Source organism: Takifugu flavidus, chromosome 12, assembly GCF_003711565.1.
Source record: "Takifugu flavidus isolate HTHZ2018 chromosome 12, ASM371156v2, whole genome shotgun sequence".
Lineage (NCBI taxonomy): Eukaryota > Metazoa > Chordata > Actinopteri > Tetraodontiformes > Tetraodontidae > Takifugu > Takifugu flavidus.
This window is the reverse complement of record NC_079531.1, coordinates 14,938,724-15,004,775: the sequence shown is the minus strand read 5'-3', so window position 1 is coordinate 15,004,775 and position 66,052 is coordinate 14,938,724. Positions and strand designations below refer to the sequence as shown.

The following is a 66,052-nucleotide window of genomic DNA, read 5'->3' as shown; positions in this document are numbered from 1 at the left end:
ATCCGGGATTCTGTTCGACCATTAAAACGGGTCTGGGAATGAGATCAGCCATGACGTCTCTGTTCCACCGGCCGCCGCCCAGCCGCCATCCCCCCCCCACCCCCCCCCACGCCCCCCCACCCCAGTAAACCAGCTCCACCATCCTGCGCCTTTCAGATGGACCCGGTGGCACCCTGAGCGGATCAGAGGACAGGAGAGGGGGTGGTCCTCTCCGTGGGCCCCCTGGCCCCCCTCTACCACCAGGGGCCAGTCCCCCCCTTCACATGGGTTAATGTTTCCCAGTTTCTGGAAACCAGTGAGGCTCCCAGCTAGCCTCTCTGGGGGGGCGGAGTCACCGAACAGCTGATTTACGGGCTGCTGCCACATCGCTGCTAACCGCTAACACGCGTAGCTTTAGACTCCTGGATTATTGGGACTGTTGCGGTTAAACTCGCAGCCACATCGGTGGAATCTGACGAGAATCGGATCAGATTTATTACCGTTAGCATTAGCAGTTTAGCTCTGCCTGCTGTTTATAGCAACTCTTCCTAAAGGGGGCGGTCCGGAGACGTCTCCTCGTTTATCTCCTCGCACATTTACGTCGGGAGCAGCGGCGTAAATCAGCTAACAGGTCGCGGTTGCCGGTTATGGTGCTAACCGTGAAGAATCCGTCGCTTCATGGTTTCCAAGAGCTACCAAGACTACCGGGAACCAGCGAGGAACCATCTAAAGCTCATAGTTGATGTGTGAGGTGAGAGGTCAAGGTCAGAGCAGGACCGTGACCTCTGGTGGCTGCTTAAGCACATTTTAACCCAGGCGATGTCTCTGCTAGCAGACGTTAGCATGCGTTTCCCTCCCACACGGCGAAAAAAGAAAACATAACGAGGCTAAATGGGGGTATTTCCAGCGCCTACATAGATTTACGTTGCCGTGGAGACGCTGCAAAATAAGGGCTGGGCGAGGTTAGCCGCTGCGCTAATGTTTCAGCCGTCATCCTGTAATGAAAAACAGGAACGCTAAACTAAAAAAAACAGCTTTTCACTGGCGCTTTCATGCTTCCCAGGGCAGAAACGACAGTTTCACGATTGAGTTCTGACCCGGAAAAACACGCGTCCGAGGTTCTGGGAGGTTCTGGGAGGTTCCGTTGCTAGCTGATAACGGTCAGGCTCCCTGGGGAGCGGCGCCGACAGTGAGTGATTCAAAAGCTCGCCCTTTGTTGAAGAGACGGAGCTGCGGAGGAAGATCCCGGAGCAGATGCTAGCACGAGTTAGCGCAAAAGCTCCTTCACACCAATGTAGAACACTAACGTAATTAACACGCTAATCAAGCTCACGTCTCATGTTCTTTCCTCCCTAAAACTCTATTGCTATTAAAAAGCTTGGCGCCTGCTATGCTAATGCTAACAGTACTAATCTACTGCATCAGTGGTTTGTCCTGCGTAGCATCTGTGAGCAGATCTGTCCAGGGGGCTCCTGCTTACTCATTAGCATCTGTCGCCGCGGCCGTAATCGCAGGTAAGCGCTCGATTACGTAACACTTTTGTGTCGTTTCACCTGCGGCCTTTAGCCACGCGCTATTTACGTGCCGCTATTTAATAGCACGCTAGGATGCTCGGAGCAGTAACGAGGTTCTACGGTGGTCGTCTCATGCTAGCCGCCGTCTGTTTCCAATGTGGTGTGTATGAACACGAGGAGGCTTCGTGTTTTTGGTCGTACGAGGTATCGGGTGTCAGAGCGGGAAGCGCTGATGTAACCCGCGCGGCGGCGGCGTCGTGGTGCGCGGAGATGTTCCGCTAGCACCTGAGATGGTTTTGGGCTCCGATGAGTCACTTCGTTTAATGACTTTAATAATTAAAACCACAGCGACGCTCAGCTGAGGCTAATCCGGGGTTATTGCTAACAGCTGTGACAACTTTTCCTGTAAGAGACACTGAACAACGGCGCGACTTTAGCAACGAGAGTCCTGCCGTCATCCTCCGACGGCTCCCTCTGACCAGAAAAGGGAAAAAAGAATCTAAGGAACTATGCTAATGGGGGGGGGGGGGGCGGGGCGAAAGTTCAAATGCTAAGAAAGGAATTTGTTTGGATTTGCTACAAAAACCCGGTGAAGGAGGAAAAAAAGCAGCGTTAGCATTAGCTCAGAGTGTTCAGCGCCGCCAGCCGGGATGAGCTGAGAGTGAGCTAGCGCGGTTCCTGTCGCCGTCGCGGCTACAGAAGTGACGTCCTAGCTTGGACCAATGCTACGGTTAGCATACACACTATTTCAATGAGAAATAAACCACCCATCCATCAGCCGTCCCTCGTTCTGTCCCGTGTTGACGTTGCCGTGGTTACGGCCGTGGGCCGGTTCCTGGTCTCTGGAGAACCGGGACCACTTTGGTGGCTCGCCATCATCCGTGACCACAAACCGCCGCTCTGACTCCAACACGCCTCGTTAGCCTCGTTAGCGACGTCCCGCTACTTCAGCTTTGATGCCTAATTTGTTTACAGGCCTGATTGGATCCAGTTGATCCCTTTAATGAACTTTGGCGCGAGGAAGCGGGACGCCTCCGTTAGGCCACGCCCACCACCAGCTCCTCATAGTCCACACAGAGTCGTTTTACTTCCTCGATGACCCAGCGTGTGGCTAACGTTACCCATAAAAATCGCAATATCTGATCCTGCTAGTTAAAGCAAATAGGAAACATTAGCATACTCGCAGCATTAGCGATCGGCTTTAGCTTCGGATTAGGGTATTTTCTGAAGGAACGTCGTGTTTGTAGCTAACAAGCTATGAAGGATGAGGGTGCTGTGAGGAGGCGGGGTTAAGCGATGTGGGCGTGGCCGAGCCCAGACGGCGTCTGATGGATCGCCGAAGGCCTCACAAGGCGATGAGCGCTAGCGGTCAGCTAACATTTGCTGGGAGGAGCCCCCCACCGCAGGGCCGTAAAGAGCGCTAATGAAGTACCGACGGAGTTTTTTGTAAAACTTTATTGAGCATTTTTACGAGGCAATCGATCCCGTAAAGAGCTTTAAAGGCAGCTAATGTCGGCCGCGCTGCCGTCGACACCTCCGTGCTCCAGGTCCAGGACCTGCTCCGACTGGAACGTGGCCCCGGGGGGGGAGGGGGGGCGACCTGACCCCCCCCGGGGCAACAACTTCCAGAGTAGAAGGAGGCTAGCGTTGACGTTGTGACGTCCATCATTCATACGGCTGCGTGTAAAGTAGCGACTAGGACCAGGCGTGTGTGTGTGTGTGTGTGTGTGTGTGTGTGTGTGTGTGTGTGTGTGTGTGTGTGCGTGCGTGTGCGTATGTGTGTGCGTGTGAGTTCTCGCTACAATTGCACGCTAGTATTTGCATGCGCGGCAACACCTGGTCGACATTTGTTGTACAATCAGGCCTCACGTCCTGACTTAGCCTGCTGGGCTAGTAAACAGCAGGGGGGGGGTTACCGGTTAGCTTTTACAGCCGCCACCTGCTCCTCGCGGGCGCGAGGCGGACCGCCCTGTTGTGATGTCATCGATGAGGGTGTCCTCGCGGAGGGGTCAAAGGTGACGTCCAAGTTTGGGATGATTTAATCCACAACGTCCTTTTAGCCGCAGCAGCGCTAGCGAACGGTCGGTATTTCGGGAAGAAGAAGAAGCGCCGCTCGAGGCAACACTCAGACGTCAAGGATGTTTGCTAGCTACCCGTCAAAGCCGCTGACTGACGCGTCCAAAAACAGCCCCGGGAAGTGAACCTTCATCTCCGTGAGGCTCCGCCCACTCAAAGGCCCTTTGTTGCCCGATAGCAACACGGAAACATTCACAGAATGTAGCGTTCCACATGACTAGCAGCTGTTAGCAATTAGCGCAAAGGGAAGACTCACAACTTTATATCATCATCAACTCCAAAGGCAACAAAGAGTCGCTAGCTGTTGAGCACTGCTAGCTACAGAGGAAGTACACTCCCAGAAATGTAGCAACGTAGCACAGCGGCTGTGTGTGTGTGTGTGTGTGTGTGTGTGTGTGTGTGTGACAGCCAACATGCTAGGTAACGTTCAAGTGCTACTTCAGAAAGGAGGACAAACGAGCGTCCGGCAGAGGACCACCAGAACGCGTCGTAGCGAATCTTAGCAAAATTAGCATCTCGGTAACGCCGCTAGAACTCGGACCGAACACGATGTCCGTTTGCGCTCCCACTTGAAATCATTCCGAGCTGATTTTCCCAACGTGGTAAATCTGCCGTTATTGTCATGTGGAAGATATTAGGGGGTCCCGGCGGGGGCGGGGGCCCCCCCCTCGCACGCTCCGTTAGCTTAAACACGTCGTCTTCGTTCTGTGTCATGTTCCTGCGAGTTCTGGCTGTTTTTTTTCATGCTTGTACGCAATAAAAGTGTCAGTTGGCGTTAGCGCGCCACTCCGAGACGCGGGAGCGCCTCGTTTATTCGGAATAAGAATCGCTACAGCGGATAATCGACGCGAAACCACGACAAGTTCGCTTGCTGGCGGCTAGCTGGGCCGGTTTGACTGGTAGGTGCCTGTGCGCTAGCTTCTTTTAGCTAAACCTCCATGTACGCTGTTATCTGCATAGCTACATATTTGGCGGGCGAGCTTTCATCTTTTCTTTGATGTGACGTACCTAGCAGCGCAGGGTGCAACAGAGGCAACGATGCGGCGCCAGGTTGATGTTAGCGGTTGGCGAACGGCCCCTTGCCGTAAGCTAATCCTGTGAGCGCGGCGCGGGCCGGCGACCTTTGTTCCGGAGAAAACCGAGACGGCTTCAGGAAAACACGGAACACGTTAACGACTCGCAGCGCCGCGGCTCTAAAAGCCAGATGTCGTCGTTGCTGTCAGACGAAGCTACGCTAACCGAGCGCGGCTGGCCGACACGATGACATCACGGTGTTTTACGTGCGCGCGGTGCCGTCTGGAGTAGCGTCAGCTGTTGGCCCGCGGACCCTCCGTGACTGATGGCTAACAGAACCGCTGGCACCGGCGTAGCGCCAGCTGTGCCGCGGCGCTACGCAGCACGCCGCATTCCTCCATAAGTGGGAGACGGAGGCGCTGAGCGTTGTGGTCACACGGAACCGGAGCGCACGTGTGCGCGACGTAGCTTCAGGTAGAGCGACGATATCAGGCGTCGCATCTGTTCTTCGTTAGGAGCCGACTACGTCTCGGTTGTCGTAGCAACATATATCATCAATGTTTGCCTGAGGGTGAACGGTGGTGTTTAATCATCCTGTACGCTAGCAGGACGTTAGCGCGCCAGAACATCGGTAGCAGTCAAGCGTGACTGGTATCGCATTACTGGAATGTGTAGCTACCCCAGGCCCCGCCCCCTGTCCAGGCCCCGCCCCCAACTGATTTCTTCTTCGGTGAACGATCAGGTGACTCACAGACGAACCCCTCGGTCATTAGCCCGATATTTTTAGCTAAAGATTAAAAATGTGGCATTTTTCAAAGCTAACGCTAACGCTACAGTTTTAGCCTCCGGCAGGAACGAGATTCTGCTTGTTTTGGACGGACCGGCTCTCCTGGGGGGGGTCATCAATCAGGGGGCATCAATCAGGGGGCATCAATCAGGGGGCCGTTTCTAAACAACAACGTTTACGAGATCCGTCGGGAGGCCTGGTCTCTGGTCCTGGTCTGGGTCTCTCTGGCTCCTCTGTTATCTCAGCAGCTCTAAAACAGCCCCCCCCCCTAAAATATGAGCTGTGGCTGGACCCTCCCCTCCCCCACGCCCCCCTACATCAACACGACTGAGGCTCCGGGCGGCGAGTCCAGTCCCATAAATCTGAGGTACAGACGGACGAGATAACGGTTAGATAAGGACGCCAGGAGGGGGCGGAGCCATGGGGGGGAGGGGCTCCGATGGGTCTGGAGAGACGCCGTTCAGGGAAAAACAAGTAGGGAGTTTCTCCGTTTAACCCTTTAAGACAAACATGCTAGGAGCCTCCACGGGCTAGGAGCCTCCACGGGCTAGGCGCCTACACGGGCTAGGAGCCTCCACGGCTAGGAGCCTCCAGGGGCTAGGAGCCTACACGGACTAGGAGCCTCCACCCTCTAGGTGCCTACACGGGCTAGGTGCCTACACGGACTAGGAGCCTCCACCCTCTAGGTGCCTACACGGACTAGGAGCCTCCATGGGCTAGGAGCCTCCACGGACTAGGAGCCTCCACGGACTAGGAGCCTACACGGGCTAGGAGCCTCCACGGGCTAGGAGCCTCCACGGGCTAGGTGCCTCCACGGGCTAGGTGCCTACACGGACTAGGAGCCTACATGGATTAGGAGCCTCCACGGGCTAGGTGCCTCCACGGGCTAGGTGCCTACACGGACTAGGTGCCTCCATGGGCTAGGCTAACGGCCTAGGGTCCCCTGAGGGTCCAGGTGTCAGATGTCTACAAGTTGGAGGACCAGACAAGCCTCTACAAAAGGAGTCTGTGGACAGGAAGTGACCCCGCAGGTGTGAAGCTAACGTTCCTGTTTGCTAACCCTGACTGACAGCTGGGCCGCGTCGGGCCCCTGTTCCAGTGTTCTGCCTGGAATGTGCAAACAGGCACCGCGGCAGTGACGCCACTGTTTCTCTCCAGTGTACCTCAGCGCCATGGCAACCGAGGGGGGGGGGCGGCAACTGACGGATGAAGATGGGGTGGGGGCAAGTGCTCACCTGCCCCCTGACTCGGGGCTTCCTGGTGATTTCACAAGGAAAACATTTTTCTGTGGTTTTTACTCATCGCCTCGTCACGTTAGCGTCCACGTCATCGCGCCGGCGGCGTCGCTAAGATTCCAAAAACGTTAGCATCAGAGCGGATCAGAACCAGGGTCCAGGGAACAGTGTCGACCCCGAGCACTCATCGCTGCTTATCGTGTTGCTATCGCCGCCATGAGCACAGGGCGGTGTTCTGGCGCCATCTAGTGGTTGCAAAGACAACAAGGTTAATTAGCTCGGAACAAGATGCTAATTGCTGTTCAAGCGTTACAGAAACTCTGTGATTAACGTCTCTTTCGTGTCAGTATCCTGGTATTAAAACACAACTGTTAGCGTCTTGCGTGAATGCTAGCGAGAATGCTCACGTTTTGAACCTAGCTTTAGCAGTAGTGGGATTCTCAATTCTCATAAAAGCAACAACGAAGCTACATTCAGGCATCTAATGTTCTTGAGGACATGCTAACATTGCTGCGGTAATCTTGGTACCAGCCTGAGCCTACACAGATGCTAAAGATGCTAGTTTGCAGCTAAATTGTCTGTGCATCAGTGACCTTCTTCAACTCTGATGTTGTCCTACGTGAGAATGAAGCAGAAGTTTAAAGTGAAAGCCGTTCCAATGCATTAGCATTAGCATTTTTAGCGCAATGGGTGGCTGGTTAGATTAGCAGACGCCACAAAAATAACACAGCTGGACGTGTTATTTCCGTCTGCTGGCGTCTTCCTCCTCGGACTCACCTCATGGTTGCGTAACAGGGCTGTGCTAACTGTGCTAATTGTGCTAATTAGCTTGTGAACTAAGTGGATGTCCGATCACTTCCGTAAATAAAAACACGCCCGACGTGTGGACCTTACTGATTTTAGAGACGCTAACAGTGTCATGCAAACAGTGTCACGCTAACAGTGTCTCGCTAATGTAGCCGCGCTTGAGATCGTTAAAGTTTCTTTACGTTGTTTCTAATCAGCCCAACTTTTACACCTCATTCACCTCCGCACACGTCGTAGCCGTCTGACATGTTGCGTTAGCTGGCTGTTATGTCAACAGACGTCAGCGGCTCAGCGTAATTAGCCTCTGGATTAGCCGTCGTTAAAAAAAAAACTTCTTCTTTGATGTTTTTTCATGAGCTGTTTGGGGGAAAAGTTGCTAACAGCTAAAAGTGTGCGGCGCTAAGTGACACCAGACGACTAAAGAACATCATGCAGGCTAATCATTAGCAGGTCTGTGGTTGGATTGTAGGGTTAGCTTGTGGTTACGCTGTGAACGAAAAGACTAAAGAGGGTTCGGACACTGAGGAGTGAAAGGTCAAAGGTCGCCGAAAAGAGGTCGCTAACCGCAGAGACGAACACAAGCTGCGGCGTGCGCTAATCAATCACATGATGTCACTCAGGAGGAGCGAGGGAGAGGCGCCTGGATGAAGACAGCTGTCCAAACACAAGCTAGCGTGGTGGCCCCGCCCACACGCCGCAACCCTGCCGCCATTAAAAACACATCCCGCGGCACATGCTAACGCCGCAGAAGAGGACACCTAATTAAACAAAGCTCGGCTCCGGGAACGCCGCGTGTTTACGTTACAATCACAGCTAAATTCCGTCCGCACGACCTGATCAAACAAACACGCTAGTTAGCCGCCGACGGCGAGGACGGCGCGCTAGCTGGAATTAAGCTAAAAAAAAACTTCCACCCGGACGACAGTTGCGTCAACGCTCCAAAGATCAACCCGAGAGCCGCCGCACGTTTACGAGCTTCTCTCTGCTCTCATCAATTACATCAAAGAAAAGATGTCTCCCGTTAGCATCCCCGCTATCTCGGCGTTCTCCTCGGAGGCTAACTTCAGCGGGATCACGTACAGCGGCGCTCTGATGTAACGCGAGGGTCCTCCTGGGAAGTGGCCTTGTGGGCAAACGCGCGCTGGCTAATGTCACGCTAACCAGAATTGATGGTGACAATCAAGTCGGACAGAGGAGGAATGCTAATCTCAGCGGGGACGCTACACAACCACCAATCAGATAATCGGATTAACGGGGGCAGAGAGCGCTGCTAGCCCCTCGCTAGCCCCTCGCTAGCCCCCCGCGGGGAGCAGCAACAAGCGCGCGGCTGTTTGGAGTTGTTAGCATCAAACCCCCGCAGCCGTGGCCTCCGGGATCCTGTTTTCGGGAACGCGACCTGGCGAGCGGCGTTTCCTGCACCGCGTCGTGAGAGCGTAGCCGCGGCGCTAACGTCTTACAAATGTGCTGTGACACACCGAGCGATGACATCATGAGCGCGCGCGGCAGCGCCGCGCTGGAAAGTCCCGCGGATTCCGCAGCCATCGCAACACGCTCGCCTGACCTCTGACCTCAGCCGCCTCCGGAGGGACCGATCGCACAGACAGGTCCCCCCCCCCACCCGTGTTCGTACGTGCATGTGCGTGTGCGCACGTTTGTCCCTGTGAGCGTTCCCACCGAGCGTTCCCAGATCTGCAACAGGTGCAGCTGATTAGCGAAGCCTCCTCGCTCTTCGAGGAATCTTGCGGGGGGGGCGAGGGGGGCGGGGTCAAAAGCTGAGAGGTCTCAGCTGTTCTCGGGATCCTCCGCGCCGCCTCAGGCGGCGGTGAACGTTAGCAGAGGCGACGGCGGCGAGGAGACTCTGACCCCTGAAGACGCCTCACAGGGTTATTGGAAGTGACTCCGGTCGTTAGCACGAGCTAAAGGCCGTGCGTGACAGCGTGTGGGCTAACTGTTAGCGGTGGGGGGGGGCACCGTGAACGTGAACCCATCCCCTCCCCCACCACCTGGAACCCTTTCTGATGCTAACGCTACAGCGATAGCCACCCCCCCCCCCCGACAGGTGACTGCGTTGATGGGAAATCGTAACCTGATCGGAGTTTTCTGCGATTCCCAGAGAAAAAACGATCCGAGCTGCGGCTCCACATCTGTCGGGTCCGATCAGCCGCAGCTGTGGCATCTGGAAGCTGGCGGGGCAGAGTGACGCCTCATCTGAGAGCATGCTACATGCTAATGCTAGCCTAAAAAACCACAGATGAAGTGCTTCTTCCATGCTAGCTAGCATCATTCTTTTCCAGGACTTTGATTCCCTCCTTCCGTCTTGTTCATCTGCTTCTGCTCTTGAAAGCGCTCTTGGACACGTGCTAACAAAATGCTAACTTTCCGCGTCATTTACAGAGGAGCCGCAGATTAAAACATTTAAAAATCAGCCGCTCTTCATTTGCAGAGATCTGCTTCCCATTTCAACAACGCAAACAGCAACGCCTGTCCTCGGCGCTAGCTTACTCAAGTGTCGGTGATGCTACGCTAGCTGCAAGGGAACAAAGTAAACTCTTCCACGACCGACTGGAGGTTTGTTGTAGATCAATTAGCACATCGCGAGACTGTAAAGTGGATAAAATGTAACATCTGGGCCACTAGAAACATGAAGGAGCAACAACGTGGAGGGGGACCCGCCTCCACATTTATATGAACGGGGCTAATCATAACTAAACACATTAGCATTGTGATGCTAATGACTGTTTTTACTCATTTTATTCAGCAGAAATCCAGAAGAGTGACTGTTCATCAGTCTCAACGTTAGCATCAAAGCTAGCATAGTTTGTCAATGTTAGCGGGGCAGCAGCTAATGAATCGTCTACGTAGAAACCAGAATTACGCTAATATCGCGTGTTTTCCATGACGCAAACTTCTGACAGTAGGTTAATTAGCGGTTAAAGGTCATCGGCACCTTTAACCGCCCTCGGGCGGTTGTGTCGTCCAGAGCTGAAGCTAAAACGATTATTGCCCTCAGCTAGCTTGGATGTTTGTCGGCCTCGTGTTTTTCATCTGTCGTCTCCGTGAGTCTCGTCTCCGCGATATTCCCCTGGGATTAGCGGAGGCGCGGCGCTCCGGCCGAGCTCCAGATGCTGCCCTGATCATCTAATCTCTCGCTGCACCAGCGCTAACGTCCATTAGCTCCCGACTGATTCGATCCCAGCTGAGGCCTGAAGGGGAGGACGCGGAGCAACGCAGGGGTGCTAGCCGCGTGTCGCTCCAAGCTAACTTCCTCTGATGGCTATCTGATTGTTAGCAGGCCATTAGCAACAACAGATGAAAACACAGAAGCACAAGAAAGAAGCTAATTGAGTTAGCAGTGCTCTAAGGCACCGGCATGCTAATATTGTTATCGGGGTTTTTAAAACGCGTCAGTTTCAACGTCGTCATCGGCCCCTCGAGGTTAAACCCTGAGGTCAGCTGACCCCACTAACCCCGCCCCCATGCGTCGTCACAACTGGAGCAACAAAAACTGCGGTGTTAGCTTTTGGTGGAAGCCGACGGTGCGGCGTAGCAGCGTCGGCTACATGGCTAAACATGACATCAAAGGCAGCGACAGCGCTTTCTTTGATGCCTCCATGCAGAAGATCAAAGGCAGCTTTCTTTCATGTGCTTGAATGCTGCTGGTCACTCCGCTACCGTTAGCCGTTAGCAACATTTAGTCTTTTTAGTTTCAACGCGCAACCTAAATTAGTTACTGTTTAGCGGCAGGGGGCGTGTCGCCGTTGCCCCGCCCCTTCCGACCAGCGTCACTGACGTCACGCAGGCGTCTCTGCTAAAGCTCAACAACCGTGGTTAGCTAGCTACCGTCATGGTTAATTCCGCCTCCACCTCTTCTTCACGGCTGCTCGTCGCCTCCGCCAGGTGCGGGTCGAAGCCGCGGGGCAGCAGCGCCCCCCGGCGGCCGCGCGGGGGACTGACGCCGACTCACCAGCGGGGGTTTGTCTCCATCTAGCGGCGACTCGGCGTCATCACAGGCGACCACGACGAAACGTGATCACCAGCGGTCACAGCTTGAGCATTTTAAGCGGAGTTTAACCAAACAGACGTTCTTAAATATTCACAGATGTGTCCGTTTCTTTCTTTCTTTAGACAAAAATAAAAAGTTAAAGTTGTCAAATCGCCACTAGTCGGCGCCACGAGGCCTTTAATGACTTCTTAAACACGGTTTAAAAGTGAGTCAAAACCTGGAAAAGGCTGTAAACAAAAGCACCAAAGAGACGGTGAGCCTGTCGAACCGGAGCTGGAATGAACGTGCGCGTTTGTGGGGGCGTGCACGTGTTGCGTAACCTGTCGTGGATGAAGAACATGTGGTTTCCATGTAGGTCGTCTGGAGCTGGAGGCCGCGGGTCGCACAAGACCGACGGCGGGAGCGAGGCGTTCCAAACATCCCGTTGCCACGGAGACCGACGGCTAGCATGTTTGGGCTCATTTCGCCCTAAATAGCAAAAAGTGACGAAATTGCTTGTTCTAAAAATAGACCAGCTCCTTTGGAAAGTGGCTGCAGGCTTCAGTTAGCTTTAGCTCAGCTGGTCTGGTGAGGCCAGATTTACCCTGGTCCAGGGGGAAGGGGGCATCGGGGTAGGAAGTGGTGCCTCCCGGACCTGCCTGGGGGGCAGGGAATAACTCTGACGTCACAGTTAGCGACCTTCCTCACCGCCCACCGTCTCGTAGCAACGTAGCAACGTCTCATAGCCCTGTTCAGGGTGGAGCTAATTTCCTCAGATTAGCGATGAAATTTGGCTAGTTAAAGGTTAGCCAGGCTAACGCCACCGGGCGCACCTACGGATGTGGTGTTGACCCGCTTTTGTTGGTGTTGTTTTAGCTCCACGCCGCCGTTTACGATGGTATTTTTAGAGTCCCGCTTTCTCGGTTCGTTTTGGGCGCGAGTTACGACTTTACGGGCTGTAACAAATTAGCGGGGGAGCTAAGAGTCGGGAAATGTTGAACGACACCACACGCACGGACGATTCCGCCGAAGCGTGCCTGGGACAAATTGAAAGAAACCTCGTAAAAGCCCCTCTCGTAAAAAGCTAGCACCCGCCCCGTGGGAAAGAACACAACAACAGTCGGGTTGGCCACGCCCCCTTCGGGGAACTTTATTGTGTTGACATGATTGTGCTGGCGACTCCACGAGATTTTTACAGTGTAAAATGGGTCCCGTCTGCCGTGGAGGACGTCTTAAACGCAACATTGAGCGCTAATTCAAGCTAATACATCGTTACGAGAGCAACGTTCCTGCTTTGTAAGATCCTTTACATCCGTAATTCTTAGTGATTTTATCACTGTGCAAATAAAAAAGTCACGTTAATACGAGAAAAAGGCCGATCCGAGTACATTTGTAGCGAGATTCTCTGTGGCGTTGGCACGGCAACCACACAGGCAACAAACGAGTCGTATTCAAGTTTTTCTTTTTACAGATTCATTGAATGACGTTAAACGCTTTGATGAGGAGATCAAAGCGGGTTTCAGCCGACGGCCATTTTAACAGAAACAACCGGAATGAAAGAAAAATTAGGAATTTTTAAAACAAGTTTCCAGTTTTAACAATAAAATCGCCGGACGGATGGTCGGACAGTCGTTCTAAGGCATCTCCGGGATGGCGCCTTCATCAGGCTAAATCCACAAAAGCACGTAGCGACGTAGCAACGTCTCGTAGCAACGTCTCGTAGCAACGTAGCAACGTCTCGTAGCAACGTCTCATAGCAACGTAGCAACGTCTCGTAGCAACGTCTCGTAGCGACGCTCAGTCTTCAATCGGAGCTTCCGCTCATAAATAAATAAATACGCACAACCACAGGATCAAAGTGCAAAATGTCGGAATGGGGGAGAAAAAAGAGGATTTCTTCACGGAATGATTCAGTCGGACCGGGCCTCTGCGCGCCTTCAATCCAAAGGCTAACCGCTCCACGCTCAGGATATCCTGGAATGCTCCCGTGGTCTGATGCTAACCCACAGAAGAAGAACTTGGGATCTACGGAACGCCGTGATTTAGACGTGACGGCCCAAACGACCGTCCGGGGGGCCGTTAAAGGCCGGAAAATTCCGACAGCGCGTCCCCCCCGGAGGGTTCGGAGCTCGGGATGATTATGTCACAGTCACGCGTGGCTGCATGTGGAACCAGCGGGACGGTGAAAAACGGGCCCGCGGGGGGCGATAACGCGGCGAACCCCAGCGGAGCGCCGAGAGATGGATGTCGGGAGGTTCGGGAAGGTCCGGGTCAGCCCAGGAGGTGGGGATGAGGAGGATGTAAAGTCCATCTGAACCGAGTGGCGGAGATCTGGCCCACACGGCCCAGGACGCTGCGGCGCGGCGTTAGTGACACTTCCTGTCACTTCCTGTCACTTCCTGTCACGCGGCCGAGTTCTCGGGGTTCCCGGAGAGCTTCTGCAGCAGGCGGCTCTGGAAGTCCTCGTCGGACACCTCAGGAACCAGCAGCTCCAGCAGGAGGTCCAGGATGCAGAAGACCAAATGTCTGAGAGGACACAGAGAACAAGGCTGAAGGTCACCTGCGGGTGGGCGGAGCCATGATAGCATTAGCTAAGCAGGTAAAATAGTGCCACATTAGTCCGAGCTCCCAGGAAACACCTGGAACCCAACTGGGTTTGTTCTGAGACGGAGGCGACCGACAGGCAGCAGATACACAGGTGATCCACAGGTGATCGGGAAGCGGCGGCGTTCCGGTGCCGTGACAGACCGGGAGCAGCAAACATCTGTAAACCCTCTCAGGTGGTTGCGTAACCCGCCGCCTGCTGCTCGCTTCCAGGTGAGCGTCGCCTGCGGAGCCTCTCCGGCCCGTCCTAATTGGACCAGCTGCTGGCTTGCAGGACGCCAGAGTCCAGGCCCGGCACGCCACGGCGCTGCGGAGCGTCAGCAGACGCATTCCTTCCTCTCATCACGGAGCTCTGCCACATGTTCCTGCAGCAGGAAGCTCCGTCCTTCCGGACGCCGGCGTTCGCCTCCTTACCTGTTGATATCGGGGTCCTGGAGGGAGTCCAGAGCGCTCCGCCAGCTCCGCTGGTACTTGTGCGGGTCCAACATGTCAGAAACGGCGTCTACGACAGACAGACAGCAGGTTACTCGATGGCCCCGCCCCCCCCAGGAACACCTGGCGTCTACCTGGCAGGAGCCTCATCAGGGAGCGCAGCGCTTCCTGCCTGGTGGCGTCCTTCTGCTGCCGGTTGCGCTCGGCCGGAGGCTCCGCGGGCAGCGTTCCTCCGGGCCACAGGGCCTCCTGGATCACCTGCAGGTACACCACCCAGTACCTGGTGCACGTCAGGTTGGCCACGCCCACGTCCAGCCACCTGAGGGGCGCGGACACGAGGTTAGCACGTTAGCGGTTAGCCGCATTCACCACACTTGGAGCTGGTGCCACGACCTCGGCAGGAGTTACTTAACCTCCTGACCTTAGGTGGGAAGGTCAAGAGGTCGGGTCGGGTCATCACGCCTGACCGGACCGGGCCGGCTTTAGCCTGGTCCCAGACCAGCCGGGAACGTAGCCTGCGCCGCGGCGCGTTCCCACCAGGATTTAAGGCTCACGCCGCAGCGGAGCCCGAGTGGAGCTGATCCCAAGACTGAAGCATTCCCTCCCTGGATCTAAGGTCATGTGACGAGTGTGTGTGTGTGTGTGCGTGCGGCAGCTCCGGGGCCTCGGCCCGGCCCGTAAAGCTGCGGCTGCTAATTGTACGCAGAGTTCTGGGGCCGTAAATAAGACGATTTCAGATGCGGCGATTTTTCCAGGACCCGCAGACGCCCCGAAACATTCCTAACGCCACACAGATGTGTTGCGCAACAGCGCGGGGGGAACCGGCGACCCCCCTCTGGGCCTTCGGCTCCTTTTGCTCGCCACATGTGGCCCCTAATAAAGCTATTTCATTAGCTGCTGCGGGCTAGTTAGCACGCCGCGGCGCTTCCCGCCGGGGTGTGGACGGACCCGTTGTGCCGGTCACTTTTCACAGCCGGAATTTCCATAATGATTCCACAGCGGGCCGGTCCGCGGGTCGACCCCGTCGGTTTGACGGACAGATGCGACCGAAGCGGATCTTTCCAAAGGATGAGCTCTGTGGAATTCCTGAAACCAGGGGGGGAAAAATCGTGCATCAATTTCCAGGCAGCGGAGAGGCAACTGGTGCCGGGGCAGAAGGCTCCCGCACTCCGATGCCACCTAGCATACATCGCTAAAGCTTTAGCTTCCCGCTAAAGCCAGGCGGGACAAACGGCCCATAGCTGCGTGAGTCCGGGGAGTCAGTGTTTATTCCGATGATCCGACCAAAGCTAAACACGGATCTGTGCATGTTTCCCCTCCTGTGATTCACCTGCGTGCCGTTACCTGCTCCGCCCTGATTGGTTCCACCTGTGGAACCGCCCCCGCACCGTTCCCTCCCGTCTCATGTTTTCCAAGCTCGCGAGGGGCAGAGAATTCCGATTAAAGCGTCGCAGGAACAGGAAGAGCGTCCAAGCGTCCGGGACGTGGACGCTAACACGCTAACACGACTCCAGCGTCTGTTGTGTGAAATCACCTCCATGTGCTTCAGCTGCCCCCCCACCCCCCTTCCCGGCGCTCCGAGGGGAAACACGTGGGCCGATAAACGGGATCAACACGCTCCCTCCGCTGTTGTTGTTCCAGGATAAAAACCGATGCCGATTCCGCACGACACTTTTCCCCCACTCCGACGCCAGCGGCCCAAGTTAGCGCCACTTTCCCGCTGTCCCGTTTCCAGGCGATACAGGAGACTTTTCCTCTTCGATACCATCGTCTCGCTGCTCCCAACATCCCGGACGCTCGTTTCACATGTCGGATTAACCCGTTTTGATAGATTCGGGTTATTCGGAATCCTCGAAACCGCAGTTTCCAAGAGAGGACCTAAAGGAACCGAGACTGGAAAAGTCCCGAAGAGCATCGGCTCGGGGCGCTTCCCTCAGGATTGAGAGCAACCCGGGAGATAAAGACCGCCGTTAGCATTAGCATTAGCATAGCATCCTCACCTGGGGGTTGACAGGATGCGTTCAAGTGCCGGACTGACTGCGAGTCCCAGCAGTAGAGGCTGTAAATAAAGGATTAATAAGTGCTAACGCGTGCTAACGCGTGCTAACGTAGCGAGCCTGCGCCCGGGCTGGATTCCGTCTCAGGAGGGGAAAACTATATGTGTTTATCTGGCGTGGGGTTTGATGTTGACGCGGAGGGGAAAATGAGACGTGATCGGCGCTCACGCAATCAAACAAACGATCCAATTTACTTTTCAGCGGTAAAATCCCGTCCGAGTGGAATCGTGGTCGCGCTCCAGAGGCGGGAGGAATTCTGCTGAATCCCGGAATCCTGGGAGCGCCTGATCAATCCCAGACGCTGCAGCACGTTTCCTGTTTCGACACGTGTCTCGGCGACACATCGGGCCGCTCCTGCAGCCCTGGAACCGGACGGTCTGTCGACCCGCCGCTGCGGTGACATCGCAGGACAGGAAGTGGGCGGAGCCAGCAGCCGCGGGCTGCGGCTACTTAAAGACAAAAGATCCGGGCTCATCAGAAGGGGCATCGGGGTTCAAATCAATCCCGTAATAATCAATCGCCAGTGGAACCAATATTGGTGCCGTTACCACGGCGATAACACGAGTCGGAGCCGGAGTCACGTCAGCCAGGAGGCGGGTACGTGGCGCCCAGGCTGCAGCGGCGTTCCCAGTAACCATGTCCTAAAATGGGAAACTTAGACAGGAAAACCCCCCAGAGAGGATCAGAAACTGGGGGGAAAAGGACCCAAAACGGATCACATGTTCACAACCGGTGCTGACCGGGCTCGGGTCCAACCCTCCACCTGGTCAAGTGCCCCGTCCGGGGCAAAAAGTGCCTGTGCTGGACTCCAGTGGGATTTATCTCGGAGTCCATTTATGGCAAACGCCGGTCCGGTCCCACTGGGACCCGTTTGTGCTAAAATAAACCCAGGCCCAGTTTCCAGCAGACGGGTCGTCACCGCACAAGCACGTCTCCGGGGACCGACCGAAGACCGACCTCGGCTCAGGTGAGCTGCGGAAACGGACACCGCCCAGAGGTCAAAGGTCGCGGCGCATGCCGTCCTGTTAACCACCGGGGGCCAATATTTGGGTTTCAGGGTGGACACCAGAACCAAGGCTGACATGAGCTCCTGATGCTCCGGCCTTATACAACATCGCCCCCCCCCCCCGATGGCGATAAAGAACACGGTCTGACACGGTCCTTCAGACCCGGATTAGAGCGGCTCCAGAGCCAGACACACACACCGCTAATAGCATTAGCCGCGACGCTGACACTGACAAACAAACTGCCCCCCCCCCCGGCATCGCTGCGACCCGCCGTTTGTCAGGCGGGGGGGGCGGAGACTGCTGACAGGTCCAACCCCCCCATCCTCCCCTCCATCCTCGAGCTGTCAGCGAGGCTCTCGCCGCCGCTCCGATTGTTTATGGAGGCATCAACGAAAATAAAGACTGGCGTCACAGGGACAGGTGCAGCAGAGCCCCGTCAGGCCGAGCGTGCAACCGACCCCCCCCACATCTAAGACGACAGATGAGACTCTCGTTTATCTGCACCCCCCCCAGCTGACACAGCGACAGAAATCTCCCCAAAAGTGACTCCAGCTTCAGGGTTTTAGGACGCCGACGCCCGTCTGGCTGCTGCCCCGCTTTCCAGAGACGATGCTGTGGACGTGTCCCACTTTCCAGAGGGACGGCTTTTCCAGCCAGGCCTGTCAACACACACGTACACACACCGGGAGGACTGGGGCCTGGGGCCTGGTCCTGGATCCTGGAGCCTGGGGCCTGGAGCCTGGGGCCTGGGTCCTGGATGCTGGGTCCTGGAGCCTGGGGCCTGGGTCCTGGATGCTGGGTCCTGGGTCCGACATAAACGCACTTTTTCTCTCTTCACTTCCAGCTGAGGGTTAAACGGCGACAGACGTGCGTCAACTGTCAGGGACGATGTTTCTGCTGCCTGACAGCAGCAGCTGGGTGAGTGTGTGAGGCCCACGTGCACATCTGGACACAAGTGTCGCTCCCCCCCCCATAAACCTGCCGCCAATCAATCCCAGCGGGCTGAAAATGTGCCCTAAAATATATAACGGCGTCCTCTCTCGGGGACGGCGTCCTCTCTGGGGGATGGCGTCCTCTCTCGGGGACGGCGCCCTCTCTCGGGGATGGCGTCCTCTCTGGGGGATGGCGTCCTCTCTCGGGGATGGCGTCCTCTCTCGGGGATGGCGTCCTCTCTGGGGGACGGCGTCCTCTCTGGGGGATGGCGTCCTCTCTCGGGGATGGCGTCCTCTCTGGGGGACGGCGTCCTCTCTGGGGGATGGCGTCCTCTCTGGGGGATGGCGTCCTCTCTCGGGGATGGCGTCCTCTCTCGGGGATGGCGTCCTCTCTCGGGGATGGCGTCCTCTCTGGGGGACGGCGTCCTCTCTGGGGGATGGCGTCCTCTCTGGGGGACGGCGTGACCAGCGGAGATTCCTTCCACGCCATGTTGACAGGCCACCGCCTGATTTAGCCGCGGCTGGACAAAAGTGCGCGGCCTTTCGTGCTGGGCTGATGCAGCTTCCCAGAATAGAGGGGGGGGTATTGATAGGAAGGAGCGGTATTCCGGGCCCCCCCCCGGGAACGTGAGGTCACGACACCGAGAGCACAACAAGAACCTGAGAACATTGAACATTGTTTACCGGCAGCTTCGTGGACCTGGGACAGCTGTTTATAGAGGCCGTGTCAGGTGCTCTCCTGCAGGGTGTGTGGGTCCGAGGGGGGGGCGGGGGGCGCGTGGCCCCGGCGCCCTCACACATGGATCTGGAGAGGCTCAACACTGGAGCAGCTGGACGGGAGCTTTCCAGAGCATAAACAGTCTGAAGAGTCTCCTGACCTGCTGTTTCCATCACTTCATTCCTGTAGGAACCAGTGGAAGAGATGGTGCAGATCAGGGGGGGGGGGGGGGTCCTGACACAGGAACCTCCAACCAGATCCAGGTGTGAGCCCTCGTTATGCTGCTCAACCAGCAGATAAACATGGTGGAACTCAGGTTTTTCCGGTCCTGAAGTGTCGGATCAGAGAGACGGAGACGGAAATCCTGCCAAACCTCCCGACACTTCCCCGTCCTGGTGACCTTTGATGACCCCTGATGAGCGTTGACGACCGTTCCTGGCAGCTCCCAACGGACATCTCATCCACATTGGACCTCTTAATTGTCCAAACCAAGACGTCGCTGCCTTTTCCGCATTTCCCCGATTTAGCCCGGACACGCGTTGGCGTCATGTCTGGAAAGCCGACTATAATTACACCTAATAACCAAAATAACCCCGAATCTTCAGGGGCTGAAAGTCTGCGACGGTCTGAACGAACCACAACCTGCGTCCTGTTCAAACCGGCTCATTTGTGTTTACAGTTTCTTTCTTTGTCTCTCTGCACGTCACCTGTCGATGAGGGTCCCGAACAGCAGTCTGACGGTCTTCTGCATGTTTTCGGTGCACAGCCAGCTCCACTGGTTCCTGATCAGCAGGCACGCGATGTTCAGGGCCACCTCGGCCAGCGCCGTCTCCGATCCTGCGTGGAAAAAGGGATTAAAACAACCAAAAACACGGAATATCATCGCGCCGCCGCTTTCCGAGCATAGACGTGTTAGCAGCGCCCCCGCGTGGCCGGGCTCTGGAGGTGCAGGCGTTAACTGGAAACCGTCCACATTCTTCAAATGCCGAGAGAAGGTAGGAAAACAACAAACTCCACGGCGTGTGGAAGCCTGCCGCCGCTCCACAACAGATAAGAGCTCGGCCTCCGGGATTAAGAGGAATTTTGGCTGTTTTGAGGGGAAATCTCACTCATAACTCGGCAAATAAACACAGTAAACTAAAGCAGGAACAACTCTGAGAATTTGTTCCACTCTGAATCGCTCCTACCGCGTTCCTGAACGTGCTTCTCCCTCAGTCGGACATCCAGAACCTCTGCGTGTTCCGGACTCTCCTCCCGCTCTGGATCAGCTGCGGAGGCCAGTTTTTCCTGCTCGGTGATCCAGGCTTCCAACTCTCCCAGAGACATCCTGCTGAACACCTTTGAAACCAGGAGAGAACGTTAAGAACAAACGGGCGAGAATCCGCGTTCGTCGAGGAGAGCGCCTCACCGTGTTCCTCTGCTCGCAGCTGAACTGAACCGGCCTGACCTCGGCGCCGTTCACGAAGGGGACGTTCTTATTGGAGAACCTCAGGCGAGACCTGAGGGGACAGACGGGGCCATCCCATCATCAATAAATAACAGGTAACAGAGGCGGGGGGCTAACGCCCCCCCAGGAGTCCTACTTGCTCTTCTTCTCAGATCCTAGCTTCAGTCCGTCCACCTCTGCTTCATCCTCCGTCGGGCTCTGAGCTTCCGGCCGAGGGAACGCCGTCTTCAGGGTGTCCACGATGGCGTTGACCACGATCTGAAAGACACGTGGATTCATCACCTGACCGCCCCCCCCGCCCACGAGGAGGATGAGAACCCAAGCAGAGACCTTGTCGATGCGCGAAACGATGAAGGGCTTCTTCACGAAGGCGATCCTGGCGTCCGTGTTGAGCGCCAGGAACTCCCGCATCTCCTCGCTGGCGGCGACCTCGGACGCGGCGCAGAGTTGCTGCAACAGGCGACAGGCGTCAGACGGGGGCGGAGCCGCCTCGGCGGCGCCGTCATGGCGGATTTCACCCACTTTCAGAAACGTTTCCAGAAGCCCTTTCCTGGCCTCGATCTTCTCGCTGTCCATGTTTCCGAACGGCATGTCGGGGAACATCTTCTTCGGACCTTTCACGCCTGAAAGAACCGCAGAAGCAGGTTGGACCTCCACGCCTCTCCAGCAGGGGGGGCTCTAACTGGATTTACCCTTGAGCAGCTTCCGCAGCTCCGCCTTCTCCTCCAGCCGCGTCTGCAGGTTGAGGAACTCGCTGTACCGCCTGTTGACCGTGTGGTAGGCCACGGCCGAAGGGTGCTCGCACGCCGCCAGCACCACGTCCACGCCGTCTGGGCCCGGTTGGCAGCCGCCTGGATTCTCACAGCCCATCGCCGTCTCGTACTGGGAAGCAGAACGTTAAGGAACGCCTCAGCGCTTCTGTCGTGCACGATCAGAGGAGGGCGGAGCTCGAACTGACCTTGATGGTGTACAGAGTGTAGGGGTGCGAGCCGGTTCCCCGGTGCTCCTTCGCCGTGATGGTTCCGGTGATGCGCAGGTTCTGGATGATGACCGGCCCCTCTGGGCTGCTCAGGGGGTCGAAGCTGAAGGACGGAACAGGAGAGGAGCTGCGCAGCGGGCTGCCTTCGCTCAGCTCCCCGAGGTTTCCCGGGGAACCCTGTTCCACGCCCAGGTGGAGCTCCCTGGAGGGGGTCACCAGGGGGGAGCTGGCCTCCCTGACTCGGGGGATCCCGTCTCCACACCCAGCTATCGGGAGGCTCTCCACTCTGGAATTGACCAGGAGTCTGGGGCAGGACGCTTCCGTCGGGCTGAGATAGCCGTCGTCCAGGTCCGGGTCGTCGTCCTCAGGGGAGGAACGCGCCGTCTGCCTGGCGCACAGCGCCCCCTCCTGGACAAGCTTGACCAGGGAATCCGTCTGAATTCGATTACAGTCGACAAAAGGAGAGTCGGGTTCGGGCTCAGAAAACAAGCTGGACCTGCTTCCTCTCAGGCAGGACCCTGGGGGTTCTTCCTCGGTGGTGTTCTGTGGGCGGGGCGCCTCCTGGGCGTCAGTGACGTCACGTCCAGCGGACTCAGGTGAGCTCACCTCCGTCTCCGTTCTGAGTGGAGGACCTTGAGGCGAGTTGAGACACGTTGCCTCCTGCAGGGGCGGGGCCTCTGTCGGCGCCACCGCGGGAGGACCTGCAGCCGGTCGATCCTCTGGTGGATCCGGACCGCCGCACACTTGGATAATCAGGCCGTTCAGCCAGTCGGGGTCAGACAGTCGGGCGAAGAAAGGCAGCAGGACGTTGCAGGTTATGAGCTCCCCCACCACGAAGCGGCCGGTGCGGCTCTCCAGGTGGGGCGACGGCACCAAGACCTGCAGCAGCAGGTCCGCCACCGCCCTGGTGTAATTCACCTCCAGCGCGGCGTCGGTCACCGCCAGATGAGGCGTGGCGAGCCTGGAGTAGGCCCCCCAGAGGCCGCCCGGCCCCTCGGCCGGGGGCCCCTGCTGCTCGCCCCGCAGCTCCTTGGCTCGGATGAAGTCTCGCAGGTGGCAGCCAAAGAGATTCAGGACCCTGTGGGTCAGCTCCTGCCGCCGCCAGGAACAAGAGAAAACAGCACAATGACCCTTTCCGCTGTTAATTCTACAGTTATGGTTGTTCTGGCTTCTCAAAAACGACCGGTACGGCTCCAGATACCTTCCTGTCCACCTGTCTGGCGCGCCTTTTCATCTCCATGGCCATGGAGATCATCGCCGCCTGGACCTCCTTTTCGAAAGCACTCTCAGAGGACACGGTCGAGAACCAGGACGCGACAAAGTCCCTGATGATCTTCCTCACGGTGTTGTGGATCTCCTCATCCAGCTGACACTCGTCACCCTCGGTGGAGGGAACCTGGGGTTTAGGACAAAACCTTTCTAAATAAACACGAACCGCGTCAACACTCTGTGAAACGGCACTTTTACCGGTTCCAGGGTGATGAACCTCTCCAGGTGGACCAGGTTGTTGGACTCCAGGATGGCCTGTGAGGTGAGCCAGCCGCCATACACCACCAACAGGCTGGTGAACACACACAGGAGCCAGATGTTGACCAGCAGGTGGAACAGTACCAGCCACGCCAGCAGGACGCCCAAGCCCAGCAGGCTCCTCTGCCCCAGGACCTCGGCCATGGCGGCGCCGGAGGGGCTGCCGCGTCCTTTAGCACCCTCGGGATGGAAGGTGGAGATCATGGGTGCCGGAGCAGCATCTCACCCTCGAACAGCACTGGAGGAAACCAGTTGGAGGACTTTAGCTGTGGTGACAAATACATAATTGGACCTTCACACATTAAGGCCCAGTTCTGCTGGGATGAACAGGACTGGCACCGTTATCTTCTGGGACTAAACCACCGCACCCATCTTCTACAGCTTATCTAATAATGGGCCGGTGATCCACAGAGATGGAGAACTCCATTAGCGGTGATAACGACGCATTCGGAACCGTTTAATATGTTTCTCCCGGTCAGTTCGATGCTAAAAGGTCCACTGACGTTAACAACACGAGTCTGTGATATTAAAGGGGAAATCTTGATTGTGACGTTCTTTAATAACACAGTTAAATCCACTGTCAATAAAGAAAATGTGCCTTTTCTGTGTACGTAGCATTAGCCTGCAGCGCAAACAGCCAGGCGTCGCTTAGCAGCTGTCCGTAAAATGGAGCCCTTCTATTATGGGATGTGTGAGCCGGCGTCTCGTCGCGCGTTATCGCAAACATGCACGCGCGATCTATACATTGAAGATGAAAAACAAGACTGTACCTGCATGAGATTTGATAGCGCTCATTGCGAGCGCTGCCCAGCGGCTGCGGTGTTGACTTCCGGTGTTGTGACGTGCGTTCAAATAAATCAAAATATGAGGCTAAAGGGGTCGTGAAAACCGCTTTTATTCAATCGTAACAGCAAATACGCTACAAACACATTCAATATAAAAGCGGTAATGAAACGGCATGAGAAACGGGCATGAAAAAACTACACTTTCTATTCTTCTTCTTCGCAAAGACTCCTGGGATATGTAGTTTGGTTCCGGAATTTTCTTCATTTTCGATATTAATAATTCTTCATATAAAAATACCCCTGTATAGCTCTCATATGTATAGCTGTATGTAGCTGATGTGCATGTAATAAGTGACAGTGTTATAATAAGGACATTATATTTGATCTCAACTGTTGATATAGTTTTACCAGTTGAAGCAATAGAGAGATGTGCAAATCCTTGAGGAAAAATAAAAGATGAATGTGTATTTTCACACAAAGGCTATAATGAAAGTCGACTCAGCCGTCTGCACCGCAGTGGTGCAGATGCACATTTTAAAACCACATCCTTTGTGCATCAGAAAATCACTTTACCCAAGTGGTAGAGGGCATCAAAGCGGCACAGCGGTTTTGAGAACATCTATTATTTTTAAAAATTCACACCTCTTATTATACATTAACATGCAAAACCTCAATTTGAATCCTCTTTAGGTCACTGAACTCTCAGTTTCCACACATGCAGAGGAAAATGTTAAATAAAACCCGACCCTTGGCCCCAGATAATGCTGCATTCAGCTGAGGATGGTGCATAAATTCACGTCGCCATAAGACGTCGTGATGCTTAAGTCGCACCTGAGCAGGTGAGTTTCCCCTCAGGGCACCTTAATCCTCAAATCAGTCAGAAAATTCAAAGATTAGGAACAAATTCCTGCTCTTCCTCATGCCGGGTCAGCTTGTGGTCATTTCTTGTTACTCATTCGGTCAAAAACTTAGCATTTGCTCAGCTGCTTTTTTTTGTCTGGAAAACGAAACTTTTCAAGACGTCTCCTTTCGCTTTCACCTCCTGCAGAAGATAAAAACTTGCCCGGTCGGTCGGCTCCATCACAAAAGGCTGTGGGCAAGTAAGTACCCGTCTTTCTTTCTCCCGCTTCAGTAAATTAAAAAGAAACGCTGAGAGACATTGAAGAACAAATCTTTCGGGGTTTCAGTTGAGGCTGTGATTTCATCAAATGGCTAAATGAGAATAAATGGGTTCTTTTATTGACTAATCCTGGTGAATCAGCTCTAGCGTTTAGATTAGTGTGACATGGATTCCGGCGCATTTCAGATGTTGAAAGGAGTGAAGACGGAGTCAACGAGGTATGCCGATGACTAGTGTAACCTCACTAATCTGATTTGTTCAGTGTGGTTGACTCCGGAGCCGCTGTGGGAAAATATTTCTGGAGGACCCGAGGAAGGGGGTCCTTTCTTAAAGTGGCCTTGGGTTTAGTTGGTTACCAGGTTTTCCAGGCAACTGCGGGTATGGATGAGTGAAGGTTTAGTTGGGTCGGAGCTCCTCGTTTTCTCCTCAGTCATGAACAGTTTTACAACAACTTACCAAACTTTACCTCTGCTGAAGGTCAGCCGAAGTCCACCCTCGCCTGCCTCCTGTGTGTTTAAGGACATTGATCCCGATTTTCCTGATTTTTTTAAATTCTTCATCTTTAGGTTTCATCTTCCTCAAACAGCATCAACGGCAGAAGGAGAAGATCCAACATCTGGAGCTCTGTGGTGAAGATGATCCCTCACACGGCGCTCTGCACCTTCTGTAAGTCTTAAATCAAGCGGATGTGTTTCTTTTTTTCTTTTTGAACGAGTCTGTACCAGCGGGGGTTGTAAAAACACCCACCATGTAAACACAACCTAACTAAAAGTCCAAGTATGTGATGTCAAATGCAGTTTTCTCCTAATAAACTACTTATATGGGTCACGAAAGTACGGGAAGAAACTTGGGCCAAAATTATAATACAACTGAATTTAAGGACAGTAAATTTATGCCAGAGGTTGCATTTTTCTAGATATTGTGTGTAAAACGGATTTTTATACGGAGTTTTAGTTCTTTTTGAAGCCACCAGGACCGGTTCTGCTCAGAACTCTGGTTCTGATTCTAATCCCTCAGATCTAAAAACAGCAACTACAATTTTACGAGCCTCCCACAATTCCCACCAGTAAATGTAGAACTGAAGAACCCTCTCAAAAAACCCAGCAGAATTCCAGCTGAATTCCCGTAAACCAGGATTTCTCTTCGACCCGGATGACTGAGAACATTCCCGGACGCAGAACCTGGTGGTTTTATTGTGGCTTCTCCCTCCCTCAGTTCCTCTGGCGCTGGTCGGCGTGGTGGTGTTCGCTGTCGGCGGGATTTTTGGAGATCCTCTTTTCGAGTGCCTGCAGGACGCCGATTACTCGGAGCTTCTCGACATCGTCGAGAAGGGACTTCCCGCCACCAAGTCCCCGCGCCACGTCGCGATCGTCGGCGGGGGGATTGCCGGACTGACGGCGGCAAAGTTTCTGGAGGATGCCGGGCATAAAGTAAAATAAGTTGATGGTTTTTGTGTGTTTCCTGTTCGAGCTACAACGTAAAACGCAGATTAATGTTCTTCTATGAGGTGACGATAATAGAGGCCAGTCACCGGACCGGAGGACGCGTGGAGACGTTCCGCAACAGGAAAGAAGGCTGGTACGTGGAAGTGGGAGCTATGAGGATACCCAGCTTCCACAAGTGAGTAAGCGTGCCTCTGTTTATTTTTCTGGTCCTCGTCGTTACCATGACAACGGTCAATCGCTGAAGCGAAATGAAACCAGGGGATTTTTTGGATTACCCCTTTTTACTTAAAGTGTCTGAAGCAAAATATGGATCCTGACAAAGGAGGCAAAGCTTCAGCCGCACAAGATTCCCGTTTTCACCTTCGGAAATGTTTATCTCTAAGAATATTAACCAGATACTTCGGGGAAAGGGGCGGGGCTTAGCTGCTGGTCAACTCAGACACAGATCACTTCAACCCGCCGATTCGCTCCTTTCTTCAGGATTCTGCTGTCTTTCGCCGCCAAGCTACAACTTTCCCTCGACCACTTCATCCAGGATGACATCAACACCTACTACTTCGTGAACGGCGGCCTTCAGAAGACGTACGCGGTGGAGAACAACCCCAGTTTGCTCAATTACCCCCTGGCTGAGCAGGAGAGGGGGAAGTCGGCCGCTCAGCTCTTCGGTCAAGCTCTCCAGAAGGTCGGTGTTAACGTTTACTCATGTTTTAATGAGCATTTCTGCTGTAGCCTAGAAAGGAACAGCCTTACCTGAACCCTTGCATCACCTTTGAGCTGCTTCTTTTTGTGATGTCGATTTACCGCCTGTTTCCCATGTGCAGGTGAGAGATGACCTCGTGGTCATGGGCTGCCGCGGCATGTTGGGTAAATACGACTCGTACTCGGTGAAGGTAAAGCTTCTTGACGTTGACAGTGTTTCGCCACGGGTGGTTCTGTTCGGAAATTGGGAGTTTGTGTCCTACAGGAGTACTTGGTGAAGGAGGGGAACCTGAGCCGCGGAGCTCTGAGGATGATCGGCGACATTCTGAATGAAAACAGCCTCTTCTACATGTCACTGGTCGAGATGCTCTACATACAGTCCGACATCAACGACAAGACCGAGTGAGTGAAGGTGTCCTTTTGGCCACCTGGGGGCGGTGTGGCACCAGGCAGTTTTTAGCGTGGAGAGCTCGTCCGTGAATTGTTAAGATGCAGCTCGTGAATGTTCTCACCTGTAGATACTTTGAAGTGACGGATGGATTCGAGCACCTCACCAACTCGTTCTACCGGCTGCTGAACGCCACCATCCTGCTCAACTCCAAGGTCAAGCTGATCGACCAATCAGGTGGCACCAATGTGAGGGTGGCGTATCAGGACCGGCGCAATTCAGGCTTCCTGAGCAACTTGACGGTGGACTACGTACTGGTCACGCCCACCGCCAAGGCCACCCTCTTCATCGACTTCAAGCCCCCGCTGTCCGGGGACAAGATGGAAGCGCTGCGCTCGGTCCACTACGCCAGCTCCACCAAGGTGGTCCTCAGCTTCAGCGAGCGTTTCTGGGAGAAGGACGGCATCAGAGGGGGGAAGAGCATCACCGACCGGCCCTCTCGCTTCATCCATTATCCCAGTCACGCCTTTTCCGGGACTGCCGGCGGTGCCCTCCTGGCCTCCTACACCTGCTCCGACGACTCCACCCTCTTCCAGGGAATGAACGACGATGAGCTGATGGCCGTGGTTCTGGAGGACCTGGTGAAGATCCACGGTGAGCGGATCAGGCCTCTGTGGACGGGCGGGCTGGTGAAGAAGTGGGGCCTCGATCCTCACAGCCTGGGTGCCTTTGCACTGTTCACCCCCTACCAGCAGGGGCAGTATGCTGGAGAACTGTTCGAGAGTGAGGGCCGGGTACACTTTGCAGGGGAACACACCGCCACGCCACACGGATGGATCGAAACGGCCATGAAGTCTGCACTCAGAGCGGCCAGAAACATCAACAAGCTCACACTTTAATGTACGTTAGCGTAGTGTGTTAACAGCAACGTCCGCGTAGAAACAGTTGAATAGCATGAACTCGCCAGTAGATTTTTGTATTTATTCTATTGTAACAGAAATGCGTGTTTTGGCCTGTCACTGTACAAAACGAGACTGTATTTCTCAAAAATAATAATCCAAATCAGTGACTTTATTGGTACGACAGGTAGATTTGCATAATTCAGAGTGTTGTCTGATACGCTGTGTGAAGAGGAAACTACAGCTCAAATGCATAATTCCCAACATGGTGGATTTAATGTGTCAGCTACAGACACTTGAGACACAGGTAAAACAATCAAATAAAAAGTCAAGAGCCACCCAGGCTTCTCCTGCACTGCTTTCCACTCTGCCCTGAAGTGGTGTGAAACATTAAACATGTTTTTGCTCATCCAACGTCATCCTGTTATTTACATTTATTGGAGGACCGATTTTTAGACAATTCCTTAAAGAAAGTGCGTTCGGACTTGGATTGGGTTATTAAACGCTGTTGTCAGCAGTCAGCCGAGGGCAGAAATGGTCAGTTAGAAATGAACCCATCCTCTGTGGGCCAGCCCCATCAGTGGCCGCCCTTCTGCACCATCTGTGAGAAGCGGTTGGTGATCATCAAGGTGGTGTCGATGAAACGCTCCACGCAGTTCTGCAGGCACGTCTCCGTCCGGTAGTCCAGCTTCGAGCCCGGGCTGTCCACGCATTTGTCCCAGCAGACATCAGTGAAAGTGTGAACCTAGTATAAACAGAGAGGGCATCAGCACACAGGTGATACACATCCTTCTGCTGCTACTGCTAAATAGCATAGCCAGGGTAGCTGCTAAGATGCAGTACCGCCAGTGACCACTAGGGAAACGTGTCTTCTGTGAGGCTCCCAGAGGTAACAAATTAGCATTTTAGCGGCTAGCATACAAACCTGTGCCTGGAACTGTGCTTTCTGTTGTTCAATGGCGATCATACGCTGGAGCTCCGTCGCTTCCGCCTTCTCCGACGCGCTTAAATTATCAAATGAGTCCATCCTTCGGCAAGAACAGCGCCTTGCTGCACAAATTACCGGTAACACCGAGGTTACGTCCTGTGTCGACTACACCCGGAAGTGTTTCTTTCCGCGACCGCGTGACCTTCGTGTCCGCCGGAAGACGAGTCGCTCGATTTCGCTGATTTTCAAATCATGTGACTGGCGGATGCGCGGCTGCGTCCAGCCGCTGTGACGTTTGTAAATCATCGCTTTAACGCAACTTTTCAAAACACTATAACCTTGTTTACCTGAAATATCATTCTTGCGGAGAACAACACAAAACACGCCACACGCAGTTTTAATTCAATAGTCTTTGCTTTGACATTTTGAACGTGATTGTCTAAAATCGGAATTCGACGGCATCAATTTTATCACATCATTTTGATATACTGTCTTTTCTCTAAATCACATTTTCCCATCATTCCGAATAATTCCTGAATTAAAATGAATAATTTTAGGCTTTTTAAAAACCACAATCGTTGTCGCTGTGAAGAGGGGGAAACTACATCCGGGTCACGGTGGTGACCTTGGTTAGTTGATCATCATGGCGGCGATCGTCCGGTTGAGTTCCGTGTGTCGTAGAGGAGTCAAACGTGAGCATTTCTGTCTCTTTACAACATTTCTGAACGTTTGTACGTTGCGCTCTCAGGCCAGCTGATTTTAACGAGTTCGAATGTTTGCGGGGTTGCCGATTTATTCTCTGGTTTAAGAAGTAAACCTGAACCCTGGACGTTCGCGACGTCATCAAAATCAGTGACTCGAACACTTTGGTGACGCTGTGAGGTTAAATCGTCATACGGGAATGGCAAAAGTATGACGTTGCTCGAAGGAGGCGTAACGCAGAGCACGAAATCCTGTCCTGTCATTCGGCTTTTATATTAAAACGAAAAAACACTCGCATTCGCCTCCATCAGACCCTTCTATCGTTCTCTCTTTCCCTTCAATCACCGCAATAAATTCACCTGTTTCGGTTAGAAACCGTCACCAGGTTTGACTATTTCTTTAGTTGGCGTATATATTCTAATTCTGCAAGACGTACAGTGAGAGTAAAAAGTATTTGATCCCTTGCTGATTTTGTTGGTTTGTCCACTAATAAAGACATGATCATTCTATACTTTTAATGGTAGATGTATTCTAACATGGTGAGACAGAATATCAAAAAGAAAATCCAGAAAATAACTTTAAAGATTGTATTTTAATTTATTTGTTTTTCATTGAGGGTAATAAGTATTTGATCCCTCTATCCAAAAGCTTCCCAGGGATGCGGTGAAGTAGCCCTGTGCCCTTGGCAGAGAAACACCCCCAAAACATAATGTTTCCACCTCCATGCTTGACGGTGGGCACAGTGTTCCTGGGATCATAGGCAGCATTTTTCTTCCTCCACACATGACGAGTAGAGTTTAGGCCAAATAGTTCAATTTTGGTCTCGTCTGACCACAGAACCTTCTTCCGATCACTTTGTGCATCTTTGAGGTGATCATCGGCATACTTTAGGCGAGCCTCCACATGTGCCTTCTTAAGCAGGGGTACCTTTCGGGCACTGCAGGATTTTAATCCATTGCGGCGCAAAGTGTTGCCAATTGTTTTCCTGGTGACTTTGGTCCCAGCTGCCTGGAGGTCATTCACTAACTCCTGCTGTGTGGTTGCAGGCCGATTTCTCACTGTTCTCATGATCATTGCCACCCCACGAGGTGAAATCTTCTGTGGAGCACCAGACCGAGGTCTATTGATGGTCATGTTATACTTCTTACATTTTCTCACAATTGCACCAATAGTTGTTACTTTAATACCCAGCAATTTGCTAATGTTTTTGTAGCCCATTCCCGATTCATGCAGGTCAACAATCCTGTCTCTGAGGTCCTGAGAGAGTTCTTTGGTCTTACCCATGGTGGAGAGTTTGGAATCTGTCTGATTGTCTGATTCTGTGAACAGTTGTCTTACACACAGGTGATTAGTTAGACCTGCTGTCTTCAATTCAGGTAACAAGTTGTTTGGGAGCGTCTAACTGGTCTGTGAAAGCCAGAACTCCTAATGCATACTAGGGGATCAAATACTTATTTCCCTCAATGAAAAACAAATAAATTAAAATAAATTCTTTAAAGTTATTTTCTGGATTTTATGTTTGATATTCTGTCTCTCCATGTTAAAATACATCTACCATTAAAAGTATAGAATGATCATGTCTTTATTAGTGGACAAACCAACAAAATCAGCAAGGGATCAAATACTTTTTACTCTCACTGTACGAATGAATTCAAAATCGGATCGTTATTATTGGCTGCGCCTTATGGAGCAGTCAAAGCTGAGGTTCATTTGGTTTGAGATGTTACATTTAGGTCTTGAGTCCTTTGCTAATGCGTCTGCTTGTCCCTGCAGCTCTGTTCTACCAAAGCACTCTGCTGGCCAGGCCGCTGGTTGTCCCGCACCAGCCCCAGGAGCAGCCGTACATGCTGACGGCTCACATCCACGCGTCGCAGGCCCTGCAAGGTCGGCGCCAGTGTCTATTCAGGAAAAGCCAATTTATCAAGTTTTCAGTTAAAAACAAAACCTGAAACCAATCTGCGGAGAGGAAGTATAACACAGCTCCACGAAATGACTATTATATCTGACAGACAGCTGCAGTATCACTTCCTGTCGCATGAAACAGGTTTCCGGAAATGGTCTCGCAGAAAAAAACTGATTTAGTTGTGTTCACCTCTTTTAAATGGTCCTAACGGAAACCCAGAAACTTACAAGTAAAGGTCACACACGACTGCAGAGAATATTTGCTGAGTGCGGGTGTTTTCTGCCGTGGGTTCTGCAGAATGCAGGTGGCCATTACACTTTGGTACAAAATCAACCGGCTGCCAAAAAGACTGGATAATTGTGACGACCCTCTTATATCCCTGACAGTAAACAGCACTTCCTGTGTTCTGCTCTGATGTTCTACAGCGGGCTCTGGCTCCAAAGCGGCCTCCCTGCACTGGACAGCAGAGCGGGTTCTGAGCATCCTGCTGCTGGCCATGGGACCTGCAGCCTACTTCAACCCTGGTCCGGTCATGGACTTCTCCCTGGCAGCTGCTCTGACCCTGCACGGGCACTGGTAAGAAACGCCGGCGACCGGAGCACCCCGCCAGCTGTATCGTGTTTGTTCCCTCCAGCACCTTCCATTTATAACCCAGAAAAGCTACTTCCTGTTTGGTGTTCCTGCTCAAATGTGCAAGCCGCTCACAGCTCGTGTGGCTGGTTCCAGCTTTGTTTGCAGACCTGAGAGAGCGCGGCAGCAGCTTAGCGTCGGGGCGATGTCCTCCTCCGTCACTCAGAGTGTAGATTTAAAGCGGCGCAGCCGCTCCGGGGCGCAAATCCCTGTCACGCGTGCCGCCAAGTTCAGCCGAAGTGCCAGAGTGCACGTCTCAAAGGGTTAAAGCACATTTTCTTTGACCAGGCCCAGTCGGAGGAATGCTCCGCTGTCTCTTGGCATCATTAGCAGTCTGTGCTAAGAGGATTGGTCTCTGACGTGATGAAACGCGGCTCTGCCGTCTGAAAAAGCTTGGGTTTTCGCTGACTTCGGCTGCTTGTTCTCCCACAGGGGCATCGGGCAGGTGCTGACAGACTACGTTCACGGCGAACCCAAGGTCAAGATGGCCAACGCGGGCCTCTTCCTCCTGTCTACCCTCACCTTTGCTGGTCTTTGCTACTTCAACTACAATGACGTGGGCATCTGCAAAGCCGTCGCTCTTCTGTGGAGCAAATGAACTTGGGGAGGGCAGGGAAATATTGTCTAATTTAAGGAGAAAATCAACTAAGTTGTCTGTAAATTCATTTGAATATATATCACTGTTATTCCCAGCCAGTCATCCTAACTCTGGTTAATTTCCCGCCTCTTTTTGTTTCATAAATTCCACTCCTTTTCCCTTTCCCCTCACTTTCCCTCGTAGCTTTCCGTGTTGGCAACATTTCCACGTGGTTAAAAACATCAACGCTCGACAAAATTGTGCGTCGGTGAAGGTGGAAATGAGCTTTATAGTCGTTCCACGAGAAAGGAGATACTGCTCCTGGTGAAAGTATGAGGCAGAGCGAGGGAGGGATTCAACTACAGCCATCTTATTGAGTGTGTAATTGTATTTTACGACGAATGCTGTCTATTTTTTTAGTGTTATGTTGCCACTTCATCAAGTTGCATCTGTTGAATCTAAAAGACGTAAAACGGGCGTGTTTTTCCTGAACAGGAACACAAGTGTGATGATGAACTGTGTGCATCCCACGACCCCCTTGTCTCAACGGGAGCTAATGCTGCTGGCATGTTTATAACGGAGTGTAATAAACGATGATTACGCTGCGTCACGCACCGTCCTCACTGGACAGCAACGTTGGACATTTGTGCTACGCTGTGAGAAAACCGAAAATTAAAACATCTTGACAGAATCTGTGGCTTTAAAAATTGTGGAGTGTACAATGCATTTCAAAATTAAAAATAAAAAAAAACCCACGAAAGGTTTTGTTTACACGAAGTTTAAAACGTCCGCGTAAACCGGAAACTCAAGTGTCAAAAACGGCGCGAAAATCTACGGCTGTCGAAGCGGACTCGTTAACCCGGATTAATCCGCCATCATTAATCCGATTTACGATTTTAACGCAATTACCCCTTAATCACCAGCGGAAGATGAACCTTAGCGTCTCTGGAAACGTATTTCGGCCACTTATCCCAGGCAGACTTTCGTCGATCCGGTCGTGACAGGCCCGTTGGTTCTTTCGATGTACGAAAAAGAAAAAAAATCCCCCGAACCGAAGGAAGTCCACCGACATAATTGCGTTACCAACCGCTTCCCGTGGCTAACCGCTTTTCCCCACTCGGCGACACACCCGCCGAGAAACCAACCCTGGTAATTGGCGACTCTGTTTTGCGCCACGTGAAGCCGACTCCAGCGACCATAGTTAAGTGCATTCCGGGGGCCAGAGCGGGCGACATAGAAGCAAATTTATGGCTGCTGGCGAGACGTAATCGTAAATTTGGTAAAGTTATTATTCACGTCGGAGCCAACGACACCCGGCTTCGTCAGTCGGAGGTCACTAAAATTAACTTGAAGTCGGTGTGTAACTACGCAAAAACGATGTCGGACTCCGTAGCATTCTCTGGTCCCCTCCCCAATCTGGCCAGCGAGGAGATGTTTAGCCGCATGTCGTCGCTCCGTCGCTGGCTGTCACGGTGGTGCCCCGATAACCAGGTGGCCTTTATAGACAATTGGAGCAGGTTTTGGGGAAAACCTGGTCTGATTAGGAGAGACGGTGTCCATCCCACACGGGATGGTGCTTCTCTCATTTCTAGTAATCTGGCTAATTTTATTAGACCCAAAGTGACCTGACAACCCAGGGTCCAGACCAGGATGCAGAGTTGTGGTCTTACACACCTCTCTGCTGCTTCCTTAGAACCCTCATCCACCAACAATAACATATTTAACACTATAGAGGTAGTCTCTGTTCCACGGTTAAAAGTTCACCAAGCACAGAGCAGGGGAGCGGTCAATCACCAAAATCTTATTACAATTAATACTGAAGCACAAGTTGGAGAAACTAATATCACAATTAAGTGTGGACTGTTAAATATTAGATCTCTTTTGTGTAAATCCCTGTTAGTGCACGACCTGATAGCGGATCATCACATTGATTTATTTTGTCTTACTGAGACCTGGCTTCAGGAGGAGTATGTGAGCTTAAATGAATCTACTCCTACCCATCTTAATTATCATATTCCACGTGTTACTGGTCGAGGAGGGGGAGTGGCAGCAATCTATCACTCCAAGTTATTAATTAATCCCAGACCAAAACATAGCTTCAGTTCATTTGAAAGCCTGACTCTTGGCATCACTCATCTGAACTGGAGGACAGAAAAGCCACTTCTGTTTGTAGTTGTATATCGGCCCCCTGCTGGGCCACATTCAGAGTTCCTGTCTGAGTTCTCTGATTTCTTATCTGACTTGGTCCTTAGAACGGAAAAAGTCATTATCATTGGAGACTTTAATATCCATATGGACGTTATAAATGACAGCTTTAGAAATGGCTTCACTTCATTACTTGAGTCAGTTGGTTTCCTCCAGCAGATAAACCAACCAACTCACAGCTTTAACCACACCCTAGATCTAGTTCTGACTTATGGTGTTGAGGTAGAACATGTGTCAGTGTTCCCTCAGAACCCACTCCTGTCAGACCATTCTTTGATCACTTTTACATTTATGATTAAGGATTCTTCTATGCTCAGAACAAAGTCTTACTATAGCAGATGTCTTTCAGATAATGCTGTAGCTAAGTTTAAGGAAGCGATCCCTGTGCTGATCCCAGGACCACCGTGTGTTTCCCCAGGGATCAGTCATTATAATCTTAGCCCTGCTGAGGTTGACTCTATTGCTGAAGGTGCAGCAACCTCACTGAGAATCACGCTTGATTCTGTTGCCCCCCTGAAAAAGAAAATAGTAAATCAGAGGAGGTGTGCCCCCTGGTATAATTCACATATCAGGACCCTCAAGCAGAAAGTGCGAAGACTGGAAAGGAAGTGGCATTCTTGTAAAATAGACAGCTACCATGTAGCCTGGAAAGACTGTCTATTAGTTTACAAAAAGGCCCTTCGCAAGGCTAGAACAGCTTATTTTTCTTCTTTGATTGAGGAAAATAAGAACAACCCCAGGTTTCTCTTCAGCACTGTGGCCAAATTAACCAAGAGTCACAGTGTTTTAGATCCACGTATCCCTTCTTCCCTAGTGGTGAAGACTTCCTGAGCTTCTTCACTGATAAAGTTCTAGCTATCAGAGAGAAAGCTAACCAGGCCATCCCAACAACTGGACCATCACCAGATGTGCCGACTGTGGGAACATACAGGGTCTCCAACGAGCCCTTAAGCTCCTTCAGCCCTATATATTTTTCTGAGGCGTCATCGCTAATTCAGAAATCCAAGACCACCACGTGTCCTTTAGATCCCATCCCAACACACCTGTTGAAGGATGTTCTACCACTGATAGGCAGTTCTATCCTGGACCAGATCAATGGTTCTTTAGTGTCAGGTTATGTACCCCGGTCCTACAAGGTGGCAGTGATTAAGCCGTTGCTTAAAAAACCATCACTGGATCCCGATGTCTTAGCAAATTATAGGCCAATATCCAACCTTCCTTTTATCTCTAAAGTTCTAGAGAAGGTGGTGGTGACTCAGTTACTGGAGCACCTGCAGAGGAACAGCCTGTTTGAGATGTTTCAGTCAGGCTTTAGAGCTCACCACAGCACAGAAACAGCACTTCTTAAAGTCACTAATGATCTTCTCATAGCTTCCGATCATGGACTGGTCTCTATGCTGGTTCTGCTGGACCTCAGTGCTGCTTTTGATACAGTTGATCACAGCATCCTGTTACAGAGACTGGAAGATGTGATTGGGATTAAAGGGACAGCACTAGACTGGTTTAGATCATACTTATCTGATAGATACCAGTTTGCCCATGTCCACGGCGTTCCCTCCTCATACAGTAGGGTTAGCCATGGAGTTCCTCAAGGTTCCGTACTCGGACCAATCCTCTTCACATTGTACATGCTTCCCTTAGGGAACATTATTCGGCAGCATGGGATAAATGTTCATTGTTATGCTGATGACACTCAGCTCTATTTATCCATGAAACCCGAGGAGACAGAGAAGTTAGTGAAGCTCCAGACCTGTCTTAAAGACATAAAGTCCTGGATGTCTTCAAATTTCCTCCTCCTTAACCCAGGAAAAACTGAGGTCATGGTGTTTGGTCCTGAACCTCTCAGGGATAGATTGGATCACATGATCACTCTAGATGGTATCTCATTAACATCTAGTCTCTCTGTGAGGAATCTAGGAGTAACTTTTGATCAAAATCTCTCCTTCAACTCACACATTAAATTAGTCTCTAGAAGTGCCTTTTTTCACTTGAGGAACATCTCAAAGATCAGGAAGCTACTGATGCAGCATGATGCTGAAAAGTTAGTCCATGCATTTGTTACTTCCAGGCTGGACTACTGTAACTCCTTATTATCAGGGTGTCCAAACAACTCTTTAAGAAGCCTCCAGTTGATCCAAAATGCTGCAGCCAGAGTTCTGACAGGTATTGACAAAAGAGATCATATTACTCCTGTACTGGCGTCGCTTCACTGGCTGCCCGTTAAATTTAGAATAATTTTAAAACCCTTCTTCTGACCTACCAGGTCCTCAGAGGCCTAGCTCCATCCTACCTGGAGGAGCTAGTGATACCTTATCAGCCCAATAGACCGCTCCGCTCTCAGAATGCTAGTCTACTTGTGGTTCCCAGAGTTTCCAGGAGTAGAATGGGGGGCGAGCATTTAGCTACCAGCCCCCCTGCTATGGAACCAGCTCCCTGTCCAGGTACGGGAGGCTGACTCCATCGCTACTTTTAAGATCAGACTCAAAACCTTCCTCTTTGAAAAAGCTTACTGTTACTAATTCAGTAGTTCCAGTTACTATCATAGACAGACAAATTATCATACTTAGGGGGTCGTCTAATCGTTAGGTCACATCTTAGCTATGCTGCTATAGGCCAAGGCTGCCGGGGTCCGGAAACATGATCACCTGACAGGCCTCTGTCACTCCACTGGGTCATGGTTTCCTCTCCTTCCTCTCCTTTCCTCTCCTCATCAAGCAGACTAGTTATGCTGATTCTTGTGTAGTCTTTCTGCTTCTCCCCCCCCCCCCCCCCCCCCTTTATTTACAGGTATCACTGCCATCGGAGCTGCATAATGACCGCCGGCCCCGTTGAAGTGATTGTGCATCATATTTTTTGTGTGTGTTTCTGTGCTCTTGCCTCTCCTCTCCTCTCCCTCTCCCTCTCCCTCTCTCTCCCTCTCCTCTCCTCTCCTCTCCTCTCCTCTCCTCTCCTCTCCCCCCTCTCCTTCCTCTCCTCTACCTCCCCTTCACTCTACCTCTCCTCTCCTCTCCTTTCTATCCTATCCTCTACCTGTCCTCCTCCTCTCCTCTCTCTTTACCCAGCCAGCCATCAGCAGGGGGTCCCCCTACATGAGCCTGGTCCTGCTCAAGGTTTCTTCCTGTTAAAGGGGAGTTTTTCCTTGCCACTGTTGCTTGTCTGGGGTCAGGCCCTGGGATTCTGGAAAGCGCCTTGAAACAATTTTGATTGTATAAGACGCTATATAAATAAAGATTGATTGATTGATTGGTTACGCTTCCACGCAAACGTTACGTCGGGTAACGGGTCACCCGCCTCGCGACACGCCACCCTTCTTTCTTTCGTCTTTTTGCTCATGCAAAATGAAACGTGATTCATGTGGGGTAAAAAATAAACGTTTAATTGTGGTTAATAAAAACGAATCCAGGCCACCCCGTGATTAATGTGATGATCATTTTTCAGGGGTTGACAGCACCAGATCAAACCCAAACCCAGCGCCAGTATCTAAGACATGGTGACGTAGCAGGTCTCGTCCACGTCGTCATGCTCTTTGTGGCGCAGGATGACTTTGTTCAGCGTTTGGTTGTTTGGGTCAGGCTCGAAAGCAAGGAACATAGATGGGTGCAGAGACGATTCCAACAGATAGCACCCTTCTGTGATTCTCTCTAAGTAGAAAACCGCCTTGTGTGTGTTTTCTGGAATGTGATGGGAAATGTCCTGAGAAGAGACCACATGTTATCAGGCAGGGTCAAGAGCCCATGCCCCCAGACACACTTTAATGGTGATTTAAAGCTTCCTCTTCCCTCTAAGACACACTCAAAATAAAATCCAGCTGGTTTTAACCCTCTACTTACACTTTAACAGGAGCTGTTAGATTCTACTCACCATTTCCACGGGGTGAATTTCGCACTTGTCGCTGCAGCACAACACCACCTTCTTCTGGTCTTTAAAGGTGTACAGAATCACCCCCTTCGTTTCCATTTTGTCTTGTCTTGAGTTCTTGTAAACGCAGACGTGAAATTTGTTTTCTGTAAAAAGTTCCACAAAATCTGTGTTTTCAAAGTGTTTTAAGGTTCCAAAGTGCTGCGTTTTTACTGCAACTTTTGAAATGTTGGCACTGTGTAGTATCAATTCCTGAAATCCAAGTACTTTAAGAGCCAGAACTTGGCCTCCTTGTGCTAAAACAACCGTGACAACATAAAACGTAGTTTTGAGAGTGAGACGTGGAATTGCTCTAAACTCATAGATCGGCTATTGCGCCTCACCTGGGTAATATTCCTGCTCCTGTATCGACAAATTCTGGCATTGAAATTCTGCACTTTCATTCAGAATGAGGAATTTATTGTCCTTGCTTCTGATCCACGTCTGGAAATCAGACTTATAAAAAAAACCATCTTTGTCCAAGTCTGCAAGAAGAAACAACAAAATAAATCTAACATGTAAGTGATACACACCATGACCTTGACCAATGACCACCACATTCTGGTGGGGTCGTCTTCATTAATCAACTATCTTTTAACAATTAAAGTTACAAATAGGCTATTAAATTTATGCCACGGCTAAAGTGGAAAATATCACTTCTTTTTTACCTTCATTGCAGTCTTTAAATCAGAAAAACATGGACAACACAAAGACAAAAAGAATAAAGGAATGAGGATTACATACAGACATGCAAATTTCACATTTTTTAAATTCAGGCTTCATATAAAAAGGGATTAGATAATTTTCCAAAAGTAAAGAATTAGGTCCGATCAACTCAACCTATTATAAACTGATTTTTACCTTCGAAGTAAAAGGCTGTCTCTGTTGCATGGAGAAAGGTAACAAAATTGCCATTGTTAGCTGCCATCTGGGACACCTGAAGGGCAAAACCGGGCACTTAGTAAAGTATTTTACACGTCTTGCCCAAAGCTCCACATCCTGGTTGCATCATAGTTATAATTATGATTTTTTTTTAAAAACTACAATTAGTAAGAGATTCTTAATAATAAAAATAATACACCAAATTAACAATGAGAGCAAAGTCAATAATAACTAAAAGTTGAAGGTTCATTTCAAGCCTTTAAAGTGCAGCGTTTCTTTCTTCCGGTCCTTTTCTCGGAGAAAACGGATGCAAAACGGTGAAAAAAAGAGTGCATTTCTTTAGATTTATGATAGTAAACAAAAATTACCTTCTCACCTTGATCCTTCTGTCCGATTCAAACTCCCGTGACACACGTGCGCGAGGCAGTACCAGGCTTCCCGCTTCGAAGTGCGGAAGTGAGAAAGGAAGGACCAGTTTTCTCTTTAATTTCAGCAAAAATAAATTATTTTTTACATAAAAAATCAAATGTAGTCGACAAACAAACGCCAAATAAAAATGATTTATTCCCGATTACAAAAAAAGAATACACACAAACACACACTTGGTTTTATCTACCCCTCTTTTGCCAACAGGGGGCAACACGGATCTACATTTCGTATGTAAAGACTGAATATTTCTATTTTTAAAAAGTCAAATATATTGAGATTAATGACTATTATTGTGTCAATATTACAACAGATACATTTCTTTCTCTTGAAGCTCTCTTTTTTATTTTTGCAATTGAGCGTTTAGAAATGTGTGGTAACTGAAAACAGCACACCCATTCTTTCTGATAAAGAGTTCTTTTGTTTATTCAATACCACTGATATCATCGTCCACCCTAGAGCTTCACATTCTATTGATTTTTTTTTTTTTTTAGTTGGATTTAACTATCTGTCACGCCGATTTAACATTTTTATCCAGTCTAATGGGCTGGGAAACCACAGGCAAGTATTCAGTAGACAGATATTTGCCTCTGGACTTCAAGTCTTGAAAAACGTTTAAATAAAGTGTAACCTGATGGTTAATAGGTATATGCCTGTCTGTTGCATTACTCTCCTGCCGCCCCAGGCTGTTTTTTTGGTTGCCATGGTGTTACCGGCAGGTGTGTAGCGTGACCCTGATGACACATGGTGTGGCTGATTTGTGGCCTCTCATGAGGGCCTGTCTATGCCTCAGTATTTGGGGTAGGCACCCTCGGTCACCACGGGGAACGCTGCGATGTCCCTGTGTGGGAGTGATTGCTCCAGTTCAGTGTGGTGTGTGTGGTCACTTTCTGAGCTGCAGCTGCCTACAGTAAATGTGTACATGCTACAGCGAACCCCTCCCAGGTATCACATGCCGTCCGTTTGGTGCTCTGTTGCCACGGTTTATGTAACTAATGGGTGGTTTTGTTCCGGGTGTCGGGCCGCTGGTAGTCCTGCCTTGCCTGACTTTTTGTTTTTCTTACTGCCATTTCCGTTTAAACTAGCAGCTCTGTTTTTCTTACTTGGATAACCTTTGTAGCATATTGGGCAGCGGTGGTTGTGTTTAGCCAGATCGTGACCTGTTGGGTTTGGGGCAGAGGAAGGTCGGGACAGCAGTGGTGCGGAGGTCCTATTAAACTTACGTAGGTTTTCCTTGTTGCATGCTTTGGGTTTGTAGCCAAGTGTGTAGTTATTTTAGTGGATTTCTGTTTTGTTATTAGTCTTTAAAGTTGTCGTGACCTGCCACCGCTAGTCGGCACAGCTGTGCATCGTGCCTCTATTCATTTGTGCATTTACCTGTACATGGGTGGTCTTTGGGACCCCCCCCCCAAGAATGTAACTGTTAAATCTTCAGGTGAAAGTCCTACCCTGGCGTTGAGGGCATTAGTTTAGTTCAATCGGCCACATTCCGTTCCACACAAACTCTGCCGCATCAGAAAAGGCTAATGTTGCTAATAAAAGGACAGTACAGTACTGATAAGCTTGAGTACCCTGCAGGGCTGATGTTTATGCTGTAAAATGTAATAATATACCAATAGAGTCTTTATGAATGCTGCGTTTGCAATGTTTGGTATTCCAGACAGAAGAACAGTGAAGCAAAGTACTAAACAAGAAGCTAACCTGCTCCTATTGTTACTGCTGAAGAGATACTTGGAAATACCGACACACTTTGTGTCACCAACTGAACATTGATCCACTGTCCTATGTCTTTATTTGCCTCATCAAAATGGTTCCAACATGAAGCTTGTACTTAAATCCGAAACTAGAGCAGATAATTAATTAGCTGGAATCCGATTCGGCCTCAGAATATCCCCCACTGGGTCACAGAGGCAGGGAGGGAGCACAATTGCACATTTAACCATAATTTTACTTCAAAACCTCAGGAAAGGAAAAAGCATCATGAGTGAAAATGAGTTTGTGTTCTGAGCTGTTTTTATCAGCAGCTAGCTCTTATGGAAGCAGAGCCACAGTCGTTCTTGGTTCCCAACATAACACAATTGGAAATCGACTGCACGGTAATGCTTACGCAACCTTGAATTAACGGAGCGCACATTGGCTTAATTCAGGTCCAGGCAGGGCTGAGGGAGCTAAAGATAATAATAAATAAATATTATTATAAATAATAATAAAAATAAAAAACCTTTTCTCCACAACCCATGATAAAAATCCCTCTTTTGTTGTTTTAAGGGTGATGCAGGTAGCTGTAGCTACGCTAAAAGAATATCCAGAGCATCACATCAGTTCACGAGCTCATTTATTTTTATTCTGTTATAATCACATATGTGAAACCATCCCCGAAGACCGGCGGACAGACATCGTGTGGCTCTCGGAACATTTGGTGGTTGAGGGCGTTGCTCAAGAGTCCACAGTCGCCCGGGAGTTTGAACCATTCACAGGTTTGTTTCTCTAGTCTTTAGCTACTACGTACAAATTTAAATAAGATGTTAAAATTATAACCAGAGTGTATCAGCCATCATGGACTGACCTCTCTGCTAGACTGCCCGCTACATGTACTGCTTAGCTAGCGGGGCTAAATTGTACTTTGTCCAAGACTTATAAAACACCAACAACCCTATTTATGGAAAACATTGTCTGTTCTATAGATAGAATATTATAGGGTAGAAATAAAGGATAACAGTAGCTGTGAGGAAATTCCCAAAGCCTTCAAACAGAGATTTGGGCATTTCTGTGGTGGCATCTTCCCCACAACATGTTCCCACAATCAGCAGGGTAAAGTTCTGATGTGGAGAATAAAGAGGCATTTGTGACAAAACGGCCCAGATCAATCGATTATCTCTGCCAACGAGTTATAAATCGGAGCAGCCATCAGCGAGAGGACTCATCAGAGGACGACTGGCAGAGCTACAGCCATGGCTACTGTCAAACCTCAGCAGAAGAAGGGTTCAGGTAAGCCCTCATTTCATTAGTGAGCAAAGTCGCTAGCAGAAACATCTACGGAGTCCATCTCTCCTCCCACAGCTCTTAAAAAATCCAATTCCGCCCAAAAAGTCCAGCGCTTTACGGATGTCCGAGGCCTGCCGTGCATTGAAAGGATGGTGAGCTCGGTGGAGGAGACCCCCGAGCCCATCTGCACAGACATCGTTGGCCAAATTCCAGAATGGATCGACGGTAACTTCTTAAGAAACGGCCCCGGGAAGTTTGAGATCGGAAACCAGAAGTGGGTAAATCCTCTGAGCCTTCTGCTGGACCCAAAGCCAGCTCCTCTACTTCTGCGTGTCCATTCTTTACCAGGTTCAACCACTGGTTCGACGGTATGGCCCTCCTGCACCAGTTCAAAATAGCCAGAGGTCAGGTGACCTACAAAAGCCGCTTCCTGTCTAGCGACAGTTGCCAAGCTAACAAGGAGAACAACCGCATCACGGTGTTCCCATTATTACGAATAATTCCTAAATTAAAATGAATAATTTTAGGCTTTTTAAAAACCACAATCGTCGCTGTGAAGAGGGGAAAACTACATCCGGGTCACGGTGGTGACCTTGGTTAGTTGATAATCATGGCGGCGATCGTCTGGTTGAGTTCTGTGTGTCGTCAAACGTGAGCATTTCTGTCTCTTTATAACATTTCTGAACGTTTATACGTTGCACTCTCAGGCCAGCTGATTTTAACGAGTTCGAATGTTTGCGGGGTTGCCGATTTATTCTCTGGTTTAAGAAGTAAACCTGAACCCTGGACGTTCACAATGTCATCAAAATCAGTGACTCGAACACTTTGGTGATGCTGTGAGGTTAAATCATCATACAGCAATGGCAAAAGTATGACGTTGCTCGAAGGAGGCGTAACGCAGAGCACGAAATCCTGTCCTGTCATTCGGCTTTTATATTAAAACGAAAAAACACTCGCATTCGCCTCCATCAGACCCTTCTATCGTTCTCTCTTTCCCTTCAATCACCGCAATAAATTCACCTCTTTCGGTTAGAAACCGTCAGCAGGTTTGACTATTTCTTTAGTTGGCGTATATGTTCTAATTCTGCAAGACGTACGAATGAATTCAAAATCGGATCGTTATTATTGGCTGCGCCTTATGGAGCAGTCAAAGCTGAGGTTCATTTGGTTTGAGATGTTACATTTAGGTCTTGAGTCCTTTGCTAATGCGTCTGCTTGTCCCTGCAGCTCTGTTCTACCAAAGCACTCTGCTGGCCAGGCCGCTGGTTGTCCCGCACCAGCCCCAGGAGCAGCCGTACATGCTGACGGCTCACATCCACGCGTCGCAGGCCCTGCAAGGTCGGCGCCAGTGTCTATTCAGGAAAAGCCAATTTATCAAGTTTTCAGTTAAAAACAAAACCTGAAACCAATCTGCGGAGAGGAAGTATAACACAGCTCCACGAAATGACTATTATATCTGACAGACAGCTGCAGTATCACTTCCTGTCGCATGAAACAGGTTTCCGGAAATGGTCTCGCAGAAAAAAACTGATTTAGTTGTTTTCACCTCTTTTAAATGGTCCAAACGGAAACCCAGAAACTTACAAGTAAAGGTCACACATGACTGCAGAGAATATTTGCTGAGTGCGGGTGTTTTCTGCCGTGGGTTCTGCAGAATGCAGGTGGCCATTACACTTTGGTACAAAATCAACCGGCTGCCAAAAAGACTGGATAATTGTGACGACCCTCTTATATCCCTGACAGTAAACAGCACTTCCTGTGTTCTGCTCTGTTCTACAGCGGGCTCTGGCTCCAAAGCGGCCTCCCTGCACTGGACAGCAGAGCGGGTTCTGAGCATCCTGCTGCTGGCCATGGGACCTGCAGCCTACTTCAACCCTGGTCCGGTCATGGACTTCTCCCTGGCAGCTGCTCTGACCCTGCACGGGCACTGGTAAGAAACGCCGGCGACCGGAGCACCCCGCCAGCTGTATCGTGTTTGTTCCCTCCAGCACCTTCCATTTATAACCCAGAAAAGCTACTTCCTGTTTGGTGTTCCTGCTCAAATGTGCAAGCCGCTCACAGCTCGTGTGGCTGGTTCCAGCTTTGTTTGCAGACCTGAGAGAGCGCGGCAGCAGCTTAGCGTCGGGGCGATGTCCTCCTCCGTCACTCAGAGTGTAGATTTAAAGCGGCGCAGCCGCTCCGGGGCGCAAATCCCTGTCACGCGTGCCGCCAAGTTCAGCCGAAGTGCCAGAGTGCACGTCTCAAAGGGTTAAAGCACATTTTCTTTGACCAGGGCCAGTCGGAGGAATGCTCCGCTGTCTCTTGGCATCACCGCCGCTGTGCGCTGGAGCACAAGCGGTCTGTGCTAAGAGGATTGGTCTCTGACGTGATGAAACGCGGCTCTGCCGTCTGTAAAGGAAAATATTTTTTATGTTGTTTTGTTTAGCATAGATCATTTAAACCAGTAAGGTCAAGCGAGTTCATTTGATGATGCTTGTGCAGGTGTACGAGATGTCACGAGTTGTAGAACAAATCACGAGTTGTAGAACAAAGACTCCTTAGAAAATGAAGATGTGCGAGTCAGCAACCTTCAAAATGCTACAGTTTATCACGCTAACCTTGTGACGATGAAGTAAGTAGATGGGAAAGTACTGAGAGAAAGGCGTAGTCGCTAAGCATTATAAAAGGGACATGTTTGTTACACTGGGCAGAGATCTCTCTGCATGCTGTTGCTGCATGTGTTCTGACTGACTTATTAAACTCTTAAAAAGCAGCATTTTGACTTTGTGTTAACTGAAGAAAATCCTCGACACGTCTGAAAAAGCTTGGGTTTTCGCTGACTTCGGCTGCTTGTTCTCCCACAGGGGCATCGGGCAGGTGCTGACAGACTACGTTCACGGCGAACCCAAGGTCAAGATGGCCAACGCGGGCCTCTTCCTCCTGTCTACCCTCACCTTTGCTGGTCTTTGCTACTTCAACTACAATGACGTGGGCATCTGCAAAGCCGTCGCTCTTCTGTGGAGCAAATGAACTTGGGGAGGGCAGGGAAATATTGTCTAATTTAAGGAGAAAATCAGCTAAGTTGTCTGTAAATTCATTTGAATATATATCACTGTTATTCCCAGCCAGTCATCCTAACTCTGGTTAATTTCCCGCCTCTTTTTGTTTCATAAATTCCACTCCTTTTCCCTTTCCCCTCACTTTCCCTCGTAGCTTTCCGTGTTGGCAACATTTCCACGTGGTTAAAAACATCAACGCTCGACAAAATTGTGCGTCGGTGAAGGTGGAAATGACTTTACAGCCGTTCCACGGAAAGGAGATACTGCTCCTGGTGAAAGTATGAGGCAGAGCGAGGGAGGGATTCAACTACAGCCATCTTATTGAGTGTGTAACTGTATTTTACGACGAATGCTGTCTATTTTTTTAGTGTTATGTTGCCACTTCATCAAGTTGCATCTGTTGAATCTAAAAGACGTAAAACGGGCGTGTTTTTCCTGAACAGGAACACAAGAAGTGTGATGATGAACTGTGTGCATCCCACGACCCCCTTGTCTCAACGGGAGCTAATGCTGCTGGCATGTTTATAACGGAGTGTAATAAACGATGATTAAGCTGCGTCACGCACCGTCCTCACTGGACAGCAACGTTGTGCTACGCTGTGAGAAAACCGAAAATTAAAACATCTTGACAGAATCTGTGGCTTTAAAAATTGTGGAGTGTACAATGCATTTCAAAATTAAAAATAAAAAAAACCCACGAAAGGTTTTGTTTACACGACGTTTAAAATGTCCGCGTAAACCGGAAACTCAAGCGTCAAAAACGGCGCGAAAATCTACGGCTGTCGAAGCGGACTCGTTAACCCGGATGAATCCGCCATCATTAATCCGATTTACGATTTTAACGCAATTACCCCTTAATCACCAGCGGAAGATGAACCTTAGCGTCTCTGGAAACGTATTTCGGCCACTTATCCCAGGCAGACTTTCGTCGATCCGGTCGTGACAGGCCCGTTGGTTCTTTCGATGTACGAAAAAGAAAAAAAAAATCCCCCGAACCGAAGAAGTCCACCGACATAATTGCGTTACGCTTCCACGCAAACGTTAGTTAGCACCTCGGCTAACGGGTCACTCGCCTCGCGACACGCCACCCTCTTTTCTTTCGTCTTTTTGCTCATGCAAAATGAAACGTGATTCATGTGGGGTAAAAAATAAACGTTTAATTGTGGTTAATAAAAACGAATCCACCCCGTGATTAATGTGATGATCATTTTTCAGGGGTTGACAGCACCAGATCAAACCCAAACCCAGCGCCAGTATCTAAGACATGATGACGTGGCAGGTCTCGTCCACGTAGTCTTTGTGGCGCAGGATGACTTTGTTCAGCGTTTGGTTGTTGGAGTCAGGCTCGAAAGCAAGGAACATAGATGGGTACAGAGACGATTCCAACAGATAGCACCCTTCTGTGATTCTCTTTAAGTAGAAAACCGCCTTGTGTGCGTTTTCTGGAATGTGATGGGAAATGTCCTGAGAAGAGACCACATGTTATCAGGCAGGGTCAAGAGCCCATGCCCCCAGACACACTTTAATGGTGATTTAAACTCACTCACTCACTCACTCACTCACTCACTCACTCACTCACTCACTCACTCACTCACTCACTCACTCACTCACTCACTCACTCACTCACTCACTCACTCACTCGAGCCTATCCCAGCACAATGGGCGGAGGCAGGGTACACCCTGGACTGGACGCCAGTCAATCACAGGGCTAACACATATAGACAAACAACCATTCTCTCTCACACTCACACCTATGGGCAATTTCCAATTAGCCTAATCCCCAATCATGCATGTCTTTGGACTGTGGGAGGAAGCCGGAGTACCCAGAGAGAACCCACGCAGGCACAGGGAGAACATGCAAACTCCACACAGAAAGTCCCCAGCCTCAGTCCCAACCGGGGATCGAACCCAGGGCCTTCTTGCTGTGAGGCAACAGTGCTAACCACCACACCACCGTGCCCCCCTCTAAGACACATGTTCCTCAAAATAAAATCCAGCTGGTTTTAACCCTCTACTTACACTTTAACTCAACAGGAGCCGTTAGATTCTACTCACCATTTCCACGGGGTGAATTTCGAGCTTGTCGCTGCAGCACAACACCACCTTCTTCTGGTCTTTAAAGGTGTACAGAATCACCCCCTTCTTTCCCATTTTGTCTGAGTTCTTGTAAACGCAGACGTGAAATTTGTTTTCTGTAAAAAGTTCCACAAACATCGGTGTTTTCAAAGTGTTTTAAGGTTCCAAAGTGCTGCGTTTTTACTGCAACTTTTGAAATGTTGGCACTGTGTAGTATCAATTCCTGAAATCCAAGTACTTTAAGAGCCAGAACTTGGCCTCCTTGTGCTAAAACAACCGTGACAACATAAAACGTAGTTTTGAGAGTGAGACGTGGAATTGCTCTAAACTCATAGATCGGCTATTGCGCCTCACCTGGGTAATATTCCTGCTCCTGGCATTGAAATCCACTTTCATTCAGAATGAGGAATTTATTGTCCTTGCTTTTGATCCACTTCTGGAAATCAGACTTATAAAAAAAACCATCTTTGTCCAAGTCTGCAAGAAGAAAAACACAAAATAAATCTAACATGTAAGTGATACACACCATGACCTTGACCAATGACCACCACATTCTGGTGGGGTCGTCTTCATTAATCAACTATCTTTTAACAATTAAAGTTACAAATAGGCTATTAAATTTATGCCACGGCTAAAGTGGAAAATATCACTTCTTTTTTTTACCTTCATTGCAGTCTTTAAATCAGAAAAACGTGGACAACACAAAGACAAAAAGAATAAAGGAATGAGGATTACATACAGACATGCAAATTTCACATTTTTTAAATTCAGGCTTGATATAAAAAGGGATTAGATAATTTTCCAAAAGTAAAGAATTAGGTCCGATCAACTCAACCTATTATAAACTGATTTTTACCTTCGAAGTAAAAGGCTGTCTCTGTTGCATGGAGAAAGGTAACAAAATTGCCATTGTTAGCTGCCATCTGGGACACCTGAAGGGCAAAACCGGGCACTTAGTAAAGTATTTTACACGTCTTGCCCAAAGCTCCACATCCTGGTTGCATCATAGTTATAATTATGATTTTATTTAAAAACTACAATTAGTAAGAGATTCTTAATAATAAAAATAATACACCAAATTAAGTATTACCGTGATGGTATAATTATTATACTGGTATGTGTCGAAATGACTAAAATATTGGTAGTTACATGCAAAAATGTCCCCATCAGTAATTTGCTTATATAGCTAATATAAAAGCTAATATAAAAGCATGTCAGAATCACCATCGTTTCAGCGTGTTCCTACATGACTTCGCAGAAAATGGGGACATTTCTTCGCTTTTAAGGTTTTTTTTCATGGAACAATGAGAGCAAAGTCAATAATAACTAAAAGTTGAAGGTTAATTTCAAGCCTTTAAAGTGCAGCGTTTCTTTCTTCCGGTCCTTTTCTCGGAGAAAACGGATGCAAAACGGTGAAAAAAAGAGTGCATTTCTTTAGCTTTATGATAGAAAAACAAAAATTACCTTCTCACCTTGATCCTTCTGTCTGATTCAAACTAAGGATGGGCAGATCGATCCCGTGGTATCGATATATCGATACTCACAAGCTACTCATTTGGTATCGATGTTCTTTTATAAATATCGATACTAACTAAAAAAAAAAAAATTGGGGGTGTATGCATCACTTTCCGCCGTTTTAGATTAGTTACTTAAATTAATATGTGCCAAGACACCCCTATACCTGGCGGCGTACTGAGCTGGCCCATGTCACGTGACAGGAGATAGGGAATGAGCATCAACCTGCAACATAGCCTGCGCCGAGCCGACACAGTCAGCAAAAGGCAGAGCCGGAGGAAATAATCAGCCAGAGACGCAATCGTGTTAAAGCAGAAAATGTGAATATGATACGATTTCTGAAAAGCAATCTGAGACTTCAGTAAAGTGTGATAACATACCTCAAGTGCACTAAAGGTGTGATGGTGTCAGACATTGTTCTAATTATTTTTTTATGGAACAACTGTCTTATGCAGGTTTAAAGGATAAGGAAATCCTACTAATCAATTGACCATAATAAATTGTATATAAATGGTCTGTATTTGTCTTAAATGTAATAATATTTTGACTGACAAAAATTGCCAGTAAGAAATGAACGGTATCGGGATCGATATCGATGAAAATACAAGAAAAAGTATCGGTATCGTATCGAATCCCAAAAGTGTGGTATCGCCCATCCTTAATTCAAACTCCCGTGACACGCGTGCGCGTGGCAGTACCAGGCTTCCCGCTTCGAAGTGCGGAAGTGAGAAAGGAAACCAGTTTTCTCTTTCATTTGAGCTAAAATAAATTATTTTTTACATAAAAAAAATCAAATGTAGTCGAGAAACAAACGCCAAATAAAAATGATTTATTCCCGATTACAAAAAAAGAATACACACAAACACACACTTGGTTTTATTTACCCCACAGCTGCGGGCAATCATGCCCGTGAGCCGCCTCGCCCCGCACACCTGTTGTGCATCAGGACTCTAATGAGCGCTCTTCTTAATCCCCGGAGGCACACCTGCTCCCTGCCAGATCGTTATTCGTTCCTGATGACTTTCCAGCGTATTCTTGTTTGCCTGCCTGCCCGGTTCCGATCTTGCCTGTTCCTGACCGTTCTGTTTAGCCTGCTCCCCTGTAAACTCTGTCTGCCTTCTGCCCGATCTCGACCTTGCTTGTCCCCGACTATTCTGTTCTGCTCGCTCCCCGGTGAATCCTCTCTGTCTGTGTCCGACAATAAAGCGGTGTTCAGCCAGACTCGTGTGTCGCATTTGGGTTCTTATCTGGTTCCTGACACACGGATCGACATATGTAAAGACTGAATATTTCTATTTTTAAAAAGTCAAATATATTGAGATTAATGACTATTATTGTGTCAATATTACAACAGATACATTTCTTTCTCTTGAAGCTCTTTTTTATTTTTGCAATCGAGCGTTTAGAAATGTGTGGTCACTGAAAACAGCACACCCATTCTTTCTGATAAAGAGTTCTTTTGTTTATTCAATACCACTGATCATCGTCCACCCTAGAGCTTCACATTCTATTGATTTTTATTTTATTTTATTTTTTTTAGTTGGATTTAACTATCTGTCACGCCGATTTAACATTTTTATCCAGTCTAATGGGCTGGGAAACCACAGGCAAGTATTCAGTAGACAGATATTTGCCTCTGGACTTCAAGTCTTGAAAAACGTTTAAATAAAGTGTAACCGGATGGTTAATAGGTATATGCCTGTCTGTTGCATTACTCTCCTGCCGCCCCAGGCTGTTTTTTTGGTTGCCATGGTGTTACCGGCAGGTGTGTGGCGTGACCCTGATGACACATGGTGTGGCTGATTTGTGGCCTCTCATGAGGGCCTGTCTATGCCTCAGTATTTGGGGTAGGCACCCTTGTTCGCCACGGGCAACGCTGCGATGTCCCTGTGTGGGAGTGATTGCTTATGAAAACATTGTCTGTTCTATAGATAGAATATTATAGGGTAGAAATAAAGTATAACAGTAGCTGTGAGGAAATTCCCAAAGCCTTCAAACAGAGATTTGGGCATTTCTGTGGTGGCATCTTCCCCACAACATGTTCCCACAATCAGCAGGGTAAAGTTCTGATGTGGAGAATAAAGAGGCATTTGTGACAAAACGGCCCAAATTAATCGATTATCTCTGCCAACGAGTTATAAATCGGAGCAGCCATCAGCGAGAGGACTCATCAGAGGACGACTGGCAGAGCTACAGCCATGGCTACTGTCAAACCTCAGCAGAAGAAGGGTTCAGGTAAGCCCTCATTTCATTAGTGAGCAAAGTCGCTAGCAGAAACATCTACGGAGTCCATCTCTCCTCCCACAGCTCTTAAAAAATCCAAGTCCCCCCACAAAGTCCAGCGCTTTACGGATGTCCGAGGCCTGCTGTGCATTGAAAGGATGGTGAGCTCGGTGGAGGAGACCCCCGAGCCCATCTGCACAGACATCGTTGGCCAAATTCCAGAATGGATCGACGGTAACTTCTTAAGAAACGGCCCCGGGAAGTTTGAGATCGGAAACCAGAAGTGGGTAAATCCTCTGAGCCTTCTGCTGGACCCAAAGCCAGCTCCTCTACTTCTGCGTGTCCATTCTTTACCAGGTTCAACCACTGGTTCGACGGTATGGCCCTCCTGCACCAGTTCAAAATAGCCAGAGGTCAGGTGACCTACAAAAGCCGCTTCCTGTCTAGCGACAGCTACCAAGCTAACAAGGAGAACAACCGCATCACGGTGTTCCCATTATTCCGAATAATTCCTAAATTAAAATGAATAATTTTAGGCTTTTTAAAAACCACAATCGTTGTCGCTGTGAAGAGGGGAAAACTACATCCGGGTCACGGTGGTGACCTTGGTTAGTTGATAATCATGGCGGCGATCGTCTGGTTGAGTTCTGTGTGTCGTCAAACGTGAGCATTTCTGTCTCTTTATAACATTTCTGAACGTTTGTACGTTGTGCTCTCAGGCCAGCTGATTTTAACGAGTTCGAATGTTTGCGGGGTTGCCGATTTATTCTCTGGTTTAAGAAGTAAACCTGAACCCTGGACGTTCGCGACGTCATCAAAATCAGTGACTCGAACACTTTGGTGATGCTGTGAGGTTAAATCGTCATACGGGAATGGCAAAAGTATGACGTTGCTCGAAGGAGGCGTAACGCAGAGCACGAAATCCTGTCCTGTCATTCGGCTTTTATATTAAAACGAAAAAACACTCGCATTCGCCTCCATCAGACCCTTCTATCGTTCTCTCTTTCCCTTCAATCACCGCAATAAATTCACCTGTTTCGGTTAGAAACCGTCAGCAGGTTTGACTATTTCTTTAGTTGGCGTATATGTTCTAATTCTGCAAGACGTACGAATGAATTCAAAATCGGATCGTTATTATTGGCTGCGCCTTATGGAGCAGTCAAAGCTGAGGTTCATTTGGTTTGAGATGTTACATTTAGGTCTTGAGTCCTTTGCTAATGCGTCTGCTTGTCCCTGCAGCTCTGTTCTACCAAAGCACTCTGCTGGCCAGGCCGCTGGTTGTCCCGCACCAGCCCCAGGAGCCGTACATGCTGACGGCTCACATCCACGCGTCGCAGGCCCTGCAAGGTCGGCGCCAATTTAATTTAAAAGCCAATTTATCAAGTTTTCAGTTAAAAACAAAAACAAAACCTGAAACCAATCTGCGGAGAGGAAGTATAACACAGCTCCACGAAATGACTATTATATCTGACAGACAGCTGCAGTATCACTTCCTGTCGCATGAAACAGGTTTCCGGAAATGGTCTCGCAGAAAAAAACTGATTTAGTTTGTTCACCTCTTTTAAATGGTCCTAACGGAAACCCAGAAACTTACAAGTAAAGGTCACACATGACTGCAGAGAATATTTGCTGAGTGCGGGTGTTTTCTGCCGTGGGTTCTGCAGAATGCAGGTGGCCATTACACTTTGGTACAAAATCAACCGGCTGCCAAAAGACTGGATAATTGTGACGACCCTCTTATATCCCTGACAGTAAACAGCACTTCCTGTGTTCTGCTCTGATGTTCTACAGCGGGCTCTGGCTCCAAAGCGGCCTCCCTGCACTGGACAGCAGAGCGGGTTCTGAGCATCCTGCTGCTGGCCATGGGACCTGCAGCCTACTTCAACCCTGGTCCGGTCATGGACTTCTCCCTGGCAGCTGCTCTGACCCTGCACGGGCACTGGTAAGAAACGCCGGCGACCGGAGCACCCCGCCAGCTGTATCGTGTTTGTTCCCTCCAGCACCTTCCATTTATAACCCAGAAAAGCTACTTCCTGTTTGGTGTTCCTGCTCAAATGTGCAAGCCGCTCACAGCTCGTGTGGCTGGTTCCAGCTTTGTTTGCAGACCTGAGAGAGCGCGGCAGCAGCTTAGCGTCGGGGCGATGTCCTCCTCCGTCACTCAGAGTGTAGATTTCAAGCGGCGCAAATCCCTGTCACGCGTGCCGCCAAGTTCAGCCGAAGTGCCAGAGTGCACGTCTCAAAGGGTTAAAGCACATTTTCTTTGACCAGGGCCAGTCGGAGGAATGCTCCGCTGTCTCTGGCATCACCGCCGCTGTGCGCTGGAGCACAAGCGGTCTGTGCTAAGAGGATTGGTCTCTGACGTGATGAAACGCGGCTCTGCCGTGTGTAAAGGAAAATATTTTTTATGTTGTTTTGTTTCATAGATCATTTAAACCAGTAAGGTCAAGCGAGTTCATTTGATGATGCTTGTGCAGGTGTACGAGATGTCACGAGTTGTAGAACAAATCACGAGTTGTAGAACAAAGACTCCTTAGAAAATGAAGATGTGCAAGTCAGCAACCTTCAAAATGCTACAGTTTATCACGCTAACCTGTGACGATGAAGTAAGTAGATGGGAAGTACTGAGAGAAAGGCGTAGTCGCTAAGCATTATAAAAGGGACATGTTGTTACACTGGGCAGAGATCTCTCTGCATGCTGTTGCTGCATGTGTTCTGACTGACTTATTAAACTCTTAAAAAGCAGCATTTTGACTTTGTGTTAACTGAAGAAAATCGACACGTCTGAAAAAGCTTGGGTTTTCGCTGACTTCGGCTGCTTGTTCTCCCACAGGGGCATCGGGCAGGTGCTGACAGACTACGTTCACGGCGAACCCAAGGTCAAGATGGCCAACGCGGGCCTCTTCCTCCTGTCTACCCTCACCTTTGCTGGTCTTTGCTACTTCAACTACAATGACGTGGGCATCTGCAAAGCCGTCGCTCTTCTGTGGAGCAAATGAACTTGGGGAGGGCAGGGAAATATTGTCTAATTTAAGGAGAAAATCAGCTAAGTTGTCTGTAAATTCATTTGAATATATATCACTGTTATTCCCAGCCAGTCATCCTAACTCTGGTTAATTTCCCGCCTCTTTTTGTTTCATAAATTCCACTCCTTTTCCCTTTCCCCTCACTTTCCCTCGTAGCTTTCCGTGTTGGCAACATTTCCACGTGGTTAAAAACATCAACGCTCGACAAAATTGTGCGTCGGTGAAGGTGGAAATGAGCTTTACAGTCGTTCCACGAGAAAGGAGATACTGCTCCTGGTGAAAGTATGAGGCAGAGCGAGGGAGGGATTCAACTACAGCCATCTTATTGAGTGTGTAATTGTATTTTACGACGATTGCTGTCTATTTTTTTAGTGTTATGTTGCCACTTCATCAAGTTGCATCTGTTGAATCTAAAAGACGTAAAACGGGCGTGTTTTTCCTGAACAGGAACACAAGAAGTGTGATGATGAACTGTGTGCATCCCACGACCCCCTTGTCTCAACGGAGCTAATGCTGCTGGCATGTTTATAACGGAGTGTAATAAACGATGATTAAGCTGCGTCACGCACCGTCCTCACTGGACAGCAACGTTGGACATTTGTGCTACGCTGTGAGAAAACCGAAAATTAAAACATCTTGACAGAATCTGTGGCTTTAAAAATTGTGGAGTGTACAATGCATTTCAAAATTAAAAAAAAAAAAAAAAACTACAATAGGTTTTGTCTACACGTTTAAAATGTCCGCGTAAACCGGAAACTCAAGCGTCAAAAACGGCGCGAAAATCTACGGCTGTCGAAGCGGACTCGTTAACCCGGATTAATCCGCCATCATTAATCCGATTTACGATTTTAACGCAATTACCCCTTAATCACCAGCGGAAGATGAACCTTAGCGTCTCTGGAAACGTATTTCGGCCACTTATCCCAGGCAGACTTTCGTCGATCCGGTCGTGACAGGCCCGTTGGTTCTTTCGATGTACGAAAAAGAAAAAAAAATCCCCCGAACCGAAGAAGATCCACCGACATAATTGCGTTACGCTTCCACGCAAACGTTAGTTAGCACGTCGGCTAACGGGTCACCCGCCTCGCGACACGCCACCCTTCTTTCTTTCGTCTTTTGCTCATGCAAAATGAAACGTGATTCATGTGGGGTAAAAAATAAACGTTTAATTGTGGTTAATAAAAACGAATCCAGGCCGTAATTAATATGATGATCATTTTTCAGGGGTTGACAGCACCAGATCAAACCCAAACCCGGCGCCAGTATCTAAGACATGGTGACGTAGCAGGTCTCGTCCACGTCGTCATACTCTTTGTGGCGCAGGATGACTTTGTTCAGTGTTTGGTTGTTTGGGTCAGGCTCGAAAGCAAGGAACATAGATGGGTACAGAGACGATTCCAACAGATAGCACCCTTCTGTGATTCTCTCTAAGTAGAAAACCGCCTTGTCTGCTTTTTCTGGAATGTGATGGGAAATGTCCTGAGAAGAGACCACATGTTATCAGGCAGGGTCAAGAGCCCATGCCCCCAGACACACTTTAATGGTGATTTAAAGCTTCCTCTTCCCTCTAAGACACACTCAAAATAAAATCCAGCTGGTTTTAACCCTCTACTTACACTTTAACTCAACAGGAGCCGTTAGATTCTACTCACCATTTCCACGGGGTGAATTTCGCGCTTGTCGCTGCAGCACAACACCACCTTCTTCTGGTCTTTAAAGGTGTACAGAATCACCCCCATCTTTCCCATTTTGTCTGAGTTCTTGTAAACCCAGACGTGAAATTTGTTTTCTGTAAAAAGTTCCACAAACATCGGTGTTTTCAAAGTGTTTTAAGGTTCCAAAGTGCTGCGTTTTTACTGCAACTTTTGAAATGTTGGCACTGTGTAGTATCAATTCCTGAAATCCAAGTACTTTAAGAGCCAGAACTTGGCCTCCTTGTGCTAAAACAACCGTGACAACATAAAACGTAGTTTTGAGAGTGAGACGTGGAATTGCTCTAAACTCATAGATCGGCTATTGCGCCTCACCTGGGTCCTGCTCCTGTATCGACAAATTCTGGCATTGAAATTCTGCACTTTCATTCAGAATGAGGAATTTATTGTCCTTGCTTTTGATCCACTTCTGGAGATCAGACTTATAAAGAAACCCATCTTTGTCCAACTCTGCAAAAAGAAAAACACAAAAAAAAATCTAACATGTAAGTGATACACACCATGATCTTGACCAATGACCACCACATTCTGGTGGGGTCGTCTTCATTAATCAACTATCTTTTAACAATTAAAGTTACAAATAGGCTATTAAATTTATGCCACGGCTAAAGTGGAAAATATCACTTCTTTTTTTTTACTTCATTGCAGTCTTTAAATCAGAAAAACGTGGACAACACAAAGACAAAAAGAATAAAGGAATGAGGATTACATACAGACATGCAAATTTCACATTTTTTAAATTCAGGCTTGATATAAAAAGGGATTAGATAATTTTCCAAAAGTAAAGAATTAGGTCCGATCAACTCAACCTATTATAAACTGATTTTTACCTTCGAAGTAAAAGGCTGTCTCTGTTGCATGGAGAAAGGTAACAAAATTGCCATTGTTAGCTGCCATCTGGGACACCTGAAGGGCAAAACCGGGCACTTAGTAAAGTATTTTACACGTCTTGCCCAAAGCTCCACATCCTGGTTGCATCATAGTTATAATTATGATTTTTTTTTTAAAACTACAATTAGTAAGAGATTCTTAATAATAAAAATAATACACCAAATTAAGTATTACCGTGATGGTATAATTATTATACTGGTATGTGTCGAAATGACTAAAATATTGGTAGTTACATGCAAAAAATGTCCCCATCAGTAATTTGCTTATATAGCTAATATAAAAGCTAATATAAAAGCATGTCAGAATCACCATCGTTTCAGCGTGTTCCTACATGACTTCGCAGAAAATGGGGACATTTCTTCGCTTTTAAGGTTTTTTTTTCATGGAACAATGAGAGCAAAGTCAATAATAACTAAAAGTTGAAGGTTCATTTCAAGCCTTTAAAGTGCAGCGCTTCTTTCTTCCGGTCCTTTTCCCGGAGAAAACGGATGCAAAACGGTGAAAAAAAGAGTGCATTTCTTTAGATTTATGATAGTAAACAAAAATTACCTTCTCACCTTGATCCTTCTGTCCGATTCAAACTCCCGTGACACGCGTGCGCGAGGCAGTACCAGGCTTCCCGCTTCGAAGTGCGGAAGTGAGAAAGGAAGGACCAGTTTTCTCTTTAATTTCAGCAAAAATAAATTATTTTTTACATAAAAAATCAAATGTAGTCGACAAACAAACGCCAAATAAAAATGATTTATTCCCGATTACAAAAAAGAATACACACAAACACACACTTGGTTTTATTTGGTTTTATCTACCCCTCTTTTGCCAACAGGGGGCAACACGGATCTACATTTCGTATGTAAAGACTGAATATTTCTATTTTTAAAAAGTCAAATATATTGAGATTAATGACTATTATTGTGTCAATATTACAACAGATACATTTCTTTCTCTTGAAGCTCTCTTTTTTATTTTTGCAATCGAGCGTTTAGAAATGTGGTAACTGAAAACAGCACACCCATTCTTTCTGATAAAGAGTTATTTTGTTTATTCAATACCACTGATATCATCGTCCACCCTAGAGCTTCACATTCTATTGATTTTTTTTTTTTTTTTTTTAGTTGGATTTAACTATCTGTCACGCGCCGATTTAACATTTTTATCCAGTCTAATGGGCTGGGAAACCACAGGCAAGTATTCAGTAGACAGATATTTGCCTCTGACTTCAAGTCTTGAAAAACATTTAAATAAAGTGTAACCTGATGGTTAATAGGTATATGCCTGTCTGTTGCATTACTCTCCTGCCGCCCCAGGCTGTTTTTTTGGTTGCCATGGTGTTACCGGCAGTGTGTAGCGTGACCCTGATGACACATGGTGTGGCTGATTTGTGGCCTCTCATGAGGGCCTGTCTATGCCTCCGTATTTGGGGTAGGCACCCTCGTTCGCCACGGGGAACGCTGCGATGTCCCTGTGTGGGAGTGATTGCTCCAGTTCAGTGTGGTGTGTGTGGTCACTTTCTGAGCTGCAGCTGCCTACAGTAAATGTGTACATGCTACAGCGAACCCCTCCCAGGTATCACATGCCGTCCGTTTGGTGCTCTGTTGCCACGGTTTATGTAACTAATGGGTAGTTTTGTTCCGGGTGTCGGGCCGCTGGTAGTCCTGCCTTGCCTGACTTTTTGTTTTTCTTACTGCCATTTCCGTTTAAACTAGCAGCTCTGTCTTTCTTACTTGGATAACCTTTGTAGCATATTGGGCAGCGGTGGTTGTGTTTAGCCAGATCGTGACCTGTTGGGTTTGGGGCAGAGGAAGGTCGGGACAGCAGTGGTGCAGAGGTCCTATTAAACTTACGTAGGTTTTCCTTGTTGCGTGCTTTGGGTTTGTAGCCAAGTGTGTAGTTATTTTAGTGGATTTCTGTTTTGTTATTAGTCTTTAAAGTTGTCGTGACCTGCCACCGCTAGTCGGCACAGCTGTGCATCGTGCCTCTATTCATTTGTGCATTTACCTCTCCATGGGTGGTCTTTGGGATCCCCCCCCAAGAATGTACCTGTTAAATCTTCAGGTGAAAGTCCTACCCTGGCGTTGAGGGCATTAGTTTAGTTCAATCGGCCACATTCCGTTCCACACAAACTCTGCCGCATCAGAAAAGGCTAATGTTGCTAATAAAAGGACAGTACAGTACTGATAAGCTTGAGTACCCTGCAGGGCTGATGTTTATGCTGTAAAATGTAATAATATACCAATAGAGTCTTTATGAATGCTGCGTTTGCAATGTTTGGTATTCCAGACAGAAGAACAGTGAAGCAAAGTACTAAACAAGAAGCTAACCTGCTCCTATTGTTACTGCTGAAGAGATATTTGGAAATACCGACACACTTTGTGTCACCAACTGAACATTGATCCACTGTCCTATGTCTTTATTTGCCTCATCAAAATGGTTCCAACATGAAGCTTGTACTTAAATCCGAAACTAGAGCAGATAATTAATTAGCTGGAATCCGATTCGGCCTCAGAATATCCCCCACTGGGTCACAGAGGCAGGGAGCACAATTGCACATTTAACCATAATTTTACTTCAAAACCTCAGGAAAGGAAAAAGCATCATGAGTGAAAATGAGTTTGTGTTCTGAGCTGTTTTTATCAGCAGCTAGCTCTTATGGAAGCAGAGCCACAGTCGTTCTTGGTTTCCAACATAACACAATTGGAAATCGACTGCACGGTAATGCTTACGCAACCTTGAATTAACGGAGCGCACATTGGCTTAATTCAGGTCCAGGCAGGGCTGAGGGAGCTAAAGTATCACGTTAAAAAAACTTTTATAGTTGCATCTCCACAACCCATGATAAAAATCCCTCTTTTGTTGTTTTAAAGGTGATGCAGGTAGCTGTAGCTATGCTAAAAGAATATCCAGAGCATCACATCAGTTCACAAGCTCATTTATTTTTATTCTGTTATAATCACATATGTGAAACCATCCCTGAAGACCGGCGGACAGCCATCGTGTGGCTCTCGGAACATTTGGTGGTTGAGGGCGTTGCTCAAGAGTCCACAGTCGCCCGGGAGTTTGAACCATTCACAGGTTTGTTTCTCTAGTCTTTAGCTACTACGTACAAATTTAAATAAGATGTTAAAATTATAACCAGAGTGTATCAGCCATCATGGACTGACCTCTTTGCTAGACTGCCCGCTACATGTACTGCTTAGCTAGCGGGGCTAAATTGTACTTTGTCCAAGACTTATAAAACACCAACAACCCTATTTATGGAAAACATTGTCTGTTCTATAGATAGAATATTATAGGGTAGAAATAAAGTATAACAGTAGCTGTGAGGAAATTCCCAAAGCCTTCAAACAAAGATTTGGGCATTTCTGTGGTGGCATCTTCCCCACAACATGTTCCCACAATCAGCAGGGTAAAGTTCTGATGTGGAGAATAAAGAGGCATTTGTGACAAAATGGCCCAGATCAATCGATTATCTCTGCCAACGAGTTATAAATCGGAGCAGCCATCAGCGAGAGGACGCATCAGAGGACGACTGGCAGAGCTACAGCCATGGCTACTGTCAAACCTCAGCAGAAGAAGGGTTCAGGTAAGCCCTCATTTCATTAGTGAGCAAAGTCGCTAGCAGAAACATCTACGGAGTCCATCTCTCCTCCCACAGCTCTTAAAAAATCCAAGTCCCCCCAAAAAGTCCAGCGCTTTACGGATGTCCGAGGCCTGCCGTGCATTGAAAGGATGGTGAGCTCGGTGGAGGAGACCCCCGAGCCCATCTGCACAGACATCGTTGGCCAAATTCCAGAATGGATCGACGGTAACTTCTTAAGAAACGGCCCCGGGAAGTTTGAGATCGGAAACCAGAAGTGGGTAAATCCTCTGAGCCTTCTGTTGGACCCAAAGCCAGCTCCTCTACTTCTGCGTGTCCATTCTTTACCAGGTTCAACCACTGGTTCGACGGTATGGCCCTCCTGCACCAGTTCAAAATAGCCAGAGGTCAGGTGACCTACAAAAGCCGCTTCCTGTCTAGCGACAGCTACCAAGCTAACAAGGAGAACAACCGCATCACGGTGTCCGAGTTCGGTACCATCACCCTGCCAGACCCCTGCAAAAACATCTTCCAAAGATTTCTGTCGCGATTTGAATTGCCAAGTAGGTGTTTGATGGAAAACTTTACTTTTATCCCTGCTTTTGCTTCACTGTCTTTGATGTCCTCTAGAGCCCACAGACAATGCCAATGTCAGCTTTGTGACCTACAAAGGCGATTATTACGTGAGCACCGAAACCACAATCATACACAAACTTGACCCGGAGAAACTGGAAACGACCCAAAAGGTAAGCTGAGGACAAGGGTTGGGGTTTGTAGCCTGTAGGGTCACACTTGGTGGTGTTTTAAGGGCTCCTCTGGTCCGATGTCTTGCTCGATCAGGTGGACTGGAGCAAATTCATTGCCGTAAACGGGGCAACCGCTCACCCGCACACTGAGCCAGATGGAACCACATACAACATGGGGAACTCCTACACCTCCAAAGGTACCTCAGCAACACAACGTAGGCGTTCCGTGCGTCTGACAATGTTCTCCTGTAAACAGGCGCGTACTACAACATCATCCGTGTGCCACCTACCAAGAGAACGGAGGAAGAAACCCTGGAGGGAACCACGGTGCTGTGCACGATTCCATCATCTGATAAAACCAAACCATCCTACTACCACAGCTTTGGTAGGCACCTCATCAGTCAGACCACTGAGAGATGAGCAGCTGGACTTTAAAACCGATGTTTTAGAGAAGCTTCTGGGTTCTCTGCAGCCATGACTGAGAACTATGTGGTGTTCGTGGAGCAGCCCATCAAGATGGACCTGTTTAAGATCGTGACGGGCAAGCTGAGACGGAAGAGCATCAGTGACGGCTTCCTCTGGGACCCCAAACGCAACACCATCTTCCACGTGATTCACAAGAAGACTGGAGAGGTAAGGAGCTCCAGGTGGGTGGGTCTGGTTCATCACGCCGTTGCCTTCATGGTCATCTTTGTTTAGGTGAGTTCCGTCAAGTACCTGGCGAAGCCGCTGTCCACCTTCCACCAGATCAACGCATACGAGGAGGACGGGTTCTTGGTCCTGGATATGTGTGCTTCAGATGATGGACTGGCCATCGCCAACTACAACATCCAGAACCTGCGCAAGTCCGGAGAAGCTCTAGACGAGGTAGGCGGACTGTGGAAGGGGGGAACACGCCAAATGAGGCTAAACGGGACCCTTTTGTCTCGTAGGTGTACAACACCTTGTGTAGGGTCTTCCCACGGCGTTTTGTTCTGCCTCTCCACGTGGACCAGGATACAGCCTATGACCAGAATCTCAACGCCCGCCACAGCAGCACCGCCACCGCCATCAGAATCGCCAGGAACAAAGTAAGAGGGGAAAATGATGCCGCAAAGTAAGAGGGGAAAATGATGCCGCCAGTTCCACTGATGTTGCTCAAGGTCCCTCCTTCACACCTTTGTGCCGTAGGTCTGCTGTACTCACGAAGACCTCCATGGGGAGGACCTTCACCACTATGGAGGTCTGGAGTTCCCTCAGATCAACTACGCCAAGTACAACACGCGTCCCTACCGCTACTTCTACGGCTGTGGGTTCAGACACTTGGTGGGAGACTCGCTGATCAAGATGGACGTCCATAGCAAGAGCATGAAGGTGACCTCCAAGCCAGTTCTCAGTTCAAAAATGGAATAAACTTAATTTACTTTTCTTTCCAGGTGTGGGAACAACCTGGGTTCTATCCCTCTGAACCCATCTTTGTACCCTCCCCTGGCGCCGCAGAAGAGGACGACGGCGTCATCCTCTCAGTGGTGATCACGCCAAACAAGGTCAGAGAGGTCATGGACGGGCTTTCCTCCTCTCTGGATTGATATCAGAATGGTTTGATTTGTCCTTTCAGGACCGGAGTACCTTCCTCTTGGTCTTAGATGCCAGAACCTTTGAGGAGCTGGGCAGGGCGAGGGTGCCCGTCAACATCCCCTACGGTTTCCATGGGACCTTCACTGCTGCAACATAGATGCGTCAGCAGGAACGCAGCGATCCCAGCTGCTTCATATGCATGATTATAAGTTTTATAAGTTAGAAAATTACAGCTACTGAAAACTGTTTCAAATCTTCAAACATTAGCTCGCGTTGCGCTTGTTAAAAATGGTCAGATGACTTAAACAGCAGCTTTTTTTCTGGGATGAGCGGCTGATGTTTCTGGGATTAGGCAGGAACTTAAGAGTTTAGACTGTTTACAGCAGGTTGTTGTGTGTAAAAATGAAGGTTGTTTTGATGAACAGAAGCTAATTACTTATGTGACAGTGCAGTCCGGCTCCATATAAAATACTCTCAAACTGGGCTGCAGCTGCATCAGTACTGAAGAGTTCGCTTGGAAGGCGGGAACATCTGGGTTTATTGCGCCACCTACTGTTCAAATATGTGTCATGCAGGGTTTCCTAACGAATGAAAGGTTTATTGTTCTGTGTGGGTTTGTTACAGTAGTTTAAGTCTTTTAATCTCAGCAGAAATAACAGTTGTGTGTGTGTGTGACAACAAACATACTTTATTCTGTATTTAGCATCTGTTAAATTGTAAAAGGCCAAATCTAAAGAAATAAACATGGCAGACAAACGCTCCGCAGCAGTTTTAACCCTGCAGTTTGTCTGAAATCACAGCTAACATTTGCCTCAGGTGCTGCTTCTTCTCTTTTAGGTAAGACTCCAGATCGCATGCTTCGGCCAAAATACCCTCCAGCTCCTTCATCCGGGAGGCGTCCGCTGCAGCTCGGTCGCTGTAGGAGGACACCGCAGTCACGTCGCAGTTTAGCTCGCCGTAAAAAGATTATTCAGCTTTACAGTGCTGAGAATGAGCAATGCAGCTATATTTAATGTTCTTCCAGCCAGCGAGGAAGCTGGTCCAACAGACTAAAGTGCCCTCTGGGGCGGCGGCGTCCGCCTTAGACCGTTAGCCTTGCACCCACTGCTGCCGTGATGGCAAATGATAAAGAAAATCACTTACTTCAACGCTTTGGCAAATTTGGCAAACTGTGTGCTGATCTCTCTGCTTGCGGCTAAAAAAAAAAAAAAAGAACTAAAATAAGAGAGAGGGGAAATAAAACCACATCAGCCACTTGGACACAACTGACACAAACCTGCAGTTATTGTCGCGAAAACATCTTTCGGCGCCGTCGGCTTGGTCTTCTTCTTTACTGGCGATCCAGATATACGAGCGAGAGCAGATTCCATCTGGAGAGAGAGACAGAAGTTGTTAGATCCCTCTGCTGCAGTTGGGTTGGTTCAGTCTCTCCGGCTCCTTCAGCGTCACATGGCTGATCCCATGTCCTCGGGACAGACGTGTCTCGTCAGTAGGTGGTGCCGTCGGACCAGTGAGGACGTTTGACCTCACAGAGGAAGCCCACCGGTTGGGGCGACCTCCTGCACCCCTGATCTAGATAAGCGGATGAGGTGTTGTCCTTAATGGGACGGTCCAAGGATGCCTGTAGCTCGGATGGGCTTCAACATGACATCCACGAGGAAGCGGAGAAGCTCGCCAGCATCCTGTATCTCACCTCGGTTGCCTGGTTACAGCCGTCGCCGCTGGCTGCTGGCGTCGCTTCTCCAGCGGTCACGGCCGATTCTTCTTCCATTGGACTCAAATGTTACTGCAGAGAAGCACTGAAAGAGCAGGATTCTTTTATTCACTCTCAATTACACAATTACAGTCTGGTAGTTTGTGAACAATGCATGCGAGTTTAAATTCACACCCAGCTCAACATGAGTTTAAAACGTGCTAATCCAGTTCTATTAGACACATAAATAGTCAAATGTAGGACACTTAATCGAGTACAGGCTGTTTCTTCTTATGCAGGACAGGACGCTAAAGTTCTAATTCTAATCGTTCTAAATAAGTTAAAGTTCTAATTAGTCATCGGGGATATGTTATAAAAGTCGACACTGCATCTTAATTCCACATTAAAATTCCCATAAATGATGGTTAAATAAACC

General features: G+C 49.1%; 8 protein-coding genes across 15 annotated transcripts; 5 read left to right on the top strand and 3 right to left on the bottom strand.

Moving 5' to 3' along the window:
- Positions 1 to 12,514: 12,514 nt before the first annotated feature.
- On the bottom strand, positions 12,515 to 24,332 carry LOC130535147 (sorting nexin-19-like). 3 transcript variants are annotated; one of them, XM_057050039.1, is made up of 14 exons: positions 23,868 to 24,319; positions 23,038 to 23,363; positions 22,772 to 22,966; positions 21,550 to 22,662; positions 21,284 to 21,473; positions 21,114 to 21,214; positions 20,922 to 21,041; positions 20,728 to 20,849; positions 20,553 to 20,643; positions 20,332 to 20,482; positions 19,852 to 19,981; positions 14,565 to 14,749; positions 14,413 to 14,500; positions 12,515 to 13,920 (listed from the first exon to the last, which is right to left on the bottom strand). In XM_057050039.1, exons 2-14 carry the CDS (start codon positions 23,299 to 23,301, stop codon positions 13,797 to 13,799), a joined length of 2,874 nt encoding a protein of 957 aa, XP_056906019.1. In that variant the 5' UTR covers positions 23,302 to 23,363; positions 23,868 to 24,319; the 3' UTR covers positions 12,515 to 13,796. The 3 variants fall into 3 exon arrangements, with proteins under 3 accessions (XP_056906019.1, XP_056906018.1, XP_056906017.1); XM_057050038.1 differs by having other exon boundaries at positions 20,728 to 21,041; positions 23,038 to 23,335; positions 23,868 to 24,332; XM_057050037.1 differs by having other exon boundaries at positions 20,728 to 21,041; positions 23,868 to 24,328.
- Positions 24,333 to 24,872: 540 nt separating this feature from the next.
- On the top strand, positions 24,873 to 28,847 carry il4i1 (interleukin 4 induced 1). 3 transcript variants are annotated; one of them, XM_057050049.1, is made up of 8 exons: positions 24,873 to 24,982; positions 25,569 to 25,668; positions 26,218 to 26,432; positions 26,510 to 26,622; positions 26,928 to 27,129; positions 27,269 to 27,337; positions 27,412 to 27,548; positions 27,665 to 28,847. In XM_057050049.1, the coding sequence occupies exons 2-8, from the start codon at positions 25,638 to 25,640 to the stop codon at positions 28,431 to 28,433; spliced, it is 1,536 nt and encodes a 511-aa protein (XP_056906029.1). In that variant the 5' UTR covers positions 24,873 to 24,982; positions 25,569 to 25,637; the 3' UTR covers positions 28,434 to 28,847. The 3 variants fall into 3 exon arrangements, with proteins under 3 accessions (XP_056906029.1, XP_056906030.1, XP_056906028.1); XM_057050050.1 differs by lacking the exon at positions 24,873 to 24,982 and adding an exon at positions 25,035 to 25,220; XM_057050048.1 differs by lacking the exon at positions 24,873 to 24,982 and adding an exon at positions 25,301 to 25,479.
- timm8b (translocase of inner mitochondrial membrane 8 homolog B (yeast)) lies at positions 28,686 to 29,654 on the bottom strand. Its single transcript, XM_057050098.1, has 2 exons — positions 29,359 to 29,654; positions 28,686 to 29,178 (listed from the first exon to the last, which is right to left on the bottom strand). Exons 1-2 carry the CDS (start codon positions 29,458 to 29,460, stop codon positions 29,011 to 29,013), a joined length of 270 nt encoding a protein of 89 aa, XP_056906078.1. The 5' UTR covers positions 29,461 to 29,654; the 3' UTR covers positions 28,686 to 29,010.
- A 266-nt stretch (positions 29,655 to 29,920) lies between these two features.
- On the top strand, positions 29,921 to 33,779 carry sdhdb (succinate dehydrogenase complex, subunit D, integral membrane protein b). Its single transcript, XM_057050089.1, has 4 exons — positions 29,921 to 30,053; positions 31,837 to 31,947; positions 32,392 to 32,542; positions 33,029 to 33,779. Exons 1-4 carry the CDS (start codon positions 30,005 to 30,007, stop codon positions 33,192 to 33,194), a joined length of 477 nt encoding a protein of 158 aa, XP_056906069.1. The 5' UTR covers positions 29,921 to 30,004; the 3' UTR covers positions 33,195 to 33,779.
- Positions 33,780 to 43,519: 9,740 nt separating this feature from the next.
- On the top strand, positions 43,520 to 47,319 carry LOC130535170 (succinate dehydrogenase [ubiquinone] cytochrome b small subunit B, mitochondrial-like). Its single transcript, XM_057050081.1, has 5 exons — positions 43,520 to 43,571; positions 43,644 to 43,793; positions 44,796 to 44,906; positions 45,348 to 45,498; positions 46,412 to 47,319. Exons 1-5 carry the CDS (start codon positions 43,535 to 43,537, stop codon positions 46,575 to 46,577), a joined length of 615 nt encoding a protein of 204 aa, XP_056906061.1. The 5' UTR covers positions 43,520 to 43,534; the 3' UTR covers positions 46,578 to 47,319.
- Positions 47,320 to 47,743: 424 nt separating this feature from the next.
- Positions 47,744 to 50,781, bottom strand: LOC130535172 (interleukin-18-like). Of its 3 annotated transcripts, none has more exons than XM_057050087.1 (5): positions 50,155 to 50,781; positions 49,539 to 49,614; positions 49,037 to 49,159; positions 48,662 to 48,798; positions 47,744 to 48,070 (listed from the first exon to the last, which is right to left on the bottom strand). In XM_057050087.1, the coding sequence occupies exons 2-5, from the start codon at positions 49,603 to 49,605 to the stop codon at positions 47,864 to 47,866; spliced, it is 534 nt and encodes a 177-aa protein (XP_056906067.1). In that variant the 5' UTR covers positions 49,606 to 49,614; positions 50,155 to 50,781; the 3' UTR covers positions 47,744 to 47,863. The 3 variants fall into 3 exon arrangements, with proteins under 3 accessions (XP_056906067.1, XP_056906066.1, XP_056906065.1); XM_057050086.1 differs by having other exon boundaries at positions 50,147 to 50,780; XM_057050085.1 differs by lacking the exon at positions 50,155 to 50,781 and adding an exon at positions 49,907 to 49,924.
- Positions 50,782 to 52,078: 1,297 nt separating this feature from the next.
- Positions 52,079 to 56,088, top strand: LOC130535171 (succinate dehydrogenase [ubiquinone] cytochrome b small subunit B, mitochondrial-like). The gene is made up of 5 exons (XM_057050082.1): positions 52,079 to 52,432; positions 52,505 to 52,654; positions 53,660 to 53,767; positions 54,212 to 54,362; positions 55,251 to 56,088. Exons 1-5 carry the CDS (start codon positions 52,396 to 52,398, stop codon positions 55,414 to 55,416), a joined length of 612 nt encoding a protein of 203 aa, XP_056906062.1. The 5' UTR covers positions 52,079 to 52,395; the 3' UTR covers positions 55,417 to 56,088.
- A 4,898-nt stretch (positions 56,089 to 60,986) lies between these two features.
- Positions 60,987 to 64,764, top strand: bco2b (beta-carotene oxygenase 2b). 2 transcript variants are annotated; one of them, XM_057050052.1, is made up of 13 exons: positions 60,987 to 61,115; positions 61,446 to 61,626; positions 61,699 to 61,897; positions 61,972 to 62,183; positions 62,251 to 62,366; positions 62,461 to 62,563; positions 62,623 to 62,751; positions 62,839 to 62,999; positions 63,066 to 63,233; positions 63,299 to 63,436; positions 63,537 to 63,719; positions 63,782 to 63,892; positions 63,964 to 64,764. In XM_057050052.1, the coding sequence occupies exons 2-13, from the start codon at positions 61,590 to 61,592 to the stop codon at positions 64,078 to 64,080; spliced, it is 1,674 nt and encodes a 557-aa protein (XP_056906032.1). In that variant the 5' UTR covers positions 60,987 to 61,115; positions 61,446 to 61,589; the 3' UTR covers positions 64,081 to 64,764. The 2 variants fall into 2 exon arrangements, with proteins under 2 accessions (XP_056906032.1, XP_056906031.1); XM_057050051.1 differs by lacking the exon at positions 60,987 to 61,115 and having other exon boundaries at positions 61,410 to 61,626.
- The last annotated feature ends 1,288 nt before the right edge of the window (positions 64,765 to 66,052 follow it).

What these genes read in the sequence shown, in the direction of transcription:
- il4i1 (XM_057050048.1), top strand. Translation starts at nt 25,387, where the DNA reads ATGAGTGAAGGTTTAGTTGGGTCGGAGCTCCTCGTTTTCTCCTCAGTC. An exon ending in AAACTTTACCTCTGCTGAAG is followed by an intron (nt 25,480 to 25,568) that starts GTCAGCCGAAGT and finishes CTTCATCTTTAG; the next exon opens with GTTTCATCTTCCTCAAACAG. An exon ending in TGGAGGATGCCGGGCATAAA is followed by an intron (nt 26,433 to 26,509) that starts GTAAAATAAGTT and finishes TTCTTCTATGAG; the next exon opens with GTGACGATAATAGAGGCCAG.
- sdhdb (XM_057050089.1), top strand. Translation starts at nt 30,005, where the DNA reads ATGGCGGCGATCGTCCGGTTGAGTTCCGTGTGTCGTAGAGGAGTCAAA. An exon ending in GTGTCGTAGAGGAGTCAAAC is followed by an intron (nt 30,054 to 31,836) that starts GTGAGCATTTCT and finishes TTGTCCCTGCAG; the next exon opens with CTCTGTTCTACCAAAGCACT. An exon ending in CTGACCCTGCACGGGCACTG is followed by an intron (nt 32,543 to 33,028) that starts GTAAGAAACGCC and finishes GTTCTCCCACAG; the next exon opens with GGGCATCGGGCAGGTGCTGA.
- LOC130535170 (XM_057050081.1), top strand. Translation starts at nt 43,535, where the DNA reads ATGGCTACTGTCAAACCTCAGCAGAAGAAGGGTTCAG. An exon ending in TCAGCAGAAGAAGGGTTCAG is followed by an intron (nt 43,572 to 43,643) that starts GTAAGCCCTCAT and finishes CTCCTCCCACAG; the next exon opens with CTCTTAAAAAATCCAATTCC. An exon ending in AATTCCAGAATGGATCGACG is followed by an intron (nt 43,794 to 44,795) that starts GTAACTTCTTAA and finishes TTGTCCCTGCAG; the next exon opens with CTCTGTTCTACCAAAGCACT.
- LOC130535147 (XM_057050038.1), bottom strand. Translation starts at nt 23,301, where the DNA reads ATGATCTCCACCTTCCATCCCGAGGGTGCTAAAGGACGCGGCAGCCCC. An exon ending in GCTGCGGAAGCTGCTCAAGG is followed by an intron (nt 21,215 to 21,283) that starts GTAAATCCAGTT and finishes CGGTTCTTTCAG; the next exon opens with GCGTGAAAGGTCCGAAGAAG. An exon ending in TTCTGGAAACGTTTCTGAAA is followed by an intron (nt 21,042 to 21,113) that starts GTGGGTGAAATC and finishes CGCCTGTTGCAG; the next exon opens with CAACTCTGCGCCGCGTCCGA.
- LOC130535172 (XM_057050085.1), bottom strand. An exon ending in GGAGCAGGAATATTACCCAG is followed by an intron (nt 48,799 to 49,036) that starts GTGAGGCGCAAT and finishes AACTTTTTACAG; the next exon opens with AAAACAAATTTCACGTCTGC. An exon ending in AAATTCACCCCGTGGAAATG is followed by an intron (nt 48,071 to 48,661) that starts GTGAGTAGAATC and finishes GTCTCTTCTCAG; the next exon opens with GACATTTCCCATCACATTCC.
- timm8b (XM_057050098.1), bottom strand. Translation starts at nt 29,460, where the DNA reads ATGGACTCATTTGATAATTTAAGCGCGTCGGAGAAGGCGGAAGCGACG. An exon ending in AAGCACAGTTCCAGGCACAG is followed by an intron (nt 29,179 to 29,358) that starts GTTTGTATGCTA and finishes TGTTTATACTAG; the next exon opens with GTTCACACTTTCACTGATGT.
- bco2b (XM_057050052.1), top strand. Translation starts at nt 61,590, where the DNA reads ATGGCTACTGTCAAACCTCAGCAGAAGAAGGGTTCAG. An exon ending in TTCACAAGAAGACTGGAGAG is followed by an intron (nt 63,000 to 63,065) that starts GTAAGGAGCTCC and finishes ATCTTTGTTTAG; the next exon opens with GTGAGTTCCGTCAAGTACCT. An exon ending in TCAGAATCGCCAGGAACAAA is followed by an intron (nt 63,437 to 63,536) that starts GTAAGAGGGGAA and finishes TTTGTGCCGTAG; the next exon opens with GTCTGCTGTACTCACGAAGA.
- LOC130535171 (XM_057050082.1), top strand. Translation starts at nt 52,396, where the DNA reads ATGGCTACTGTCAAACCTCAGCAGAAGAAGGGTTCAG. An exon ending in TCAGCAGAAGAAGGGTTCAG is followed by an intron (nt 52,433 to 52,504) that starts GTAAGCCCTCAT and finishes CTCCTCCCACAG; the next exon opens with CTCTTAAAAAATCCAAGTCC. An exon ending in AATTCCAGAATGGATCGACG is followed by an intron (nt 52,655 to 53,659) that starts GTAACTTCTTAA and finishes TTGTCCCTGCAG; the next exon opens with CTCTGTTCTACCAAAGCACT.